The 72,089-nt window shown below is 38.3% G+C and overlaps 2 protein-coding genes across 2 annotated transcripts in view; both read left to right on the top strand.

Annotated features, from left to right (window-relative positions):
• Window positions 1-23,313: 23,313 nt before the first annotated feature.
• slitrk3a (SLIT and NTRK-like family, member 3a) lies at window positions 23,314-32,237 on the top strand. The gene is made up of 3 exons (XM_030151978.1): window positions 23,314-24,116; window positions 24,782-24,869; window positions 26,499-32,237. The coding sequence occupies exon 3, from the start codon at window positions 26,557-26,559 to the stop codon at window positions 29,269-29,271; it is 2,715 nt and encodes a 904-aa protein (XP_030007838.1). The 5' UTR covers window positions 23,314-24,116; window positions 24,782-24,869; window positions 26,499-26,556; the 3' UTR covers window positions 29,272-32,237.
• A 34,064-nt stretch (window positions 32,238-66,301) lies between these two features.
• Window positions 66,302-72,089, top strand: part of si (sucrase-isomaltase) — a 96,407-nt gene continuing 90,619 nt past the window's right edge. Inside the window, exons 1-4 of the mRNA XM_030153157.1 lie at window positions 66,302-66,425; window positions 69,774-69,859; window positions 70,094-70,214; window positions 71,178-71,287. Coding sequence (XP_030009017.1) covers window positions 66,302-66,425; window positions 69,774-69,859; window positions 70,094-70,214; window positions 71,178-71,287 — 441 coding nt within the window. The remainder of the gene's footprint in view (window positions 66,426-69,773; window positions 69,860-70,093; window positions 70,215-71,177; window positions 71,288-72,089) is intronic.

Genomic DNA, 72,089 nt, shown 5'->3' with positions numbered 1-72,089 from the left:
CTAGTGTGTATAGTGATAGGCTGATTGGGAGACGTTTCTGTTTAATTCTGGTGCCAGCAGCGTTCCCAGAAGTGTTTATTAAATACACAAACACTGTACTCCTCATGTATGCCAAAACACTGGCTAGTCAATACTAATGCTTGTGCCAATACGTGAAAAGAACAATATTGAATTACTGAGCCATGTTTGCTGTGTCCATATATTGACACTTACGCACGCAGTCTGTCTTGGAAATAGGAAAATATACTCAATGTACATTTATCATGAATAGCTATTGTAATTCACATGAATAAGTGATATAAGAGGCAATGACAATCAGGCAACTAGATGTAATCTCTGAAAGCAGATGGATAGACAACCATGCTGGGCTTTCCCGCTGGGTAATCAGACGCAATTTGAGCAAGACGCTTCCTGAAATCTCATGTAACCAACGGCTTTATCATACATGAAAGTACTCTGAGTTTCTAATTATTATTTGTAAGAAATTGAGTTGGATACATATAAAAGACAAAAGCTGAATAAATACAAAAATATGTTTTTTTTGCTGTAACCGCATTTGCTAGTTTATTTCCGTAACATAAAATGGGTCATGCTTTTTATATAGGGATGAAAAACAACACAAAGTACAAAACTAAAAATATGTATACAGGGTGTATAAAAAAAAAAAAAAACTATACATTTTGAAAAATTACCCCCAGTTCTGCATTTGATAATTTTTTGAATTTTCTTTTATGGACGTCGGTAGGTAGGGCGTTGGTGGATATTTGTCCAAATTTTCATTTTCATTTCCAGGTTTTCATGTATGAGTCAGCAGGGGCAAATTGTGCAATTCAAGTTAAAACTGGTTTGTGCGAAGTAGCGGTGGGATTTAAACCCAATCAAAGGTCATGGGAGGGGACAATGGGCATCCATCTTGTTTTCCACAAAATTGCCAGGTTACAGCATTAACACTTTGGCCACCATGTCAATTTCAATTTTCAATTTCAATTTCCATGTCAATGTCTTTACCCATGGCAGGTGTTCCTGCCTTTCATGGTTAATTCAACTTGTTTAGGCCTGAAAATGTCACTGAGGACAGGCCAAGTTAGGGTTAGGGTTAAAAATGATAAAAAAAAATAAAAAAAATGTATCAATTTAACTGGGGGTAATTTTTCAAAATGTATTTTTTTTTATACACTCTGTATAACAAGCATATAGAATAAAATTCACATTCACTTTAAAGTAGGCTACATTCAGTTTAGTATAGACACAACTAAAGGAATCAAATCTACCTGAGGAGACATGCAAAAACACAGACCGAATCAAGGGAATTTTCAGAGTTTCTGCATTTCTATATCAGTGTGTCGACCGCTGCTAACTCTGCTGCTAGACATGACACCAGTGTTTATGTCTCTTTTCAGCATATCCTTTTTTTTTTTTTTTATCTCGGTCAAACACAGAAAAACTGGCCAAAGCCCAGAGCTACTCTTGCCACATAGAGGTCAGAGAGATGACCCAGTTCTTCCTGTATCTGGGCTCATTCCCTGTTAAAAAGAAAAAATAGGATGCAAGAGAAGGCATGTCAGAGAGAGACTTAAGGGCAGACAAACAATGGAATAGTTTTCCATGTAGATATGCAGTTCGTATCTATGCTGTGTTATAGTTGTACTTAACTTCTAGCAAACTTAAAGGGTATGACTTTACAGTTTCGGTGGAGGGTAATGATGCAGCACTCAAGAGGTCAGAGTTACAGGTCTGAACGTGGGAAAAAAAAAAAAAACATCCCTAATTTGTTGGCTCTCTGCTCCTTATCTGCCCCAGATTTGCCCCTGCACCTAAAAACATACACTCAACGTACCCCCTTAAACCCATATATGGTTTTTCGGTTCAAATGCAGTTTCGTATATATGATTTTGAGTGTTCATCATGAATTCATTATTCTTATTTTTTTTTTACATATCATGCCTCAGGCCATAAAAACACTGGGCCAAAAATAATGTATGACTCACTTCATCACCTTCTGACTTTAATAACGGTGGTTAGAGTTTATGCCTGCAGCACATTGACCAAGCAGAGCATTCTGGCAAGACTGTGTTGGATGATGCATGCACCTCTGTTCATGTTATCAGCATGGTGCACACAAAAAAATTATAATGCAATAATAATGCAATAACATAAAGAGCATAAATGCGAGCCCAGTATATTGGAAGTGGATTCATATATTGGGCCTTTTATTTAAAGCATTTTACACATTCACACACAAGCACACACTAAGTAAATGGCTAATCCTGACTACTGAAATCAATTTGTGGTTTTAATGTCTAGTTCTAAGACACTTGGACACAAGGACACGACAAACTATTAACCATGCAATTAGCGTACAACTGGCCCTACCTGCAGAGCCACAGCCAGAATAACACATCTGAGACAGGACTTTCAGCCGTTAACTGTCATCAGTATAATTGTTGCAAACATAATGATTATCCCAGCGGTCTTAATACTGGTGTAGCCTCTCTGCTTTGGTCAAACTGACAAAATTTGGCCGAAAGACAAGGCTAATCTAGTGAAAGAGATGTCAGAGAGATGACCCAGTTCTTCCTGTTTCTGGGTTCATTTCCTCTGTCAAAAAGTGGGATGCAGGAGAAAACATGTCAGAGAGACACACAAAGAAAAACAATGAGCAATGTCACTGCCTTACATCTTTTTCTGACACCATCAATCCAATCGCTGAGTGTAAATGTGTCACCATAACAAGTAGAAAATAGATACCATCTTGCTGCTGCAGTTCATGACACCCTCAACATGGATTTAGGTTAGTTTAATCCACATTTATACTTCATTTTCCAGAAACACTGTTCACGTGCTCTTTCATTACCAGTCTGCAGTAATTACCAGTCGACAGTATTATTCATTTATTCAGATTTAGCCAAATGAAAGGCGCAATAATTGCATTTATTATTCATAACACTTATACCTGGGTCTCCTCATACAATAGCCACAGAGGAACATGTTGCTGCCTTTGATTATGGAACTGACCCTACAGCCACTTCTACCTGTCCAGATTAGGTGACTGCAACTGGAATATTTTACCTTCAAAATGGATAGTTTTGAATCTTCAAATCTGTAGTCAGCAAGTTTTCCCATTTCTCATCAAGTCTTTCCTTGTGTCTAAAAAAGGAACTCCCGGGAGAGACGTTCAAGGCTAATGAAAATGAACGAAAGCAGACAGAGATGAGATAGTAACAATAGTAGCTGTTATGAATTCCGATGCCAAATCCCCTGAGGCTTCAAGAAGTTTCGCCCTCTACCAACATTTTTCCCCTCATTGTCTACTTTCCCTCCGCTTTCTTTTCGTAGACAAAAGCTGAGCTGGAATCCTCGTGGTTGGCATTTACGCTTACAAGGCTAAATTTTAAACCATTAGTCTCTTCCTCCCTAGCTATGTGTGTGTGCATGTGTTTTCAGATTTCATTATTAATCTCTCCATCATTCTCTTTCTCCTTTTGCCATTGTAATTTACCCTAAAAAATTGTTGAGGCAGCAACTAATGTTGCTCTCTCTCTCTCTCTCTCTCTCTCTCTCTCTCTAGCTCTCCAGGGAGAGCAGTGTGTGAGAATTAGGTCTCTCAGCAGACGTGTTGTGGGTATTTTTGCTTCGACAGTTTGGGGCTACAGCAAGCAGAGAGAGATAGCGGATGGGATGGTAGGCTTCTAGACTGTGCACATTTTTGTCTGTGTATGTGTGTGTCTGGGAGACAGAAAGAGAGAGACAGAGCACTACGCCACACAGGCTTTTGGCGAGGACACCATCTGGCCACAGGCTCAAAAACTCATCCAGCATGACTAGGAGGAGACAAACAAAACAGGCATGCATGTCGTGTGCATACACAGACACTTATAAAAAAGAAATGGTAATTGTCTAATTATGTCAAAGATTTGATATGGTAAAAAAACAATCTGCACATCTGTGCAGCTTCCTGTGCCAAGACTTCCAGTCATTATATATGTATATATATATATATATATATATATATATATATATATATATATATATATATACACAGGGTGGGGAAGCAAAATTTACAATATTTTGAGGCAGGGATTGAAAGACAGTGTATGACCAATTAGTTTATTGAAAGTCATGAGAATTTATTTGCCACAAGAAAATTGACATAATAGAAAATGTTTTATTCTATGTGTCCTCCTTCTTTCTCAATAACTGCCTTCACACGCTTCCTGAAACTTGCGCAAGTGTTCCTCAAATATTCGGGTGACAAGTTATCCCATTCTTCTTTAATAGTATCTTCCAGACTTTCTCGTAATAGTTTTGCTCATAGTCACTCTCTTCTTTACATTATAAACAGTCTTTATGGACACTCCAACTATTTTTGAAATCTCCTTTGGTGTGACGAGTGCATTCAGCAAATCACACACTCTTTGACATTTGCTTTCCTGATTACTCATATGGGCAAAAGTTTCTGAAAAGGTATGGATAATAGTGTTAGGTATGATTATGACATCAATATATGTTTGGTTTCAAAACAATTGACGTAGTGTCTGCTGAGAAAAAACAACTAAATGTTCATTGTAAATTTTGCTTCCCCACCCTGTGTATATATATATATATATATATATATATATATATATACACACACACACACACACACACACACACACACATATATGTATATATAGTTTAGTAATATTATAATGACTACACATATGCATTTCTCAGTCTCTGTATTAAAATCCAATCTGGATATATAGGAATATGAACAGCAGTAAAACCAAAAGTTTCAGGGAGAAAACACCTTATATAAACCAAAGTGTTGTTGTTTAGTGTGACCTCCCTTTGCACTTAACATATCTTTAACCCATTTGTTCAAACAACATGAGGTTTATTGCATTCATTTCCTATTGTTTTATACCAGGTTTCATTCACCACATTGCTGCCTCTTGTCATGGGGTCAAGGGTCAAACTAAATAGTGACTTACACCTTTGGAACCCATACAGATCAGTTTTTTGTGTGTCTTTTAAGGTTGTGAACATATTTTATGCATATTCTTGTTGTGATGAATGTGATGAAAAGAGAATAAGAAATAAATATGTACGCTCACTTCAGCTCTTCAACAATAACAAACCTTGAGGTGACCTACGACTTCTCTGCATATGTTTTCTGTAGATGCCTGGAAAAGAGAAATGCTGCTAGAAATGTTACAGCTGGAATAAATCTTGGCGCGAGAGTCACACTGGTGTGAGGATTTTCTTCTTGTTCTACTTTTGTTATATTATTATTGGGCACCCAGTTAGAGTACTTATCTTGTGTTTTGCTTGACTTCCTGGCCCATCAATCACTGAAAAAATAGTGATAAATCAGTCATCGTGCTGATACACAAACTGCATAAACTAAAACTACTTCTGTGTAGCTTTGGACCACATCAGTGTTCATCCCCATCCCTGCCTGTTTACAATCTCCCACTAACTCCTGGTGCTTCAAAGGCTGGGGCTCTGGTTTTCAGAATAAAAGTATCACTGACTATTAATGCCAAAGCACAAGCCCCCCCCCCCCCCCCCCCCCCCCCCCGAAAACAAGACCATAATGAAGACACCCCAAGAAAGCCATGGCCCTTTGTGGATCTAATTGTTGTCCAAATAAATATTGCTGTTGGAGAGACCTCACATAGCTTCAGTGGTCTCTTCAAAAGTTGCTCCAGTGTGAACTGATAGTACCAGACCTTGGTTTTCCTCAGGTGGTGGCTTTGGTCTATTTTCGCCAGTCCCTTGGAAAGCTGTTGTAACATTGGAAACCATGTGTTTTTCAGAAGGATCAGCAGTATAAAGCCTCCCAGGACTTTGTACTGACTGCTCCACTACCAGCAGGAACGTCTCCTTCAACAGAGAAGGTGATGTTGTCGTTCCTGGCTTCGTTCTGGACTGAAAGGCTCAGAGACTTGGTTGGCTCAAACTTCATCCTCGCCCACATAAGGAGTTCCTCCAGCCTTATAAGGAGCTTGAATGTGCAAAATAATTACAACCCAAATAATCACTGTAGGTGCTTCTTCAGTTCATTCCTAGACTGCTCTAATCCCAGACCTACCACTGTATTATACACAGACTCAAAACATTTAATGTACTAATTAGGAGCTAAGAATCTAATCTAATTTCATATCATGCATTAGAGAGTTATGACTAGTATGACTATTCTGACTAGATTGTTGTTTTTAAGTTTGTGATCCTGCTGGAACCTGTAAATTTCCCTATGGCAGGGGTGTCAAACTCATTTTAGTTCAGGGGCCACATTCAGCCCAATTTGATCTCAAGTGGACCGGACCAGTACAATAATAACAGAGAAAAAAGTAAAATCATATTATGATCAGGTTTACATCTATGAAGATTCCATAAAAATCTGAATAACATGAACAATTTGAATTATCTTAAGAAAATTTTAATTTTAACAATATCCTCCTGAGACCCAGTAATGCATTTTTGTCCTCTGTAGTGGACAAGAGTTTCACAGCTTTACTTAAAAAAAAAACAAAAAAAACAAAATCAAAGTCTACTAAAAAGGACATGAAATAATTTTGTTTTTTACAAATGTATCTGAAAAAAACTGTTGCGTCATGCTGTTTCCAATTAAGGCAATTATTTACACCAAAAAAAACAAAGAGAAAATTTGGGGTTGTCATTATTTATAGGTTATTATAACAATGTTTTACTGGTCTGACCCACTTGAAATCTAATTGGACTGTATGTGTCTGTACGTGGAACCTGAATTAAAATGCTTTTGACACCATTGATTGTTCATATCTTCAGTGTAATTTTTGCATTTCACAAATTCATCCCACGGTGTTACGACCCATAAGTGGGTCGTTATGTCACTCCGTGGGTGTGTCCACTTTTTCTTTGTGTGAGTGGATTATGTGTTCCAGGTGCCGAGCCAGATTCTCCCCCGTGACTGGAGCAGCGGCTGGAGGCGGACCTTTAAAGACCGCAGAGCTGGGCCGGACCAATGTCGCACTTCCTCTACTCCTAACCCCACCTTCATTCTGCCAGTGTTCCCGTTTCAGTAGTAGGGGTGGGCTGCCCTTTTTGTTTTGTCTCGTTTTCTCCTGTTTTTGATAAGGAAGGTTAGATCTTGTATTTTGGTTTCTTTATTTTGCAGGTCAGCTTCATTTCTCGGTAGTACAGTTTTGTTTGTTGTTTTGGCCAGAGCCCACCCCGAAGTTTCAGTTGCCTTTATGTCCAGTTTTCAGTATCTTTATGTTGCACCATGTAAATAAATCACTTTTTGCTAAACTTGCACAACCCGTGTCCGGGGTTTCTCTCTGTGGCTTGGGAGTGAGGAAAGGTGACCACACTTTTCATGTTGCATCCTAGGGTCCCCTAGCCGGGGCATAACAACGGGCCGGATTTGGCCCCCGGGCCACATGTTTGACACCTGTGCCCTATGGATGAATAAAGTATCTATCTATCTATCTATCTATCTATCTATCTATCTATCTATCTATCTATCTATCTATCTATCTATCTATCTAACATGCACACATACACATTAAATTATTAATGTGACCATTTCAACATTACTAATAACGACACATGGGTCAATTATAGCGTATCACCAATTAATCAACATCGATCAATATGTAACCGATGCACTAACTTTTCTGTCGCTCTGCTCTTGTGTGTCTGTGCTGCCCGGAGAGTTAGAGGAATAGCAAAGTGTGTTCAGTTTCACTTTCACTCCGACAATCACAGGCCGCTATCTCCCCCTCACAATTTCATGCTGTAGGTGCGCCTGGGTATTAATACTACCTATATATTAACTGTTGCTTACGTTTTAAAGAATGATTTGTCAAACAGTTTTTATGCCACTACTTATAAAATATAGACTCACACATTTTTCCCAAACGTCTGCTCTCCCCAGCATAAAAATTACCACATCTACAACCCATGGTTCCCCACAGGTCACATACTAGTCTAATGTAAAACTAATATATGGTGTTTTATAGTTGTGTAAATTACCATTGTGAGTTAAACAAAGATGCAACTGTTAATTCACATGTCCACCTTTATCTAATATAAGACTATTATTTCCTGTGTATGTCAATGTTCTTATTTCATACCTTGGCCAATACACTAGACATTGGCTTTTTTTAGTCCCCATTATCAGCATCGGCCCCAAAAATCCCATATTGGTTGGGCTCTAAAAGATTCCTACTGACTGTTAGAGTTCACTCAGTGTGTGTGTGTGTGTGTGTGTGTGTGTGTGGGGGGGGGGGGGGGGGGGGGGGGGGGCTATACTTCTATGTATTGAGGCTAAACTAATGATCAGACTGCTACAAGAGTAGTATTATTACAGTATATAAGTAAAAGTACAGTCAGTAAAAATACTCCAGCTCATGTGAAAGTAGAAGGATAAGATCAGGATAAGATACAAAACTGCATAGCCAATTTTGTTAGAATTATTGAGTATTTTAGGTGTTTAAAGGTATACAGATCAATATTTAATTTTCTGTTGAATTCCTTACTGGTTATTCAAATTTTGCTCTAATCTTTCTTTGGCTAAAAGGCCATCTGTGAATATCTTTTTTTTTTTTGTTTGTCATCACCAAAGATATCAGTACATTTTGTCATCTTTGGTTTGGCATGGTCCAAATTCACACAGTGAATACCTGGCTGAAGAAAAACTGCAAGGTACTATGCTGGCTATGGCTAATAACATATTACGCAACAATTAATCCATTTTGACTACACTGAATAGGTCTGATCCTTTTCTCTGTGGTCCATCTCCCAGTTTCCCAGTTCTCCTTTGACATCTAACAACTAAAATTGGCTCACAATAAAATATTTTGCCAGTAGATGTAAATAATGTCATTATTAATGAGCTGACCAAGCAGTGCAGATGCCCTTAAAGTGATATGTTTTCATTTGATATTGTCCTGTTTCCTGAGTCAAAGTCAGATTAACCAGTCATGCTCAAAGCAACAAGGTGAGAGCCAGCAGCAGTTGAGTCAATGTAGAGGTGTGTGGCAGCACATTAATTATTTGGAAAATCAGTGAAACCATTTAGTCTTTTTTATGATAATGGCTTGAAACAGTGACACTTATCATATTTTAGTCTTCTAACGTGTATTCAGTATCTATATGTGGAAAAACTGGCGAAAATAAAGAAAAAAAATTGTTGTAAATGAATTAGGGCTGTCAAAATGAGCGCATTAATGCAGATTAATCCATCATCATGATTAATCTGATTAAAAATTATAACAAAATTAACCCATCTGCAGCACAGAATGACTCTGAACGTCTCTGCCAGCGCATTTGGGGCAGTTTGTCCAAGTAGAGTTACCATCACGCATGTGCAGATAGGCAGTTGATCTGATAGTGACAGGCAGCAGAGGCAACCCATAAAGATGGAAGACACTGAACAGCATGTGAGCCCTCTGGATGGAAATATGAGTAAAAAAAAAAACAAGACAGAACAGTCGACCAACATAAAGTATTATACACACTCTGCAGGAAGGAGTTTTCTTTTCACTGAAGCACGTCCATCTTAAAATACCACATTAACCCTTTCATGCATGAATTATGAGAACCTTAGAAGAGATTTTTTTTCCTGAGTATTTTTATTCCGCTTTAGGTGTGAAAAAAACAACTGGATTGAAATTTTTTTATGAATCTATTTTTCATGGAGTTACAAAAATGCCCACTCCGCAGGACACCATGTGTTTAATTTTTGAGGCAAAGAACAGAATTTTAAAACTCATCATCAGAAAGTGATATAGTGTGTGAAAACTATGAAAAAAAAACATTTTTTCATGCAGCTAATCTGATGTTTTCTCACATTTTAACCTACTCTAATACTAGTTATTACTCACTTCATGGAGACAATATGCAAAAAAAACACCATTTTGAGTAAGAAAACTGTTAATTACAGTCTAATAACAACTAGCAATTGATTTTACACTAAAACATGTTACTGCAGATCAAGTTTATCAAGAACAGCTAAGTTAGAGTAATAGTATGAATTGCAGTGTATGAGGTGATGCATAAGTGTCCACTGTGTTGGCTGATATGCAACTAAAACAACCATGAATATACAAGAGAACAGCTGTCCACTGTAGTGACCAGTATGCATGAAAGGGTTAATGTGAAGCACATGTTAGTCGGGGATTCTGCTAGCACTTCAGCTAATGCGTCATCCAGCTTGTGACAAACACATTAAGTGCATATATATTCCCTTCTTTATTGAGTCTGTTTGCTCATGGAAAATGAAACGCAGTTAATTTAGATCAAAAATGAATGATATTTAATCCTGATTAATCAAAATTAATCCACAGCAACCCTGTGATTAATCTGATTAAAATTTTAATCATTCGACTGCACTCAAATTAATATTTTTTTACACATAATCCAAACAATTTCTAAATTCTAGTCTTGTTTTCAGTAAATCAATATTTGTTTTAACAGTAGACTATGCATACTTAATGTAAAGTGAAAGAGATATGTAAGGAATGGTTTTCTTTGCTATAGGCCATACTGAAGTATCTTTTTGGCTCACTGGTTTAAAGCCTTGTTTTAGTTCTGTGCACTCTTGCTGCAGTCACAGCAGGCAGCTGTTTGTAACAAAAACAGTCATTTTGTAACACCGGTACAAGGCTATGGACAGACTGAGCGCCCAGCTATTTTTTACATTACAGTCATTTGTAAATGTGAAAGAACCCAAGGGTCTGTGTGTAAGATTTAGTAGGATCTAACTAAAGAAGAGAGATATAATGATCAAAGTTATGTTTTCCTGGGGTTATAATCACCTGAATATAATATGTATTTTCATTACCTTAGAATGGGGCATTTATACTACCTGGACACAAGAAGTTTGCCACCTGGATTAGCTAACGCAGTAAGATTCTTCCATTTAATAATTACTACAGTGATTAATATGTTTCAGCAGAAGCATGTTCTTTAACAGATGCAGTGAGTAGCTTCTCATTCCTTAAACAACCTCATAGAGAGCATAATGATAGCACTGTGTTTCAATGGAAAAAAGGTTATGTTGTCTAATGAGTCCAGGTAGATCCTGTTCCAGAGTAATGGGGGTATCAGGGTGAGAAGAGAGGCAGATGAAGTGATTACCCATCATGCCTAGTGCCTACAATACAAGCTTGTGGGGGCAGTGTTATAATCAGGGATTGATCCAGTTGGTCAGGTCTAGGTTCAGCAACGTTATATGTCCTAATAATGAGGTTATGAATAAAGTGAATGACCCGATTTTCTAGTGGATTTCTCTCCTCTCTGATGACACAAACATATTCCAACACGACAACAGCAGGATCTATCAGTTCCAGACTGTGAAATCAAAGACCATGTGACATCACTGGCCACAGAATCCAGACCTGAATGTTACTGAGAATTAGGGCTGGGCAAGTTAATGCGTTATTACCGCGTTAATGCATTCATTAAATAACGCTGACAATTTTTTTTATCTCCTGTTAATGCCGTTTTATTCTAACTCCTATTCTTCTGCCTCTGCTTGTGTGCGTGTAGCGATTAGCTCGGCAGATACACAACAGGTTTCCCAAGAAAAGCCGGATGCCGAAAACTTCTCTCCAAATCTTTTACTTGAGACTCACTGTAAAACTGCAACATACCTACAAAATATATCTCAGTTCTGTTCATTGCCTTAGTACATTTACATGTCATTATACATTTAAATGAATGGGAAAAAGATCGCGCGCTTGATGCTAACTTGAATGGGAAAATCCATAGACACACTAACGATTAGCATTTACAGATTAATTTAAGATTTACAACGTCTGTATCCAGGAACAAAGGCTCACATCAGAGATATTTTATACTATTCATTCTTACAACAACTGAACGTAAAATACTCACAGGCAAATGTTTTTCGGGCCATACAAACAAAGTGAAAGAAACGTCTCTTAGTTCCTTCTTATGTCCGAACTGGCTGCGGGAACACTGGAAGTACAAAACATACGTTAGTACATCTTATTCCGACCGCTAGAGGGCCCTCTTTGCTTACTTTGAACAACTGAAGATCACATATTATTGGAATTATTAGTATTAGTACTAATTAGTGGGCTTAAGACTCCTGTCAATCACTCACAACCTGAAATAAACTGTTGGGGACATAAACATGGAGAAAAGTAGCGGCCTTTTACCTGGACATTTTCATTTTAAATATCTTCAGGTGGTGGAGTTGATAAGGCCAAAGTTGTTTGTAAGCACTGCAATGTGGAATTATTTTTTTTTTTTATCACCGGAGTATTTCGAGTCTGAAACATCACTTACAGGCAATACCATGTTGATGCCAGCACCCCCCCAAAAAATAACTATGCGATTAATTGCGATTAATCGCAGATATCCCCACGATTAATTGCAATTAAAAATTTTAATCGCTACCCCAGCACTACTGAGAATCTTTAGGATGGAATGGAGAAGACTTTACAGGATGGTCTCTCTCTTCCATCATCAAAGCCAAGAAATTAGTACAACTCTGGATGGATTTCTTGTGACATTACATAAACACTGCATGGACAAATGAGTCCTGTGATGTAACAAAATATAGTGTATGTGACTATTTTTGACTTATGATTGACCGTACTGTATATATCTATAGGGAGAACAGTTCCTGTCAATAGAGTCCACCAAGATGTGACGGCATGTTTGTGGACGTCAGCAATGTCCTTACATAATCTTACCCCCTGAGGATTGTTTTTTTTTTTTTTTTTTTTTCATATACACTAAAGCTGTATATTACAAAGGTCACACATTACACAGATGAAAACTGTTAAAACAGCACAGTGGCCTGCTTTCACTTTCCTCGTGTAACTTGCCCCAGTAAATGTCCTCATTGGAACTTTCAGTGTGGTCTGTGCAAAAGAACTGACTAAACACTCTGCGAGTAGGGGAGGGGTGGGGGGGGACTCCTTCGTATGATGTATCTGGGGACACAGAAGACGCAAAGGCACAGACAGATGAAATGCAGTGACAGGGGCAGACGGGACAGAGTGTGCTGTATTAAATCACTATATTTAATTCCCTAATTATGCAAGCAGCTAATGAAAAACACCACATTACCATAGGTGCTCCTTCTCTGGTCCCTGGCTGTAACAGACTCAGAAACACCACTGTGAATATTGTTCCTGGGTGCTATTATGACAGGCTCTGTGGTTTCTCAGGTCAAAATACAGACATGGTAAGGTTGTCCTTACAATGTGAATTCCTCGTGAGACCATGACAGTGACTTTCTCTTTCCCAATGTCAGATAGAGTGTGTGTCTGTGTGCACTTGTCATTTTATATTTGGATGCTCTTTTGTCCCACACTGGCCAATCACTCAGACGTGACCACATTAAAGTGCTACTCAGCGGCCAACACACACATACACACACTGACATTCACACATACACGAGTAAAAAAAAAATCCGCATATCAGTGTTACACTTAACCTGTTCTGTGGCCCGGGACATTTGCATTAATAATCCTATGACAATCTGCCTTTACAATACAACCTTAACAAACTATTATTATTGGTTTGATATTAGAAAGAACAAATGGGAATTTAGACAATAAGAATATTTTGAAGGTTTCAGTGGGAAAGGTCTTCAGTAGCACCAGAAAAGAGGGTATTGTTCCAGTTGAATACAAACATAAATTGATCTTCTCAAAGAATCTGTTCAGCTCTGTTTTCCCAGTCAAACACTTCAGTAGCTACCAGTTCCTAAAGCCTAAACCCAACCTCGACTTTCACTCAAGAAACACATTAACCCTTTCATGCATGAATTATGAGAGCCTTAATCAATATTTTTTTCCCCCGAGTGTTTTTATTCCTTTTTAGGCATTAAAAAAAACAATGTGACTAAAATTTTTTTTGATGAACTTATTTTTCATGGAGTTGCAAAACTGTCCACTCAACTGGACACCATGCGTTTAGTTTTTGAAGTGAAGACACATGTATTTACTGATATACTGTGTGAAATCTATGAAATAAAAACGTCTTTAATGCTGCTAATCTGATGTTTTCTCACATTTTAACATACTCTTATACTAGTTATTTCTCACTCCATGAAGATAATATGTAATATGTTAATTACAGTCTAATAACAATAACAAACAATTGATTTACATTTACATTTATGCATTTGGCAGACACTTTTTGCCAAAGCGACTTACAGGGGAAAACCAAAATAATAAAAATAAATAAATAATAAAAGAAAATAAAAGAATAGATTAAAGACATAAAGCAGCTGTACAATTAAAAACAGTGTCGTAGAGAAGAATAAAAAAGCAAAATGATAGACTAAAATACAAGAATAGATTAAGAAGACATAACAATAGCTGTACAATTAAAACTGTGAAATACAAATACCAAGTAAAACAACACTCAAACATGTTAATGCAGATCAAGGTTATCAAGAATACCAAAATTACAGTAATGATGTGAATGTCAGTGTATGGGATGATGCATGAGTGTCCACTGTGTCGGCTGATATGGAACTAAAATAACAAAACCCATGAATATACAAAAGAACAGCTGGAGAAGAACTGTCCAGTGGAGTGACCACTATGCATGAAAGGGTTAAAATTTCAAGGCCATGACCTGAACTACAAAGAAACTTTTAAAATAAAATGTAGTGATTCCATATTTTAGTGCATTTTGGCCTCTACATCCTTGAGCTGTCAGTTAGAATCACTAACACTCTTTACACTAGTTAAATTACAATGCACAATAGCCAACAATGAATATATTAAGAAAAAAAAACAAAACATTTTGTTAGTTTAATTTTAATGTTGCTGGTTTGATAATAGCAATATGCAGGATGAATTAGCAGTTTTGTTTTTGTCCTGAAAGCAATGCTAAACAGCATGTTGTTTTGTTTTAATATCTGTGATTCTTCTGTCCAGTGGGGTTTGCAAACACTGTTTGGGTTTTTCATAAACTCTCTTGATCTCAATCATTTACAAAACATGACTTATTTTCCCCTGGTGATTGGATAGGTATTTTAGAAGAAATGAGATACACTGACAGATGTTTAACAAATAAAAACATTTTTCAAGGACTGAATGTTGATAGCACTGGATGAGTTTTTTTCTATTCAGTCAAACCCAGACAATCTGGTGGAATATAAAGGTTTTTCCTCTGTGTTAGACCTCATTCTAAAATCAGTATACTACTCCTCAATCTGCCTTTGTTGATCTGTGCGGATGGCAAGACCACCACGAACTCACATTCCCTGGAAAGCCTAAAGGAAGTTTTTCAGACAGGCAGTCACATTGACGAGCACATGGGCAGGTAGGTACAGAGACAGACAGACATGAAAGCAGGCAGCCGGTCAGCCAAATAGGCAGGCCATCAGGTAGAGCGACTGGCAGGCAGGTGGTCTGGATGGCAGGCAGCCAGGCGGGGATGTACCGTAAGTGGACAGCAAGAAAGGCAGACCAGCATTCAGATGTATTGACTCCTAAGCAGTCAGCCAGACTGACGGGAGGAGAGACAGATTGATGGACAGACAGATAGATAGGGAATTATTTGACTGTGCCTTCCACCAGCCCTTGTGCTCCTCAAAGGACTCGGGCTGGTGGCATGAGGTGTGTCGCTGAAACCCCCAATGACAAGCACAGAGGGGATCATGGAAAGTTTTAAAAGTGAGCCAGAAAGGAGAAAAAGTTTTTATTGGAGGCCTTTTTCCCACTTTAACTTTTCCAGGATGAGAGTATTACATTCTTACATACTTATAAGTTGCTGTACATAGTTACAAATTTAACCTTCTAGTCTGTCCTGATATTGTCACTGAAGTTAAACATATTTAATTTTTTCAACTGTATGACAAATGAGTCTAGTATTCATCTAGACATATGGGGCGGCCATGGCTCAAATGGTAGAGCAGGTCATCCAATAACGGAAGGGTTGGTGGTTCAAATCCCGCTCTGTCCCAGTCATGTGCTGTTGTGTTCTTGGGCAAGACACTTCATCCTCCTTGCCTCCAGTGCTGCTACTCACACTGGTGTATGAATGCGTATGGTGTTCGGAGGGGCTGTAGGCGCGGAATGGCAGCCATGCATCCGTCAGTCTGCCCCAGGTCAGCTGTGGATACAAATGTAGTTTACCACCACCAGAGGGGGAATGTGAGAGTGAATGAATAATGGATCCGCCATGTGCTTGGAGTATGCGTTCATAGAAGAGCGCTATATAAATCTAATCCATTATTACTATAATCTGTGGTGCATCCTTTATCTATATGTGTCCTGTTTCTTTTTATTACCCCTCCCCGCCCCCCAAGGGGAGGCAAAGGGTATTGGTTTTGGCTTGGTTTGTTTGTTTCTTTGTTTGTTAACACTCTAGCAGCAAAACTATTAGTTGAATTCACACCAGATTGGGTTTACAGATTGCCAGTTACCCAGAATAGATTTCATTACATTTTGGGAAAAGTAGATCAAAGTTCAAATTTTTAATTAGTTTTTTAAATCTTCCTCCCATTTAGTTGTAATGAGCAAAATTTCACATGTCGGTAGCAGCAAAACTCTTGGTTGAATTCACACTGAATTGGGTTATTAGATTGCCAGTGACCCAGAGTAGATGTGATTACATTTTGGGAAAAGTAGATCAAAGTTCAAATTTTTTTATTAATTTTTTTAATCTTTTTTTTTCTTCTCCCATTTACTTCTAATGGACGACATTTCAAATGTATAAAAACATGAGTTTAGTTTCAATTTACTTCAAACTTGGCACATATATAGAGGGAATTGATACGCTGACATCAGCACACGCATAGACAGGATGACATCAGCTGGATCGATGCCAAAATAAGCTACAATACATGTGAGGGGTGGGGTTTGTTGTGCCTGGAACCACTTGTTTTTGAATGTGTTTGTGTCGGTTAACATTAGCAGCGACTGGTTGTGTAGTTTCATGTGCTCTACACAGTAATAGTGTTGTCAGTGATTTTCCTACATTATATCATTCCTGTGGTGTCCTTTACTGTCTGAGCTGACCTGAGTTAGTCCGACCCTTTCACATGTTATATTTAACTTTCCTTCAGGTATCAAAATTGTACTTATTGTTCCCTGTAATGTTACATGATGACCGGGAAAACGGTTCTTGATCTCTTAGTGGCTGATCATTGGTTTTTGTTTGTTTTGTTAATTATCTTAGTTTCATATTTGCTGTGTTTTTCAACTTCTTGACTGTAGAAACCATGAGAATTTTTTTCCACTGATGTCACATTATTCTAATTTTTATGAGTTTATAGAAAGATCATATTCATCTAAAATAAACATGATATGGTTGTTGGAAGGAATGTGTGATGTCAGTGCCATAGAATTTGGCGTCCAGGAATCTCCCTCTGAGCTATAATAGTGTATTATTACTTCTGCCCTCACCGTACTATATGGCCACAAGAGATTCCCTGTCGGGAAAACTATAAAGTACAAGAAACTGTTATCATTATTATTATTGTTTTTTTTTTGTGGTCAGAACAATCCCCCATTTCTATGTTTTTTTTTTTTTTTCCTGCATTCATGCAAAGTTGTGTAAAGCAACAGCTAAATTACAGAACAAAAACCCCTCATGATTAAATACCATTTAGTTACATCTTAACCCATAAAGACCCGGTGCTACTTCTGTGTCAGTTCCCAAAAACATTTTTCTCTCTAGCTAATCTTTCTTGAGTGATTTATCACTATTTATTACAATATTATCTTCTATATTTTGCATGTTTCACTAATCATGTATTTTCCTATATTTAATTTCCTATATTTAATTAAGACGTACATGAAAAGTCAAAATAAACTTAAAGATTATAATATCCAAACAGATAAAACTGAAGAAAAAGTGACTTTTTCAGCAAAATATATCAATAACGATGATGAAGATGATGGTGTTTCCATGTTCACTATGGAGCCTCTGAACGTCCAGAAAGGGTCATATCTGATGACCATGAAAAGATGACAAACTGTATTTTACACCAATTATTTAGATGTATTGATAGGATTAGTGGATCAACAGGTATGAAACATTTCATATCAGTAGATGTTGTTGGCTGCCAGTGGATGTTTGGGTGTTTATAGGTTGAATTATTTATTACCCCGCCCCTCAAAGGGGAGGCAAGAGGGATTGTTTTTGGTTCGGTTTGTTTTTTTGTTTGTTTGGTTTTTTTAACACTAGTAGCAAAACTACTGGTTAAATTCATACCAAACTGGGTTTATAGATTGCCAGTGACCCAGAATAGATCTGATAAAATTTTGGGAAAAGTAGGTAAGAGTTCAATTTTTTTATTAAGTTTTTAAATCTTTTTTTTTCTCCATTTACTTATTCATTCATTCATTCAGTCATTTTCTGAACCCGCTTTATCCTCACTAGGGTCACGGGGGTCGCTTGGAGCCTATCCCAGCTACATAGGGGCGAAGGCGGGGTACACCCTGGACAAGTCCCCAGTTCATCCATTTACTTATAATGGCTGAAATTTCAAATATCTTTAACAGTAGAACTATAAGTTGAATTCATACCAAATTGGGTTTATAGATTACCAGTGACCCAGAATAAATGTGATTACATTTTGGGAAAAGTAGGTCAACGTTTAAATTTTTAATGCATTTTTTAAATCTTTAATTTCACCTCTAAAAACATCAATTTTGTTTCAATTTACTTCAAACTTCACTCTCAAAAACAGAGGTATGAGATCAGAACATTTATGTACCTGTAAGTACATTTTTGAAGAATGTTCTCTCAAAAGTACAATATTGGTCTTTAGGAGGCCAAAACTGCACCTTTAGACTATGAAAAAGGGTCCAAAATTATGTCAAGTACAAATTTGTACTATCAGGTACCCTGCAGCATTAAAAAATGTGTGTAGACCAAGAGAATAGGCTATAGGCTAGGATAACTGAACAGTAGGCCTAATTATAGTTCAAACATCAGGCTTAGCGCATTATTTATTATATATCACACTGTAATTACTCCATATTAAAGGCTTTTGACTTTTTAAATTTTATATTCTCTTTTGAAACTCTGCACTCCAACTCTTACTTTAATATGTGTGTGTTTTTATTTTTATTTATTCATTTATTTATTTTTTGATTTTATGTGTTGTTTTCTTACTTGCTGTTTTTAATCACCTTTTACATGTTTCTTTTATAATGTTTTAAATTTGTTTCTTTTTCCCTGTCATTGTATTTCAATGTCCTGTGTGAAACACCTTGAATTGCCTTGTTGCTGGAATGTGCTATACAAATAAACTTGCCTTGCCTATATTATATTTAATAATAATTTGTGTTTTAATTGAATAGCCCAATTAGCTCAATGATAATAGCCTAATAATTTATTTAGCTTATTAGAACCTCTGATTATTGCCATAATCTCTGTTTTATCAAGTTTTCATTCACACCTCCATGTCTTGATGTCGTAGCTTGCCTATACCGTTGTTTTTTTTTTTTTTTTTCTCAATTAGGCCACCGGTTCAAACTTTAAACATCATGGCATTATCAACTATACGAGAGTTTTCTTTCTATGTAAAGTACTTAAGGTACAAAAATGGACCATTTCGAAAGGGTACAGAAATGCCTCTCAAAAAAGTACACCCCCAGTGACAAGCATTTGTACCCTTTTAAGTACAAGCTGGTACCTCTATTTTTTGAGAGTGTTGGCACATACAGGGTGGGGAAGCAAAATTTACAATATTTTGAGGCAGGGATTGAAAGACAGTGTATGACCAATTAGTTTATTGAAAGTCATGAGAATTTATTTGCCACAAGAAAATTTACATAATAGAAAATGTTTTTATTCTGTGTGTCCTCCTTCTTTCTCAATAACTGCCTTCACACGCTTCCTGAAACTTGTGCAAGTGTTCCTCAAATATTCAGGTGACAACTTCTCCCATTCTTCTTTAATAGTATCTTCCAGACTTTCTCGTAAAAGTTTTGCTCATAGTCATTCTCTTCTTTCCATTATAAACAGTCTTTATGGACACTCCAACTATTTTTGAAATCTCCTTTGGTGTGACGAGTGCATTCAGCAAATCACACACTTTTTGACGTTTGCTTTCCTGATTACTCATATGGGCAAAAGTTTCTGAAAAGGTATGGATAATAGTGTTAGGTATGATTATGACATCAATATATGTTTGGTTTCAAAACAATGGATGTAGTGCCTGCTGAGAAAAAAACAACTAAATGTTCATTGTAAATTTTGCTTCCCCACCCTGTATATAGAGGCAATTGATATGGTAACATCAGCACACGCATAGACATGATGACATCAGCTGGATCGATGCCAAAATACGCTACAATACATGCAAGAGGTGGGGTTTGTTATGCCTTGCACCACTTGTTCTTATTTTGTTCATTTGTGTGCATTTTTCTGTTAAGATACTTTAAACACTAAACCTACCCTGTGCTCAGTCCATTCAATGTTAATTTTCTGGCTGTTAGTCACAGTGAAAAGTTCTTTACTGTGATCTCAATAGCTCTGCTGTACATCTAGAAGTTCCAACTGCTTCGCTGTGACATACACTGGCCGATCCACGTCCTCGGAGCTGAATGAGGGGTATGTAGTGGCCTTATGTCAGTCTGTCTGACATTAGCTGACAGGCGGAGGGGGTGAATGATGGCATTTCATAAAGAAGAATGGCAGTTTAACAGACCACCAGCTGCTTCCAAACACTCTTCCCTAACCCTCCCTTCCATTGCTTGCCCATGCATGTGAACAGTGTGTGTCCTGGCTGTGATTGTGCGTATTTGCTCTTTTTTCGGTCAGGGATTTGACCACGTGTGTGATCGCTAATTAACCACAATGTTGTACTCACATTTGGGAAGATAAACAAAACATGCCTCCTGCCCTACAAGAAATCACATGTAGGGCAGCGGCAGTGTGATGTTTTATGTCCAGATGACAAGAATCTCCCCAAGGGTCAATCGTTAATCTTATTTTAATTTCCCATGACTTGTAAGATTGTAAATCTCAGCAGGATTTTTAACTGGTACAAAGGTTTACTCGACTAATCCTGCTACAGGATCATTTCAGAAATAATCCAAAGATTTCTGTATTTTACTGAACAGAAGAACCGGCAGATGTCCGGAGTGGCTGCAGTCAGGATGATTATACAACTCTGGGAAAAAAAAAAAAAAAAAAAAAGAGACTACTGCAAAATGGTCACTTTCTCTGAATTTACCATTTATAGTTATGTGTTTGAGTAAAATGAATATTTTTGTTTTATTTTCTAAACTACCGACAACATTTCTCCACAATTCCAAAATAAAACTATTATTTATAGCATGTATTTGCAGAACATGACACATGGTCAAAATAACAAAAACATTAAAATCTCAAATAATGCAAAGAAAACCTGTTCATATTCATTCCTAAAAAACACAATAAAAAGTTGACACATCAATATTTGGTGGAATAACCCTGATTTTCAGTGACAGCTTTCACGTGTCTTGACTCTCCACTATTGCTGTTGGATGACTTTATGCAGCTCCTGGTACAGAAATTCAAGAAGCTCAGACATGTTCCATGGCTGTGACCATCCATGTTCCTACAGAAGTTTTCACAGTGGGTTCAGGTCTGGAGATTGGGCTGGCCATGACAGGGTCTTCATCTGGTGGTCCATCATCCACAGGAGCATTGTCCTGATAGAAGAACTAGTCCTCAGAGCTTGGGAACACTGTCAGAGCAGAAGTCCAGTAGTTTTTAATAGTAATTTTGGATTCCAGTTACTTTTGCGGTACTAATAGTACTGTTTTTGCCTATTGTAATAAGATAGTGATGGCCACAGAAGTGGTTTTTATACTTCTTAAATACGACATGAATCAGGTGTTTATTAATCCATAAAGACCCGGTTTTACTTTTGTGACAGCTCAAAAATATGTATTTTCTCTATATTTATATTCTTAAATGATTTATCACCACTTATTATGACATTATCCTCTGTATTGTGTTTTTTCAGCGAACATCAGGTATTTTCCAATATTTGTTTTACTGATCATGTGGATGTTCATAAAAGCTCAGATTAAAGTTGCGGGTTATTATATTAAAAGCAGAGAAAACTAAAGAAAAAGTGACCTTTTCAGCAATATATATCATTAACTGAACATAAAAACAAGTGTCTTCATCCACTGTCATTGATCCAACTCCATGGGTTTGTAGAAGATGATGGTGTTTCCATGGTAACTATAGAGCCTCTGAATGTCCCAATGGGTCATAATCTGATGACCATGAAAAGATGACAAACTGTATTTTACACCAATTATTTACATGTATTGATAAAATTACTGATTCAGAATTTATTAAACATTTTAGATTAGTAGATGCTTTTGGTTGTCGGTGGCTGTTTGGGTCTTTTGGTTCTTTTAATTTCATTGTACATATGTATTATGACAATAAAATTATTCTATTCTATTCTATTTATGGGTTAAGTAGAAAAGGGTGTGCTTGTGTTGGAATTCAACAGACACAGGAATGGAATGGCTGTCATACATGCAGACATGCTGGTTTCACAGGAAATTGCTGTGGCCTCTCAATTGTTTCCAGAGCTGTTAAGTTGCAACTGAATTGCATAAAGTCCTTCCTTTCCTTCCTCATTGTGGTCTAACTCTATTTAAGAAAAACAAAAACAAATCTATGATGCAATCAGATACAGCTGCCTTCGTAAAGCATCCAAGAGTTGATGCTTTCTGTCATAACCAAACCTTGATCCTTGAAAACACCTTTGAGACATGCGCATCTTCTGCCTACTATAATGGTTTTGTAATAAAACGCTAAAGTGGATAAAATGTCAACCTCGATGGGAAAACATTCAACTTTCTACTGCAATTAGTCCCCGTGAAATCGTGGCGGTTTGCAGCCTGGGAGTCGTGCTTGTTGTGAAGCTGATGCTTTCTGTTCTCAACATGGGCTTGTGTTGCCCGCTGGAGGCGAGGCGGGGGAAGACACGCAAACGGAAGAGAAAGATAAAGTGCGCCGTATTTCCCCGACTCTCCCCCGCTCGCTGTAGATAGTTGCGGCCACCCTCTTCGTCTCCTCAGCACAGAGACGAGGTATTGGCAGGGTGAGGGGTGCCAGCTCTACATTCTGATCGCACAAGTGGAACCTTCAAATTTCAAAAAAAAAAAAAAAAAAAAAGATGAAACTATACTGTGATTGTGATTAGAATTAAATATGTGATATTTCGTATAAATTATATAAAATGACACGTGAAGTGATGGAAGGGAACTCGTCTTGCTTCCTGCCTGTCATCCACAGGTCCGCGCGCACTGACTCTCATTTATTTATTTATTTATTTATTTAGTCGATGCGCGCTCCCGCTGCGCTATCCAGAGCGCTCCTCAGTCTCTCCTCTCTTCACTTCGCTTCCTCTCCTCCTCTCTACAGCTTCCAGAACTATAGCGCAACCGTCCCCATCACTCTTTTTCCTCCCCTCCTCCTCTTTCTCTCACCGCCAGATCTCGCTCCTCTGCGTCTCTCACCCCTTCGCTTCCCCCTCCACCTCCCCAGCTCAGTCCCTCACTTCTCTCTGACGCACGACAAGGAAACGGACCGAGGAGAATATATATTTAAAATATATATATATCTATAAGAGACAAAAAAAAAAAAAAAAAAAAAAAAAAAAAGAAAGAAAAAAGAACAGCAGCTGACCTAACATCGATATGATCCACAGACTGTTGCACCGGGAAGGTACACGGTCTTGAAGCCGAGAAGAGGACACTCTTATCCGGCTACACTGTTTTGGAGCGCTCGCCTGGGAGGAGGCGGCGGCGGAGGAAGAGGAGGAGGAGGAGGAGCAGAGGGGAGGAAGGGAAAGCGGACGGGCACAAGTCGAGGACTTGCATTTTAAGCAAACTGCTTAGGGGAAAAAAGGGAGAAGAGAAAGAACGGGAGAGAGTCAGAGTCACCGGAGAGCGAGAGTGGGAAAGATTACATTCCTATCACGTCTTCATTTCTCCTCTCTCCTCTCTTTTGCCACAGTCACTGAGAGGGTGAGGGAAGGAAAGAGAGAGAGAGAGGGAGAGGGAGAGAGAGAGAGAGAGAGAGGGAAGAAGGAGAGAGCGAGCAAGAGAGAGATCTAACAAGATTCAAACTAGTGGTCTTATTTTCCCGATGCTTTCCAATTGCACTAAAAAACTAAGGTGAGTGGCTTTGCGTTGCGTTATTGGCTTTACGTTTGCATAACATAACGAAAGCGTATATGCAGATGTGTGTGTCTGTATGTGATGATCTGCTCCTTGGTGTCTGCATAGCCATGGACTTCAAAAAAGAAACAACAAGCGCTCTACATAGCCCGAATCGAGGATAACGGATCGCAGGAATCCTGTCGACTGATCAATAGCCGTTTGTTCTTTTTTATTCACTGTTTTCCTGCCAATGTCACGACGGAAGGCTACTGCATTATGCTTGGCATGTATTTCAATAAGCGGCTGTGGTTCCTGTGTCGTATTGACAGCAAGGTTATTTTTTGGGGGGGGTGGTGGGGGGGGGGGGGGGATTTCAGCAAATGAGAATGTCTACAGTGCTTTGTAGTCACCGTCACATCTCAGATATTGCTGTAGCATTGACTGAAAATCATTTCTACATCAGGATTGTACCACAGATACTTTAATTCCTGCAACTATTGCGCTGAGGAGAATGTTCCCCAGCACAGTTGGAGATGCCTACATGTAGCTCAATTCATGTGCGCATCTCTTGCCTTCTCCCTCGTCAAAGCCCTTCTTCTCCGTCTCCCTCTGTCCGTTTTCCTCCTGTTCCCCCCTTGCGAACGGTTCGATCACCCTGTTCTCCGTTCTCTCCCTCACAGCCCGGCATCGGACGGCGAGCGGGACGCACCGGGCGACGACAGGACACACCGCAGGAGGATATGTGAAGTTGGAATCCCACTAAACTAAGTACGTATATACCACGCGATTTGACACACCCCAAGGGAATATAACACGGCACGCATACATTTTTAATTGCTTTAAATAGCTATCGTTACTACTTTTTTTTTTCCTGCGCTTTTTGATTGCGGTCATGGAAGCGAAATCAGGGAATACTCGGATTACGCACGGAGAGTGAAATAAAAGCTGTTTTTTTTTTCTCTCTGCGAGGAGGCTGTGTTTGTGGATTTTTCATTTATTTGTTTAATCCCCGGTGCGTTTTACTGTCACCTCTATTTTTTTTTTTTTTTTGGGATTACAATACATTTCTATTTTTGATCGTTTTTATCTTTTTCTTGTGGCTTGGCCGAAGGCTTCAGCACCATGGACAGCGGCTGTGCTCATTCTCCTCTGGATTTTCAGCACCTTTTCTGAACGGACAGCGCTCTGCCACGGCGGTCATGTGTGCGTGAAAAGTCAAAAGCCCACAGAAAAGATATTCAGAGGCGTTAGTGTGACTGCATCCCCCCCCCACCCCCACCTTACACACACATACACACACACATAGACACACACACACACACACCGATAACCACCGAACTGAACCCATTTGATGGCATTTGATCTCATAATCAGATTTTCTTTTTCAAATATGATCAAAAATGAGCATTCACCAGTGTTAAGAACTACCCAAACACTGAGATTTGACTGAGTAGCAGCAGCTTCGCCCACTGCGATTTTCACTCGTGCCGTTGTTGTTGCTCTGATTCTCAGATGGCAACACCAATTTGTAAAGCACAAGTTGTGTTGATGGTAATTGTGCTATTGACACGTTTAAACACCACCCTAAATCACTGGCATTTAAGGTTGTGTTTTCATCCAAATAAATGCTGGGTAAACAGGCCGTGAAGTTTTCAGAAGATCCGACTCGGTGGATTTTTTTCTATTTTTTTCTTTTTCTTTCTTCCTCTTTTTTTTCGTCAATTACTGCCACTTTTTGTCAAGTAGATTCGAGCAGAAAAGGACAAGTAAATATAGGTGAGTCTTGTCAGAAATAATGGTAACCAAGCCGCCACCTCTTCCGCTCCTGCATCAGACCTTCCGTGCACCTGCTTTAATTTCCACAGCGCGCCTCTGAACTCTCGTTTGCCGAAAGAGGGATTGAGGTCCCTGTTATGTAATAAATACAAGAGAGGGGATGGTTTCTCCTCACCACTAACCTCACCCACCTGCAGTTGCCTTCGTTTATTCATAGCGATAAGCATCTCTGAGGTGATTTATTGCAACCCCTACTAGCATATCAGCTGTATAATAAATGGCAATTCCACCTATACATTGACGTTAGCTGTCTCTGTATGGAGATTTGTTTGGGTTGCTTGAGATGATATTACCCATTTAAGAGTGCACAGCTTAAATTTTGTTTGAAATACCCAGCAATATTGCAACATTGAATGTAGTCCACACTGTCATTCTATTATTCATTGGTATTCATTTCAAAGCTGTTTTCCATTCTACTGAAACTAATGTACCCCCCTCTCTCCAATATCTACCTCCCTGTTTTCTTGTCTCCATGTGTGTGTATGTGTGTGTGTGTATGTCCTCTATATGTGTGTTTGTACTTCCTATCCCCATTCTCTCCCTCTCTGTTCATTATTGCAGTGCTGTGAAGTGGCTCTGTCCCTGGAGCCGAGACTTCATCCCTCTGGTGTCAGCGAGGATGCTGTGGGTTACCTTGCTGAGCACCATAGCCTTAGGATGGACCACCCCAATCCCACTACTAGAGGACTCAGAGGAGATCGACGAGCCCTGCTTCGAGCCCTGCTACTGCGAGGTCAAAGAGGGCATCTTCCATGTCCACTGTGACAGTAAAGGATTTACAAATGTCAGCCAGATCTCCCAGATATGGAGCCGGCCCTTCAAGCTCAATCTGCAGAGAAACTCGATGAGGAAGCTTTACTTCAACAGCTTCCTCCACCTAAACAATGCCATATCCATTAATCTGGGTAATAACGCCTTGCAAGATATCCATGCTGGAGCGTTCAATGGCTTAGGAATACTCAAACGGCTGTTCCTACATGAGAACAAACTAGAAGTTTTTCGGAATGACACTTTTCTTGGCTTAGAGAGTTTAGAGTATCTCCAGGCGGACTACAATGTTATCAAACGGATTGAAAGCGGTGCATTTAGGCATCTTCACAAATTACGAGTGCTCATTCTGAATGACAATCTGATCCCTGTGCTCCCAAATTATCTTTTCCGGTCTGTATCACTTACACATCTGGACCTGAGAGGAAACAGACTAAAGACATTGCCTTATAAGGGCATGCTGGAGTATGTTGGGCGGAGCTTAATGGAAATCCAGCTGGAGGAGAACCCATGGAACTGTGTGTGTGAGATAGTTCAATTAAAAACATGGCTGGAGAGAATCCCTTATACAGCTTTGGTTGGTGAGATCACATGTGAATACCCATTCCACTTACATGGGAAAGACTTACGGGAAATCAAGCGGAGTGAGCTCTGTCCGCTGCTCTCCGATGCAGAGATTGAGGCCAAGTTGGGAATTCCCCGGGTCCCATTCAACAATGAGAACACATGGCCTACTAAACCTTCCTCCATGCTCTCCTCCTTTCACAACACAGCCTCCTCTGTGGAATATAAGGAAAGAGTTCCCAAGCCTACCAAACGACCACCTCGACCCACAAAGAACCCCCCAACCCCACGTAGTATTTACCCAGGCATCAACCAACCCCCTATTGCTGGCTACCAAACAAGACCCCCCATCCCAATCATTTGTCCAGCTGGATGCATTTGCAACCTACACATTAATGACCTGGGACTCACAGTGAACTGTAAAGAAAAAGGCTTTCACAACATCTCTGAGCTCCTGCCACGGCCTCTCAATGCAAAGAAATTGTATCTCAGTGGAAACCTAATACAGAAAATCTACCGTTCTGATTTTTGGAACTTCTCAAGTTTGGATTTACTGCATCTGGGGAATAATCGGATATCATACGTCCAGGAAGGCGCCTTTATCAACTTGCCAAACTTAAAGAGTTTATATCTAAATGGGAATGACATTGAGAGACTAACCCCTGGGATGTTTAGGGGACTGCACATGTTGAGCTATCTTTATTTTGAGTATAATGTCATACGTGAGATACAGCCTAACTCCTTCTCCCTAATGCCAACCCTCCAGCTGGTTTTTCTTAACGACAACCTGCTCCGCTCCCTTCCAACTGACGTCTTTGCTGGCACCAACCTGGCACGCCTGAACCTCCGCAACAACTACTTTCTCTCTCTGCCTGTGCGTGGTGTTCTTGAGCATCTGACCTCCATCGTCCAGATTGATCTCCATCAGAACCCCTGGGACTGCTCCTGTGATATCATCCCCCTGAAGCAGTGGCTGGAGAAGCTCTCCTCTGTCATTGTGGTTGGTGATGTCATCTGCAAGACACCTGAGTTTGCTTTTGGGAAGGACCTGCGATCACTGGAGGTGGAGGTCATCTGTCCTGAGCTGAAATATTCTTCAGGCCCCTCACCGGTTCTGCCTGGGGATGACCTTACCACAGGGAGCTCTGAAATGGGGGAGGCAGGTTCAAGGGGGGCTGTCCCTCTGTCTGTCCTCATCCTCAGCCTCCTCATTCTCTTCATCTCTGCTGTTTTTGTGGCTGCCGGGCTTTTTGCCTTTGTTCTTCGTCGGAGGAAGAAGCTGCCCTTCAGGAAGCGTTCGGAGGTAGATCTGACCGGGATCCAGATGCAGTGCAGGATTTTCGAGGACCCACCTAGGCAAAGTAGTGCTGGTAATGCTGGCACACCAGAGAAACCGACACCCAGTATGCACACACACACTCACACCACTCACACACATGCCCACGGTCATGTTTATGATTACATCCCTCACCCTGTCACTCAGATGTGTAACAACCCCATCTATAAGCCCAGAGAGGGGGAGATAGCAGAAGAGGAGAGAGGGCACTTTTCAGAGAAGAAAGACAATGGCAGCAGTAGCAACAGTAACTACAGAACCTTGTTAGAAAAAGAGAGAGAGTGGACCCTGGCCGTTTCTAACTCTCAACTCAACACAATCGTCACAGTCAACCACACCACTGCTGATATGGCAGGATTTCATGAGAATGGTGGGCTCTGCCCAACAGTGATTGACAGTCAGAGGCCCACTCCAACTGTGGGCTTTGTAGACTGTCTCTATGGGACAGTACCCAAACTAAAGGACATGCATGTGGCGCATGCACACCCACCAGGCATGCAGTACCCAGACTTGCAGCAGGATGCACGGCTGAAGGAGACATTGCTTTTCACGGCGGGGAAAGGCTGCTACCCCGACCCGTCCCAAAGCGATTACCTCGAGTTAAGGGCCAAACTTCAAACCAAGCCGGATTACCTCGAAGTCTTGGAAAAATCTTATCGGTTTTAACATCTCTAGCCCATGGAGAAAAACAAAACACAAATTCCTTGTGTTCACTTTGCCACCCTCAAAACAAAATCACCCACAACCAGTTTGAAAAATAAACTTGGAAAGGCAGCATGATATCAATAAAATATTATATTACAGTTACAACGTTTCCCCCCAAATCACTTTGGAGGAGAGGCCATTCTCAGATATTTCAATGAAGTGCCTTTTTTCAGAGTAGCCAGCAATGTCAACAGCCGTTATTTTTATAATATATAAATATCTATATGCCCAAGAGAGAGTAAAATATGAATGAGAGGGGCACCGGGGAATAACGCATACAAAACATCCTAAAATGCATCTATCACTAAAACCCCTTTTTATGGAGTGATACACAAGACGCACGGGAGCTGGAAGTCTCCTTGACTTGGGGGTGGGGGGGTTCTTTTGGTCTCTCTTGCCCTGACTTGGATGTACAAATACCCGGAGGCGTGCACAGAAGTTTGTAGGAAATTACTGAAAGAGGAAAAAAAAAAAAACATTATAAATGAACTGCAGTTTGCTGCATGCACTCGCTTCAGTGCAGGAAGCGAGGGGATCTACTGAGAACTATTACATCACATTATAAACAGAGATACTGCAACGCACTTACAGTTCAGTGTTCTATTTAATTTTTATATCTTATTAATATGGTTATTACTATTAATGAGGACTTCTGTCTATATCAGGGTGCTTCTTGTAAAAAGGACGCGCCGACGCACGGATGGTAAAACATTTGTGAATATTATTGTAAGACAACGCTCAAGGTTTTCTGGATAGCCTATTTCCACGCACTTTGTTAAGACCATCCCCTCCATTTGCTTCTGGATTCCCCATCGTCACCCACTAACGGCTTTGTAGGAGGCACTTTTAATGTTTTCTCTCACAAAGATTTGAAGAAAATGTGCATATATTTATTCTGTAATTTCAGTGAAGAATTTAATTGTAAAGGTAATGTTAAATCAATGTATAGTGATTATGCGTCTGGTATAGCCTTCTTAATAAAAACAAAGTCTTCAATCAAATGATGAAAGGCTTGATGCCACGGGAACATGTGTGTGGAACGCATATTGACAGGCTGTCTGTTCCGGTGTCTTGTTGAAATGGTTAAAGCTGTGGTGAGCCATCATGAGATAAGTGCTGCTGGGGATGGGAGAATGGCTAGTGAACCAATAGACGGGAATCGGGGGCAATAACATGGTTCAAATTATGCATAGTTCTTTATTATTTGCGGTTTTAGAACCCAGCTCTTATAGTGTCTATAAACGGATGAGTAGACTTTTCTTTTCCCGTTGCTGGATACCATCATTCACCAGTGTGCTATGTATTTTAGATAACCAGCACGTTTCTGGTAAGAAATGGATGTAAGGTGATGGTTTGATGGATGGAGTTTTAGAAGAGCGCAGAGCCAGAATAAGTCAAACCAATGCGCTCAGGCATGCTGCGTTTTTTTTTTGTTTTTTTTTTTTTTTTTTGCTGGTTGTAGGTGCACAAACACTTAGGAGAATGAGTGGAAACGTGACTGGAAGCCGCTCTTGAATTTGCGCATTAAACCCTCTGCCTGCCTCCAAAGTAGCAGTGCTGGTTCCGTCCACCGGAGGGCGACAAAAAACATGCCCACGTTCACAATGGAGGTTCAGTAGATTGGGTGAGGTTCTAATGTAATGCACAAACGTCTCTAATAGGTAATCTAGTCTCATTTTCTGTATGAAATATTTCCAGAATTGCATCTACATAAGAAGCACCTACCCACCAGAGGTATTTCACGTCTAATTTTTGTTTTGTTTTTTCCTCGCTCATTGTTTTCCTCATCTGTTACAAGTATTTAAAAAAAAAAAAAAAAAAAAAAAAAAAACAGCAGAATAAAAAGTGGTGGAAGAAAATGCAAAATTTTAAAGGAAACCTTTATCATGAGAGTGATGATCAACATTGGAATTTTAATGTCTGAAAAAAAGGTTAAAAATGTTTATCCCTGACATGTTTGTTTTGTTTTTGTTTTTTTTCCCTGTGCATTGAATAGTCATCAGTTGCTTAACACATGTTGTGAATTCTTTGCTATTTGATTCATTTTAGTAACAAATAATACACATGGATGGAAAAGCAAATATGAAGCAGGTGTGGACTAAATATGGTGTTACATTATACAATCTTACAAGCTGTTTCTTTTTCTTATGGTGACTTTTAATTTGGTAAAGAAAAAAAAACAAAAAAAATGAGATCTTGATGTCTATAAATTTGTGAATTTATAAGAAGAGGAGGGTGAATTTCTGTTTTGTTTTATAATTGGCATGATATGCAACTTGCTTTGGTTTAAAAGAGTTATAGGAGTGGTGCTCCTCAGTTCAATTGGATGTTATAGTTTCTCATATGTGTCAACTTATAGTAAGTGGAAAATGTAGCAAACCACACTCTTTCCTGTTAAATGGGAAGACCCTTAGCTCGTCTAGAAAAGTCATCTTGAGTAATTTATCATCAATGATCCGGTCTCCTAGCTTGCATAATATGGAACATTTATCCTTGTGTTGTATTCATTGTTTTATTTTCTTGACAATTATTGCTCTAATGCGTGGAGGTCACCTTCATTTAAAGCCTTTGTAAGTATGGTAGCATTATGACATCAAGACTTTTATTTTATTTTTTATTTTATTTTCCGACTCACTTGCAGATACTTTAAAAATGCTGTACCCCATGTTCTGCTGCCCTACCTCATTTATCTGCCTTTATCACTTATACACTCACACCCACAGACATTTAGAGACATGAACGCACACACACAGGCACACATAAAGACTCCCTTTTCCTGACCAAGAGGTTGGACTACACTATATGGTCAGCATTTTCAGTGTGCACTCAGTTTGATTAAAAACATAATGCATTGCTCTGTTAATCCCAACCTTCACCATCATCCCTACCCCCCAAAAGATAAATAAATAAAGTTTTGGGATCATTGATGATTTTTGCCAGAGTTCCATATCTTGGCAACTTTTTTTTTTTTTTATACTCTGCCCTGTCATCCCGCACCCACCCACAATAATATTTCACAAATGAGTGCTGGGCTTTGTCCCATTACACCATGCTGAGTGGTTTTATTCCAATAAATCCTCTTGTTATCCTGCACCAATATCTCCAAGTGATTTCATAAATATTAGATAAAGCAGCCATTGGGATTGAAGGGTGGCTAAATGTTTCTTTTGTGTGAAATGTAAACATGCACTGCTTGTTTAAATCTGTCTCTATTATGTGAGTGATATTTGATTTCCACAGTGGAGTTAACCTTTCCTTCAACATCTCTCTTGAGGTACTGTATTTTGGCAAGACTTCAGCACGGTAAATGCAGAGCGTGCTTCTCTATACCCTTGGCTTCCTCTGTGTTATTGTCCCTCTCCTGTCATTGTCTTTTTTTTTTTTTTTCCCTCGCTTGATCGGTCCATTTCGTCTATATTTCTCACTCTGTCTCAGAATTCGCTGCAATGTGATGTAACATGTTCCTATATCTGTATTTTTTGGAGTATCACAGTTCCTGGGTGCACAGATTTGGGGTCAGTTTCAGTTCAAGTGCTTGTTTCCTCAGCACAGATGTCTTGAAGGGAAAAAGGTGTCGATACGTACTATTTGTCTTGGGGCTAAATGAGGTTTTTGTTTGTCTTCACTTCAGATTTGTCGGACTGCGCTCTAATTTGTGCAAACAAAATGTCTACCTTGGGTGTCTTTCACCTAGATCCTATGATAATTGCATTATATGAATGAGGTCCGCATCCTATAATTAGCAGCGTCGTGCATCCTTCAGATTTTTGGATTACTATGGAGCTCTCCCTGCTTAATCAATACATATTTTGTGCTGATTGATGACAAACCTTATCAGCAAGTGAGGGAAAATGTAATGGCACATGGACATGAACATTGGTTGCTGTGCTAAATTTTCAGCCAGGCTTTCCTCTGATGTAACCTTCTCTTTCTTTATAGTGGAAACATTTGCGAGCACTTACCTCTAGGCGTTTTTGTAAAAGTCCTATTAGAACATATAGCCGAGTAAAATGCAGCAATACACGCTTATTACCACACATAATGACATGTAAGCCTTCATTAATAGGCACTTTTACAATTCAAGTATTATATTGCTGTATCAAATTAGCTTATTTAAGAGATATGAGATATCACAAGCCTATTAGAAAAGCTTCTGTATGCTCTCACACTGGCCCAGAATTGACTCCATCTCTGGTAACCGTAAAATAAGTGGCTATTTTTGTGTTGAGTGGATGTGACTGTGTGGCTTCGCAGTGATATATTGTATATGTTGGTTGTATATGTATGCCTTTATATGGTTCCTCCTCTCTAGTCTGATATTTTTGTGGATTTTGTCGATATTTTTGGTCCCTTGGTTGTTGTTTGGCTGCATAGTGGAATGAGGCATCTGTGATAGATAGATAGATAGATAGATAGATAGATAGATAGATAGATAGATAGATAGATAGATAGATAGATAGATAGATAGATAGATAGATAGATAGATAGATAGATAGATAGATAGATAGATAGATAGATAGATAGATAGATAGATAGATAGATAGAGAGTATTGATAGGAGGCAGTGCACAAAGTGGTTTAGGGAAGAGTGAACGTACATGGAGACTTCAGTAGAAGATTGTGAAGAACGTGCCATTTAGAAAAAGAAGGGATTTTTTTTTTTCTCTTTTGTCCCTAAAAGAAGCTGTAATCGCCCAATTAGCCAAACTCCCAGATAGTGCATGTTGCAAAGACACTGCCAGAGGGTCGTGACCATTCACATCATCCATTATATGTTTGTTTGTTTATGCATGTGTCTGCTTGTACATGTGGTTTGTTGTGTGTGTGTGTGTGTGTGTGTGTGTGTGTGATATGCGTTCACCATTTGGGAAACAGGGAATTATCTCCAGTTTGCTGAAAAAGCCAATCTGTCTCTGTCCATGGTGCTGAAGTTGCAGTATACTGCAGGTGCTGCATACAAAAAGGCAGGTTCCACTTTTTTGTGCATGAGTGTGTGTTTGTGCTCGAGAGGAAAAAGAGAAAGGCTTTTTACCTCTGTGTGTGTGAGAGAGAGAGTCTGGGAGCTTATTTGTGTGATTATGCTGATGGCTCAACTAACTTCTGGTTTTCTTTGTAGTGCTATAAAGTGCTGTATACAGTATATACCAGCGCAAACAGTCTGGCCACTTACTTAAGAGAGAGGAAGGCGTTCTCTGTGCATTTGCTATTGGTGCTACTGAATACACTGCACCAATTTAGCCTTGCTTAGCATATCTAAGAGAGATACTATATATATTATGTTAGCAAACAGATAAATCAAAGCAAAATGTGAGAAAAATACAGAGAGGAGAACCTTTTCAATTGGTCTGGTCTCCTTAGTCCTGAGATCATGAAAAAAAAGAGTCTTTAATACATCACTCAACTGTGCTGCAGTGCAGGAGCTTGACTGACCCAGTATGTTGAAAGAGAAAGAGAGAGTGAGTGAGAGAGGTGGGGGTAGAGGACTAAGAGAGAGAGAGAAAGTGGAGAAAGAGAGCTAGAGAGAAAGTGCTAGAGAGAAAGGTAGAGAGAGAGAGAGAGGGTGATTCTCAGTCCTCTGCTACTTCTGCTGCCGTCTGTGCTGTAAAGCTCTGCATTCGTACTGTTTGCCTAGTGAATTTTTTTTGGTCCCATGAGATCGTAGCCCTGTCTTGTCGAAAATACTGCAAGTTTGGAAAAAGTTGCAGTCATTTGTGCTGTTCAGCACTGTGCTCCAGTCTTAGCTTCTGTGTGTAAGATTAGCAATCTGTGTCGTTATCACTCATTTCAGAGAAGGGGAGGGGGAACGGGAGGCATAATTTCATAAAATAAAATATGGAGCATAGTGTCCCTGGCTGGTGTTCTGAATAGCCCATCTATGCCTTTGTTCCGCAGTGTGGGGCCTAGTTTATGCTTTAGCCTGTCCTGTAGTGGATTTCTTTCCAACTGCTGCAGTGCTTCCGCTTCCTCTTCTATGCCATTTTACTTTAAATATTCCAGCATTCAAACAATAATTGCCCACGTCATCTGTTTTTTTTTTTTTTTTTTTTTTTTTTTTTTTTATGCAACCGTTACAAATGAGGTGACATTTGCACAGTCAATAATCTCCATCCTCCCCAGCCTCCTGGTTTCATGCAGTCCTGTTCGGTATTTCACTCTTTCTGCACTTGTTTTGACTTCCCCATCCATTATCTCATTCCTCTGCTCTCTCCGTCTGTACGTCTACCCATTCATGCATCCTTTATTTAGTTCACAGACAAGCAGCCAACTGTTGACCTGCTGACCTTGCTGCTAGTGTTTAGGTTGCACTTTGCTGGGTAATATTCCACTGACACTAGTTTTGCTCATGTATTCTGTGCTTTGCTTTAGCTGACATGATACAACTGCTTTTGCAGCTATAGTCCCAAGGGATGAAGATGTTTGTGTGCTTGCGCATGTGTGTGTTCATCCATCTGTGTGTGCATGTTAGCCAGGTGCTTTTTTAGAGAGTGCTCTATCATAACCACAAGTGACCGGAGAAAAGGAGCAAAATAGCAAGCATTTTAAACACGAAAAAAAAAAGAAAGAAAAAAAACATCCTAGTAACTTGCTGGGCATCGCTGTAACGTCAGTGCATCTTGGCATTGATTTTACAAATCTGTGAACTTGGGGTCAGAACACCATTTTCCAAAAGATATTTATTCATTTCTTGTTTTGGTGATCGCGTTGCAGAGTGCTGCAGCTTCAGTTCAGCTGGGTTGAGAGCCGGTGGCTATGGAAGCATACAATTCACATCATTTCCATACATATCAAACATTTCTGAGACTTCTGAGCTGCAATGGAGATGAGGCTATTTTCATTAGTTTTTGTTTTTTTTGTTATTGTTTTCCCCTTTATGTGTCACTCATCTGTAATTGAAATAACAGGTATAATTAAGAGAATAAGCCAACCTTCAGTGTTTACTTTGGGCATTCAACATATTGATTCCCTTCTGATAAACACAGCTTTTAGTCTGAAAGCATTTGTAGTGTTGCTGGCATATAAAGTCACCTTAGAGTTTCTTATGTATCCTTCTGAAGATAAGAATATTCACATGCCATTTAGACTGATTGCTTCACTATTTCTAGAGGTGGTTGGAACAGCTGCATTGACATTTGGTTTTCAGTATTTACTGTGTTTTTGTGCATTTTGATTTCCATTTTTTAGCTTTATCTTAACTTTAATTTGCATAATCAAATGTTATCTTAAATCATAGTTGATTTGTCGGGATGAAACGCACTGCTGTTTCTTTTGCACCTGTGTGTAGCCTTTTGACTTTCAGCTGCTCTCATCAGATCATGAATGGTTAAGTTGGCCAAGGCCGCCCGCTGGTTGCTGGTATGGCTGATGCGCTTGGTTGTTTAAAAAGCTATAGAGTGGCGGGTGTAAAAGCAGCCTTCACCGATTCAATGCTGTTGCAGATTTAGCAATGTTTGGTATTCAGAGGTTTAGTGAAAGCAAGATTAAGATGCCGATTTAGACAGAAAAGCATCAAAGCATGTGTTAAATTTATGACTGTAAAACAAGCTTGGAATACTGCTGTGCCAGCATACTCTAGCAGTTTGACTGACATGGGAATTATGAATGAAGAGGAAGAGAAACAGGACAGAATTTGTGGTGATGACTGTAAAACACATGACAAAGAAAACCAAATTAGAGGACTGGATTGCGATCTTTTTTTTCCCTTGGTGGATAAATAGTGGTAATTTTTTGTGAGGCATTCAAAGGCTGCTCAGATGTTTTGTGTATTTATAGGGAACCAACCTACACTAAAAATTTTAAAGAGGCAGTAATGACTAAATTACATTTGCATTTGAAATAAATTATAAGAGGTTTATAAATTATTCATGTTTTTGGCAGGGTCACCATTATGCAAAGTTGATTTCATGAGTGAAGTATAATGTCATATTGTTCCTGTAGTTGTGTAAACTTTGCTTTTAACCCTCCGGTATCTAGGTGTGCATTTTAGGCACACTTTGCATTTCGTGTTAAAAAAAACTTCATATTATTTTTCACAATTTAAATAAGGTTAGAATTCAAAAGTTGTTCATTTTTGCATGATCTTTAAAATTCTGGCCACCAACTAAAATGTGCACATTGTAAACAAAAGAACATTACCAGACTAGCATCTGTCTCCCAAGTGTGCCTAAAACACGCTATTTCTTCCATTTGATATGTATGATTAGAGCTGACCTTGATTTACAAAAATACAATCAAATTAAAGCAGAAAAATAAATCAATATATAATATTTAATAGTTTGATTTATAGGTGTGCGTTTTTGGCACACTTGGTGACAGATGCTAGTATTTTTGAACATTTGACCTAGCGCCAAAAATAATAATGCAGATTAACCAGTGTTGCTGTTAATCACTGACATATGCCACGCTGCAAAAATCAAATAATATGTGATCCACTTTTTATGTAGTATGCTGGAAAAAAAAAAAAAAATTGTGTGTTTTTTGCATCTAAAAAAAAAAAAAAAGGTAAAACACGGCATTTAAAGGGTTAAAAAATGTGACAATTATTGAGTATTTGGTATTTTTATTTACGGCTCAAGTTGATGAAATAGAAAAAGTGTAAATGAATTAAAAACAAATTGTATGAAAATTTTTTTTTTACCTTATTCCACAAGTGTGCCAAAATGGCACACTTGGTGCTTAGTAAGGGCCTTGCTGGACGGGATATCAGAGGGTCAAACATACATAGCTAACATCCATGGCTTCTTTCTAGCATTCATACATATGCACCACATACAAGCAATGGTTTTTGGATCAAGTAGAGCTGATTTATGCTAGTTTGTTGGATTTCATTTGTATGTCCGAAAGTGTCAATGACTTCTGAGTATCTGTTTGTGTGTTGTTGTTGTTGTTGTGTTGCTTCTTATAGATAGATAGATAGATAGATAGATAGATAGATAGATAGATAGATAGATAGATAGATAGATAGATAGATAGATAGATAGATAGATAGATAGATAGATAGATAGATAGATAGATAGATAGATAGATAGATAGATAGATAGATAGATAGATAGATAGATAGATAGATAGATAGATAGATAGATAGATAGATAGATAGATGTTTTTGTACAGTCATTATCTTCAGAGCTATAAAACAAACCACTCGTGTGTCCTCTCTCACAGACCTGAAGTTAGCCAAACAATCCCTCTCGCTTTAATGAGTTTAATGATGTGTAATGTGTCTTACTTTATGCGTCTGGGACTGTTGTGTGTGTGCATAAGTAGGGTTTGTGTAATGATGTGTATCTGTTGTCATGAGCTCTGTAACTACTGTGTGCTCTGTAACTACCAGCACATCAGAGGAGGGGAGATTTGCAGAGATTTTTGCCTAATGAGCAGGGATCACTTGCATTGTTAGCGTTAGCTCAACAATGCAGTAGGTAGCTTAATTAAGGGTGAACTGCTTTTAGAGGATCAGCACTCATTGGCTCACATACATGCACACACACACACACATGAATATATAAGTAAAGAGCATTCCAACATGTTCCAGTAGATGGAGACTGACTGGCACAACAAAACCCGCCCCTTGTTTGTATTGTAGCTTATTTTGACATCGATCCACTCTTTCATCCATATTCAATATTTGTTAAATATAAAAATTATATATGTGCCAAATTTGAAGTAAATTGGTGTTTTTTTTATAGACATTTGAAATTTTGCCCGTTGTAAGTAAATGGGAAAAGAAAAAGATTTTAAAAAATTAACACAAAATTCCAAAACAAGCTATCACTTAGATATTTTGCAGAGTGATGTCTAAAATTAATCCTTATATCTTTGCAACGTTTTAAGTAAATCGAGTTAAAAATTGATGTTTTTATAGCGATTTAAAATTTTGCCCATTATAAGTGACTGGAAAAAAAAAGATTTTAAAAATTGAACAGAAAATTTCAAAAACAAACTATCACTTAGATATTTTGCAGAGTGATGTCTAAAATTAATCTCTATATCTCTGTAATGTTTTAGGTAAATCGAGTTATAATTGATGTTTTTATAGTGATTTGAAATTTTGCCCATTATCAGTGAATGGGGAAAAAAAAAGATTTTAAAAATTCATAAAAAAGTTGAACTTTGATCTACTTTTCCCAAAATGTAATGATATCTATTCTGCATCACTGGCAATCTATAAATCCAGTTTGGTATGAATTCAACCAATAGTTTTGCTGCTAAAATGTTAACAAAAAATAAACAAGCCAAATCAAAAATAATACCCTTGCCTCCCCTTTGTGGGGCGGGGTAATAATTCACAGCATACTTATGGTTAAATTTGCATACTCCATGAAAATCTTGTATATGAATGCAACCAAATGGACATTAACTCTATATATAGTTATAATAGTGGTACTTGATCATATGCAGCAGATACCAGTAGATGCATATAATACAGTATTACACTGGTCTACAAGGAAAATGCTTCCAGAATAAAAGTAATGAAATTTTACCACATGAGAGTCACTTATAAAGAAAAATCAAGTCAAAAATGCTGGTTGGCTGAACTTTCCAAGATACAGCTTTGGGTCAAAATGTGAAATTCAAGAATTAACGAGAGAATGGGTTTGACTCAAAAGGAATATTTGTCTCAGAGCTACAAGATCTACTTCAAAACACTGTCTGCACATTAGAATACATTCACTTTACAGGTTCTATTTAGTGGAAGATTTATAAAACTATTATATAAATGTACATAAACCAATATATATGTGTAATGACACTTAATCATATACCTTGAAAGCATCAGCAAAACAGCACTTTTGTCATTTATTTTCCAATTAATCTTATTAAAATATGTAACATTTAGCACATTTAATCTCTGAAGCAAATCATTTCTAAAAAATTGTAGACCAGTGTTATCTGAAATAATTCGATCTGTAGCATCACTGCCTATTTCTGTTCTAACACGTAGCACCCACCTGCCAGTGGTTCTGGATGTGCATAAATGATCTCGGTCATACAATATGACTGTTCCCTAAAGCCTCCGTACAAAAGATAAGATCAAAACTGTCGCCGCATTATCTGTAAAACAGAGCAAAACATGAGTCCTTAAAGCACGAGTTGACAGTAAACCAAGACAGTATCTCTGCTGATTTTGCCAAGGGAAAGGTGATTATCATGTTTGGAATTTAGAGAGCTCTGCCTGCAAGTGTGAACGTAGGTGGAGCATGTGTTTCTTCTTGTCACGGCAAAACGATTGTATAATTTCTGTGGTGGTGGAAAAACAGTCTCACCAACAGGGGCACGTTGACGTTAAGCACTTGTTTTTGTTATTTAAAGGTTTCACTGATGTGTGTTGGTCTACGAGTTGCTTTGTGTATTTGTGTGCGAGTATGTGTGTGTGTGTTTGAACAATGTCTAGAGAGTATGTGGGCTGTGAAGAGAATCCATAATGCAGTCCTATAATTCAGGCAGAATGCTGATTCACGGTCACAGACAGGACAAAAGCAGCATGTTTGCTTTAACACGCTGTATGGGTGGGTGCTGGTATTGAAAATCAGCCCGTGTGCATGTATGTGTGTGTGTGTGTGTGTGTGTGTGTGTGTGTCACATGTCGGATTTCCTTGCAAGTGTATAATGTTCCTCGCAGGTTTAGGTTGGCATGCAAGGCATTCATCAAGGCATGTGTGCATGAGTGTGAGTGCGCCTGTTGTCAGGGAATGAAGGCAGCGCCAATAGGTCTCGGTTGTGTATGAGTGAAGCTGAAAATCCTTAGGGAAACGCAACTCAACAGAGAAGAACAGACACCCCAGTAAAGCACGTATATGTGTGTGTGTGTGTGTGTGTGTGTGTGTGTCAGAGAGAAATAGTTGGATAGTAAGATAGGCAAAAAAAAAAGAAGCCCCCACCAACTTCCCCGTAAGCTGCTGTCACTCTTCTTCATATTATCTCCACTTCTACCTCTTTTTTTTTTTTTTTTTAACTCCTTCTCTCCATCTTGCCTGGAGAGGAGCGGGCAGGGCGTGATAAGAAACCAGAGGAAGAAGAGGGAAGGACGATAAGATGGAGAGGGGAAAAAAAAGAAGAGAGGATGGGAGATAAACAGTGGCGACGTTGAAAACAAGTTAAAGTTCGGACAACGGGCTACAGACCGAAAAGGGAGGAGGGAGGGATGAAACAAAAGGGTAAAAGAGTAGGAACTATTTTTAAAACCCTGATGAATGAGTCTGCTTTGCTGCCTCGGCTGAGTAATTTCTTTGGCTCTGTGAATAATTTGGTATCGGGTATGTCTGAGAAAAGCAGAGCAGGTGATAGACAGACAGACAGACAGACAGATGAGGAGGATGAACCGAAATATGTAAAACTCTAACACTATACCTTCTATCAAAGAGGACTCAGACTGTCATTTGGACGGGCACTCAAGGCAAAGCTAGGGTGATTTATCATCATTTTCACTGGTCATTACACCAAATTATTTTGTATTAAAATGAAGGAGAAAAAAAAGAGGATTTGCAAAGAGAGATTGCTGCTTCATTTAATGGAGCGTTTTAGCATTTTTGGTAGCATCAGTTCTGTGAGAAAGAAAAGGAATAGAGGCAGACAAAAAACTGGAAAAGTAAAGAGGAGAAGGAAATTATAAAAGAGGGAAAAGAGGTAAAGTGTGTATTGTCGGTTGCATAGAAGATGTCATTTCTGTTTTTGATTGGACTCTCATTCACTCCCTTCTTACTCTCCTTCACCTCACATCCTTATCCACGCTTGCGTTTCTTGGAGCAGCAGCGGCATTCGTTTGATGGATTGTCGGGGTCGGCAGGGTTGACAGGCAGGTTGATGTAAGAGACAGAGAGACGAAAAGACACAAAGTGCACGTGAATGTGTGGGCGTGTTGTGAGATCGGAAAGAAAAAAAAAAAAAAACAGAGGTGGCTACTACTTTCACCTCTTCACCTCTTCTGTTTTTGTTCTCTTTCATCCTTCGCTCTCTCTCCTCCGTGCCCTCATCCTTTTACACTTCTAAAATTGTCAGCTGATGCTTTGACCCTGTCTGTTTTCCCTATCTTTCACACTTCTTTGTCATGTCACAGATTTCACGAGAGCGTTTGGGGAAAGCAGAAGACTACACTGTAAAAAAAAATCTGTAATTTAACAGAATTTTTATTGTTTAACAGATTTTTTCAGTATTTTTAAGATACAGGAAAATATCAATGAAATGACAAAAATAGAGTGTGATTTTACACATCAAATGTAAAATAACATGAAAAAACTGTAACTGTGAATAACTAAAAAATTTCCATTTTTTTTAAATATATTTTTTTCTTTTTTCACAAAAAAATACAGTTAAAATACATTTGCAAATGTATCGTAATTTCACAAATATTTATTTTCTATTTATGAGATTAAACTGTTAATTTAAAGTTTAATACTATAAAAAAAATAATAAAACAAGATAAAATTACTGGCAATTAACCGTAGAAGAAGTATTTGTTCTGTAAGTTTAACAAGACTTGTTTGTTAATTAACAAATATCTTGTGTAATTACAACAAAAATGTTGAATAAATGTATTTTTGTGAATGTATAACATGTATAAGCACTGATAAACTGTCCAAATACAGTTTTTATCAGTGGACCGTACAACTTAGTCTCATTGAAAATTATTCATATATATATATATATATATATATATATATATATATATATTATTTATAGGTAATTTGATTGTTTTAATACATGTAAATATTTTTTATTAAACATTAAAAAGTCAAAAAATATGCAAAATCTCATGCAAAGTTAGGGCAAAAAACTATATTTTAATTATGAAAAATTATTGTATTTTTATGAGATGGTTATTTTCCGTTCTTTTACAATATTTTTTCAGCACCCTTGCTGCCAGAATATTACTGTTTTGTTTTTTTTTTAGGTTTTTTTTTTTTTTTTTTTTTACAGTGTAAGGGATGGAGAAGCTTCGAAACCAAAAGTAATAGAAAATATGGCTGAAGAATATGATATGACAAACATTGATTTTCCTTAAATAATTACACCATTTAGCATGTGGAACAGTGCCTATAAAGATAATTATAAAATCTATTTAGATGGATTTGACTATGAATAAATCTGTACTTTAATTTTCTTAGGTAAAGCATTATCCTCATAAATCAACCATTTAGAGCGCCATGCCTAGCATAACCAATTTGATATCTCTTTACATCCATTTAAATGCACATTGGCTAATCACATTATATACCCCACCCACCTTAAAGGAATGTATTACACCTTTAATTCAGTGCTGAAGCTACCCACTTTACACAATTACCCTTTGACACATATAATCTCATGCATGAGATGGCCTCAGCAGTGTGCAATCTTTCCATATGTGCTGAAATGAAGAGGTTTTGATGGAGGGTTTACTGTATGACGTTGGAATCTTTAGTGAATCAAGGAAAAAATAGAAGATATTGGATTATCTAAAGAGAAACTTGAGCTTATATTTTGTGTCTGAATGATGAAGTTTGCAAATAATCCTTAAGAACTCTATCAAAAATCGTCTTTTATCTTTTGCTGTGTCATTTCAGCCCCTGCCAACCCACCAAGCACTGCAGAAAAAAGTAAAGTGGGTCTGAATTTTAAAATATTGCTCATCTTGCTGAGCGTGGAAAGGGCAGGAGTCACCTTGTAAACAAGTTCCCAGATTTTTTCTGCATTTTAGACTTTTTAACCGGATGAATAAGCCCTAAAGTATGCATGAGTAAACATGTCCAGGGTTTTTAAGAGGTTGCGGAAGATTGACACTGAGGTAGTGGCCAGAAGCAAAAGGCAGAGAAAAGCCATAGAAAATCTTTTTTGTTGCTGTTTGGTATATTTATATTTATAAGAAACCACATTTAAAGTACTGACCTGGAGTAACAAAAGTATGACTTGGTCCCAGTGTCATTGAATTTCCCTTAAAAAAAAAAAAAAACACAAATCACCAACGCACAATATTTCCAGAGATTTACCCTTATGCCTCCCTCAAGGACAAAAATATACACACACGAAAACACTACAATAAAATCATCATACGTCAACACTTTTTCTTGCTTTTTTTTTTTTTTTTTTTAATAAATTTCTCAAACAACAACAACCCTCTGCTCAAAACTACCAAAAATTCACCAGTTTAAGGATTTTAACCCTTTAAATACCAGTTTAATCATTTGAATTCTGAGTGAATTATTACAAAAACAAAAAAAACAAAAACAAAAAAAACACAAAAAATAAATAGTACGTAGATGAAACATTGGTGGTTATTACAGCCTTGGATAAGTCAAAGATTAGTAACAAAACTGATTTGATATCATTAGTATTTTTTCTGTAATATCAGATACTTCCTCTGGTCACCCTCGTGGACAAAAATACACACACACACACACACACACACACACACACGAAAACTACTATAAAATCATCACATGTCAACACTTATTTTTGCTTTTTTAAAAATAAATCTCTTAACCCCCCCCAAAAAAAAACAAAAAAACAAAAAAAAACAAAAAAAAACTACCAAACGTTCAACAGTTTCAGGATTTTAACCCTTTAAATGCCAGTTTTATTATTTGAATTCTGAGTGAATTATCAAAAAAAAAAAAAAAAAAACACAAAAAATTTTATATTTTCTCTAAAATAAATAGTAGGTGGATGAAACATTGGTGATTCTTAGAGCCTTGGATAGGTCAAAGATTAGTAACAAAATTGATTTGATTACATTAGTATTTGTTGTGTCATATCAGATACCCCTCTGGTCACCCTCATGGACAAAAATGTACACTCACACGAAAACCACTATAAAATCATCATACGTCAACATTGATTTTTGCTTTTTTTAAAAAATAAATTTCTTAAACAACTTTCCCCCTGCTCAAAATGACCAAACATTCAACAGTTTTCAGGATTTTAACCCTTCAAAGGTACAATGTGCAATATTCTTGAAATCCTTGCTATTGAGCCTTGTTTATGTGGAGGTTTTGTTGTTGTGGACTCTCACAAATCTCTATCTCTAAACTAACAACAGCTATTATTGTAAATTGTTGTACACTCTTGCAATCAGAAGCCGGTGTTCACACATTTTTTCGATTTTCCAGGAAAATCCAACTCGCAATCTTTTAAAATAGTAGCTGTTATCATGGCTGAAGGCGACTAAGGAGGTGGAAAGTGCTCAATTTTCAAGGTAGAGTAAATAGACATAAATATTGGGACACGTCACACCTACAGCTTGTGAGACTGACCTGAAATATTATTATGATAAACATATTCATGCTAGTTGTTGTCAATTATTACCACGATAAATGGCTTATCAATATTTCATTTAAGTTTAAAGGCTGATTTTTCTTCCTGAGTGAGAGTTGAAGAAAAAAAATGATTATTTATGGTTAGAATGTGACAAATATTTCAGAAATATAGATCTAGAATATCAAAATATGAGAGAGAGAGAAGTAGAAAGATTATGTAAAACAAATCTCTTAAGCTTTTTGTAAACATAGATGATAATGTAAACCAGATCAACACTAAAAGAGGAAATAAAGCATTTATCACAATAGTTCTACGTCTAGCAAAAATACGACATTTTATTATGATATTTGTCACAATAATTTTACAGCCCAGCCCTCTGTTAGTAATGAAACTCCTGAATTCAAAGTGTCCCTTATCTATATTGCTGGATGGGTTCCAAGCATCCGTGTGTGTGTGTGTGTGTGTGTGTGTGTATATCTGCGTGGTTCTGACAAATGTAAATGTTTTTAACTGGACAATTTGGTACCTACAGTCGAGGACTAGTCCCATCTCCGCATTAAATATCTTGGCAAGTTGATAGGACCAATATTTTGGGAGCTATTAGTCATTTTGGAATATAAAAGCTTTACAATCATGTTGCTCGGTTGATGGGAAGCGCAGTACCATGCTGCTGATGGGAAATGAAGTTAAAAACAGGAACGACGCATTTACTAACTTCAGTCCCTAGATATCGGTATTAATATGACCCGTGTTTCCCCACAGTTCAATGCTCTAGTACAGGGGTATCAAACTCATTTTAGTTCAGGGGCCACATACAGACTAATATGATCTAAAGTGGGCTGGAGCAGTAAAATAATATAAATAATAGGATAAGAACTTATAAATAATATCAACTCCAAAGTTTTCTCTATATTTTTGAGTGAAAAAAGTAAAATTCCATGATGAAAATGTTTACTCCTACGAACCGTATTTGAACATAACATGAACAAATATGAACAACCTTAATTTTTTTTAATAAAAAAAGTGCATTGTTAACAATATTACGCCTAAGTTGATCATTTATACATGTGAATCACAACTTAAAGATCTAATAACAAGCAAAATATTATTAAAATTCCACATACTTCTCTTAAGACATTTCAGATTGTTCATATCTGTTCATGTAATTCATATTTTTTTGTTAAAGGATAGTCTGTAGATGTAACTCTTTCTTTCTAATTTTTTTATACTAAAACAAAGAGGAAAATTGGCAGTTTTCATTATTTATAGGTTATTATGATAGTATTTTACTCGTCTGATCCACTTTAGATTGAACTGACCTAAAATGATTTTAAAATCCTTGACTTTTAATGTCTTCAGTGTAATTTTTGTATTTCACAAATTCATCCTACGGGCCAGATTGAAACCTCTGGCGGGCCGGATTTGGCCCCCGGGCCACATGTTTGACACCTGTGCTCTAGTATATTATAATCCTGTCACACAATCAAAAAAAAAAAAAAAAAAATTACTATACTAGATGCATTTCTTTATATGACCTATTTTACAACAATGATTTTATTTATTTATCTATTATGTCATCTGTTCCTGTGGGGATCCTAAATAAATTATCTTTTATTTTTCAGGACAAAATACAGATGTCAGTGTGTGTTGTGTATGTGTGTGTATGTTGTGGGTTTGTGATTAGATTAGTCTTGTGGGACCTGATTGAACCACTCCCCTGGATTGAACCAGACATCAGTAAAGCCTGACATGGCAAAGGGCTACTGCTGAGCCCGCACTGTTTTATTTATCGCCCCAAAGTCAGCGTGCTTGTGTGTGCATGTTCACATATTTGGGTCTCTCACAAGAGTATCTGCATTTGAAGGTGTGTTCCAAAGTGTGTGTGTGTGTGTGTATGTGTAGGTTATAAATATGAGCGCGTCCACACATATGTGTCCGCACATATCCCGGACTCTGGATTCAGTCCAAGTTTTGTGTTTTCCCCTTTTCTTTTTTATACATGATATTTATACCACAAGGACAGTGATGAAGCCAGGAACAGAATTTTGATGTTGTGTGTTTTTATTGGTCTGTGTGAGTGTGTATGTGTGTGTGTGTGTGTGCGCTTACGTATTTATAACGCAAGGACAGTGATGCAGAAAGGAGCTGCATACTGATTAAGTGGAGTCGAAGAGAGGGCCTCTGTGTTGGCAGGCAGAGCCACACAGCAACAACAAGTCATTCACCTAATTTAGGACACACTCAGACACACCATCACTGACACATTTCAACCAAATATCTGGAATTTAAATGATATTTGTGGAAGCTGTGGCGCAAGATGTTTCTAAAATGGCTTTTTTTTTTTTTTTTTTTTTTTTTTAATCTCCTGCTGCATTGCTGCTTCTGTTTAACTTTTTGTTGGAGCCAATTAGGGTTTTCTAATTATCCTTACAGTCATATAGTAATAGAGATGCCATAACTCCTCGTGGCCTCTGAATCAGCAGAGAGGTCATTATGATGAGATGGAGACAGGAAGGAGAAAGAGGAGCAGAATGAAAGGAGGATAATGGATAGAGGGAGCACATAGGCACAGAGAGAGAGAGGAAGAGGGAGGACAGGGAAGATCAATACAGTCTGTACTTTGAGAGCTGAGAATCTGCATATCATGGAAGAGGGCGAGGGAGGAGAGTAGGTGTAGGGAATCAGAAAAAGCACATGCAGTAAGTTTTCACATTTTGTTTCCTTGTGTCTGAGAGAGGAAGAGAGGGGGGAGCGCAAATAAAAGAGAGAGAGAGAGAGAGAGAGAAAAAAAAAGGTGAGAGCAGAGGAGGTGATGACAAAGATGAGGAGTCCCTTGAAGTACTTCTCAGTGAAAGGAGGAGGCACACAACAGAGGCTATTCTGAATGAATGATAATGGAAGATACAGAGAGAAGAGAAGAGGAGGAGAGGAGAGGAGAGGAAAGGAAGGAAAGGAAAGAAGAGGAGAGGAGAGGAGAGGAGAGGAGAGGAGAGGAGAGGAGAGGAGAGGAGAGGAGAGGAGAGGAGAGGAGAGGAGAGGAGAGGAGAGGAGAAACAAGGAGAGGAGAGGAAAGGGAAGGAAAGGAAAGGAAAGGAAAGAAGAAACAAGGAGAGGAGAGGAGGGGGGAGGAAAGGAAAGGAAAGAAAAGGAAAGGAAAGGAAAGGAAAGGAAAGGAAAGAAGAAACAAGGAGAGGAGAGGAGAGGAGAGGAGAGGAGAGGAGAGGAGAGGAGAGGAGAGGAGAGGAGAGGAGAGGAGAGGAGAGGAGAGGAGAGGAGAGGAGAGTCACGCTGCTGGAGGAGTGAGAGTGACAGACCGAAGGGGGATTTGCAGTCTCTCTCAAAGATAAGCACACTGTTTTCTTTCTATCCTGCTAACCCTCACACTCACAGAGGCACTATGTGAAAGTGCACACACAGCCATTTGTTTCACTATCCCTGAGAGGACGCTCATTGAACATAATGCATTCCCTACATTAACCTAAACTATTACAATTGAACGCATATCCTCATAACTTTAACCGAATTCTGATCATAGCCCTAAAAAAAAACAGGTTTAATCCCCAATAAGCAGATTCTGCTCATAGGGATTTCAATTTTTGTGCCCACGTCGACATAAGTCTCCATGTTCGCAGCATGCATTCAGGTCAAAGTCCCCAGCAGGATAGAGGAGCAAGGAACACACACACATAACCAACACTATTCTATTGCACCAAGCTCTTGGCACCTGACAAAAGTTCACCCTCTCAGAGTTACCATGGCAACGAGGAGATTCGTTGTTGCTACCCGTACAGCCTGACTCCCAGCCTGATGAGACAGGAAAAAAAAAAAAAAAAAGAAAGAACAAAATGGATAAAACAGCTCGTTGAACTTTAAATGAGGATGTTAATTTGATTAGAAAGCTGATGCCACGGTATGAAAAATCCATATTTAAGTGTTGCTTTTAATCAATGTTTGACCAACATGGTATTTAACAGCATCAAGTACTGCAGATGTTTTCTTTTTTGGTTTTCACTGAAGCATTCATTATTTATTAGACTGTGTTGTGGTGCAGTGTAATCAGACATTACACCACCCATTGCACAGACTGACCAAGAGGAGCCACCAACACTGATTAGGAATAAAAAAGAATATTCTGCATTCAGGTGTAACTCCATGTAAAATAAAAGTGAATATCCCCATAACCATGGTTGACTTTATGCTGGTAAAGTTACTGGAAATATAACCAGTTTAACCCATACAGACCCAAACATCTACCAATGACCAAAATAATCCACTGATGTAAAATGTTTAATAACTTCTGAACCACTAAACCTATTAATACATGTCAATAATTGGTGTAAAATGCATTTTGTCATCTTTTCATGGTCATCAGATATGACCCATTTGGACATTCAGCAGCTCCATAGTGGACATGGAAACACCATCATCTTCTACAACATTGATTCACCAGTAAAATCCATGGAGTTTGATGGAGACACTTGTTTATGTCCAGTTAATGTTATATTTTGCTTAAAAAAAAAAAAAGTCAAATTTTTTTGGATGTTTTTTTTTTCTGTTTTCAACACAGTAACCCTCAATATTAATTTGAGCTTTTATAATTAGTGAATTAAATATAGAAAAACATTTGTGTTTCACTGAAAAAATGCAAAATAAAGAAGATACTACTACAATAAATGCTGATAAATTAAGTTAATTAATTAAGTTAAGTAAAGAGGAAAATATCATTTGGGAGCTGCCACAAAAGTAGCGCTAGGTCCTTATGGGTTAACATTTCTTCTATAATCACCAAACTATTACTTATTTGTATTTATGACCGGTTTTTGAGATGTGTTTCATGATGAATAAATCCTCTTGATGATCGGTGTTCATGGTACAGTTGAAAATGCATAATATCACTATCATACTGCACAGTGCATGACAAAACTCCACGCTTCCAGCAACATAAAACACAGACAGAAAATGAAAGTCGATCTTAAAACGGTCCAGTTTGTTCTTGTGTTGACTTCTTTTATCCTTTTCATCTTTAAGTGTTCTTGGCAGATAAAGATGTGATCAGTGAGTAGCTGTGTTTTCCAAAGCTCTGACTGCAAAAAAAAAAAAAAAAAAAAGCTTAACAGCACCAAAGATCTTACACATATGGTACAGAAACACAAAAGAAAGTATAATAATCTGTTACAAATGCAGGTCTACTATAATTGAGCTTAACATGAGTGACTAATCCTCGCTGAAATGGACGGACTGAAGGACGGCATCATCTACAGAAGAAAAAAACAAGAGGTAAGAAAATTCTGCTGAATACATGGACGTCAGTCATCATGAATGAAACAAAGCATGTCTAGTACAGCTGTGGGAAATAACATCTTTTATTCCTCTGCCAGCATAGGTAACTGGAAAACCTGTGCTTCAAAAGTGCCATTTCTACTTTAAATTAAACTTAGGGAGAAAAATAATTAATCAGGACTCAGATCCAAAAGGTTTTGTGTTGGAGTTAATTAGTGCTTCCAGCAGACACATTTCTAAGTGCTTGTAAAGTGTGTCATTTTTCAGGTGTGAGAAAAGGTACATTTATTTATAACATAATAATTATGTATGGATGACTTTGAGTTTTGTTTGGATGGTACTTATCTTTTAATGGTAATCTGCAGCATGAGTGTTTTTTTGCATTCATCAGCACATTCTTTTTTAAGATAATTAGCTGTCAGATTGTATTAGCTTTTATATCTTGCGATGCAATATGTGGAAAGGGTGTGTGTGTGTGTGTGTGTGTGTGTATGTGGGGGGGGTGCCTGAGAGATCTAAATAATCTTTTATGCACATACACATAAAATGACACACACGCATACACACACTGTAAGCCAAGCCTTTCTCTTTTGCTCAGCACACAGATATGAAATAATGAAATATTGATACTCCATAGACCGTGAGCAGCTCAGCAGGAGTAGTAAATTTGAGACCTCAACACATGAAAGGAGAGCTAAAGTTTTCTCTTTTTCTGCTTTTCTACCTTCTGTGTAATATTTTACAGCTCCACTGAACTCGGGGCCTTTTGCAGTTCACAAGGTCAGCAGTACCTTTCATAACATGTCAAAAAAAAGACGGTGAGAAAATGGAAATGTTTATACTTTGACCTTTTTCTGCCAGATAGTGTCATATGGTGAGCTTTGCACTAGATGTGAAAACAAACATACAAATAAATAGTGGTTAATCATTACACCGGTTGTAAAACAAAGAGCATTTAAAGCAGCCATCAAGGTTAGCACTGACAGTTTTTCTAGCATACTCATTACTTTAAAAAGAATGTGCATGCTTCCTTTATGTGTGTGTGTGTCTACTTGTGTCAACGCATTAAAAAACAGCAGGGACGGAAAACATTTCCCGAAGGAATGATGCAGCAAAAGACCATTGTCTACGTCTGTGCTCAAAGACGAGCATATGCATTTTTCTCTTCGTTCACTCTTCTTTTCTTCCCCATAGGGGCCTAACATCTGTGCTACACTTATGGGGGAAGCTGCATAATGGAAACACTTAGATGGCCACCTGCATATCTCAGCTTACATAGCTATTGGTGAAACAACAGACACAATTACACACAGAGAACGACTGCAACAACCCGGTTCAAATTGCTTGATGACTTTGTCTCCTGGGAAGTTAAATAACTGTATCAACATGGACAGTTCATTGTTATGTTGCCATTTCCTGAGCTTGATTTACACCGGGCAAAAAGCAAAGATAATCAGTTCCCCAGTGCTAAGCTTTATCTTGTGACAGTTGTTGTACTGAGCCAGAAAGGGTTTAAACCTTCTCCGTCCAAAGCTATATCACACTTTAGTGTGGGTAAATGCTGATGCAGTGGCAGATCGAACACAATTTAATACAAAAAAGAAGTCGATTAAAGCACCTATTAGTAATCTTCATCACATCATTTGTAACTCTTAAAATTCTGTTTTGTAAAACGATCAGTGGTGTTGGGTATGTTCCATGAAAAATGATTAGACCATCAAAAGTCATCAGAAACAATGGTTATGCAATCAAGTACTAACTCCTGTGTGTATCGTGTGACTAAAACAGACAGAAAAGAAAATGTGAAATGCCTAAAAGCACTGTTTTTGGCAGTACAATGCCATAGCCCTTGATGTAAGAACTGAAGTAATTTTGGTTATTATAAAAAAGAAAAAACATGGAAAATGTCTAGATATCAGCTCTGAAATTAAACTCTTATGAGCTATTTTTGTTGTTATCATTATATTTGTCCAAACAAATGTACCTTTAGTTGTACCAGGCAATAAAATGAAACTGAAGAAAACAGGGGGTGGTCTAATAATTTTTTCGACTGTAGGATCAGGCCAGCAGAGTTTAGATAGACCAAAGAGATAGATACTGTCTTAAAGTTGACTTAAAGATCTATTTAGTGTCATTTAACAGTGACGTTGCAAATAAACAACAACCCACCCTTGACTAAAATCTGCAAGTCATTATTTAGAGTCAGTAGTTGCTTTTCCATTGGACATCTGTGTAAAACTTTACCGATATTTACTAAATGTCAGAAAAACAGAAGTGCACAATGTTGGTTGTTCCATTAAATCATAAATGGGATGATTTGTTTATTTATTATCGTGAGATGACAGGAGAAGTCATTCCATAAACATGGTGATGACTTAAATATCGTGTTGATTTAAAGATATATTCATCAGTATATTACCCCTCTATCCCGTACTAAATTAAAAAATAGTTTGGTTTCCTGGTGTGTCCACACATACCAGAGAAACGCTCATTCCAACGTACAGGATGCATGGAAGTATGAAGGCAGTGAAGCTTGACAATGTAAGAAATGGACAATTCTATTTACGTATGTAAGTGAACATAAATCAGCCTTAAGTCTGGGCCATACTCAGACATAGTAAGAGATGATATTATGTCTAAATACTGGATTTCACCCACTATATAATAGAATTAATATAATAAGAGGAAGTCTGTTTGTAGCTACTATGGAAACCAGCATGGCAACAAGGTCTCTGTAGATTTTCTATTTTTAAGAAAAAAAAAACCCCAAAAAAACAGTCATTATTTTGACATGACAATACACCAACAAAACCACATTTATGAATATCATATTCTATGCAATTATATCTTCCTATATTTTATACACCAGGCCTTTAAACCTGACAGAGGACAGATGATATGTTTATTCGATGATGGAATCAAGGAAGAAACAATGCATGCCTTTGATGAAACTGTGTCATTCATGTGTTTATCATATTTATATTTGTTTGTCATCTATATCCATTTACTGTTCACATTTGGTGTTGGACATAAAATCAGATTTAAAAATGACATAATGAACACTGTGGAGTTTTACCTTAAATGCCACTTTTTTCTAATATTGACAATATATGAATAAGGTTACAAATACGGAAAAGCAGTTTTATGCCACAGTCACTTCTACCAGATTTATATACTGCTAGCAGGTTTTCATTATCGCTCAACAAAAGCCTGAGACTTCAGGTTAATTAGTGGTGCTGCTGTCTGAGCGCTGAGTAGCATGTTTGCATGGACTCCAATTACATAACCCCATTAAGCTACCAGCAAAACGTAAAGCTTGTTGATGAGGCAGACCTATAACAACTTACTAATTTTTTGTTTGTTTTTTTTTTCCAACAGAGGTTTAGTGATGCAGACAGTGCTCAGTGAGAACAAAAAAGATTTATATTTAACCCATAAAGACCCAGTGCTAAATTTGTGGCAGTTCCTAATTGAATTTTCCCCTATATTTAACCTTTCTTCAATTATTTATCACCATTTATTATAATATCATCTTCTGTATTTTTTTTTTTTTTTTTCAGTGAAAATCAGGTATTTTTCTAAATGTAATTTACCTATTATGTGAATGTTCATTAAAGCTCATATTAAAATTGAGGGTTACTAATAGTAGTAGTAGTAGTGTAGTTTTATTTCGAGCACATAGAATCATCAGATAACAAAGAACCATACAACATGGTCAAACAAAATTTTCTGCGCTCGAAAAGGACTAGGAAGAAGTATAACTTATTGATTCTCACTCCTATTTACAAACTAATAATTGAATTAAATCCACTTCCTTTGCTTTGTTAACACACCTTTTCTTCTGTATATTTTTACAATAACACAAAACATCCATACAAACCATTCACATACACTTTTTTTGGTCACCTCACACACAATCAGATTTGCATAAACAACTGTAAATCTGATTGTGTGTGAGGTGACCATACTATATTATATTATATCAGAAACAGAGAAAACTGAAGAAAATCTATCATTAACTGAACATAAACCCAGTGTGTCCATCCACTGTCACTGATCCAACTCTATGGGTTTTACCAGTGAACTTATGTGGTAGAAGATGACGGTGTTTCCATGGTAGCTACGGAGCCTCTGAACGTCCAAATGGGTCATATCTGATGACCATGAAAAGATGACAAACTGTATTTTACAATAATTATTTACATGTATTAATAGGATTAATGGTTCAGAAGTTATTAATCACTTTAGATCAGTACATGATTTTTGGTCACCGGTTGCTGTTTGGGTCTTTATGGGTTAATCAAGATTTGACATTATGTGTTGCAAGGCCAAATTTAGCTGTATTTTTATTATCATTATTCTTTTTTTTTTACACATTTGGTGGTTGAAAGTGGCAAGCTGGCTCTTAATTAGTAACAGATATCACTTGGTTAGCATTTTGATTGTCTTAGATTCCAAGAAGATCATTAAGTAATGGACCTCTGACATGATAAGCAGAAGCCCCTCCTTCTGAAATAATAGTGAACACTGAACATGAGATAACAGCTGAACTATAGCAGGAAGGCAGTGGGATAAAGGTGGTTGATGACAAACAATCTTTTATTTGATGGAAACAGTGTTCATTAATCAGTGATTTTTACGATAACATATCAGGACTAAAACAAGTACTGTACCACCTATGTGGTGTTTAAGGGACTGTGATGTGCCTAAAAACTGAAACTCAAAGTACTTTATTATCCATATCAGTCTAAAATAAAACTATATTAAAGTCACGTGGCTCATTAAACTGTTTATAATCTGGCAACGTTCTGTGTTTATTCCATGGAAAGGACCATGCATATGCCTCCTGAAGCTAGACTGGACTATACCCAGAGACAAAATGGATTAAAACCAACAATATGCCAATATTAATTTGAGGAAATCCAATGTGTAATTTGATCTGTGCACTAAAATGCAGTTGTAGTCCAGATGCTAAAACTGAGTGTTCAGTATGGGTAACAGTACTATCAGCAGGAATATGTGGTGAAAACAGCTTAAACAGCATTAGGAAATACATGCATTTTTTCAACACATTACTAATTTGAGTACCTGAAATGATTACAAAATGACTGATTAAACAAACGATGAATTGGAATTCCGGGAGCAGCACAATAACATATTATTGTATTATATTATAGTAATTTGTTTTGATAAGCTGGAAATTCACTCAGAATTAACAACATGTACCCAGAAAGAGAATGAAAATATTGAGCAAAATGAGGAAGGTAGTATGCATTAGAAATGTAGTCTTCTTGAGTGAACCTTTGATATACTATTATATAGCAGACCTGGCCTTTATCACTGGAGAGAGTAATTTAGAGCAGACAGAGCCAAGGCTAGATGATAATCAGTATAAACACATTTATTATATTGAGACCTTGAGAGTGTTTTATTGTGCTTCAAGGGAAACGAGTTACAAAATGATGAAAAAACATTGCAAATGCAGGCTAAAAATCAATAGCAGTTCATGTGCATCAGCTTTAGATTCAGATTTCTGTAGATTCAGAGCCACTTTGCACTTAAAGAGGTCTAAGGAGCACAGCAAAACAGGATTAAAAATCACATTTATGGAGGTACTTATTATTTATGATTGGCTCTAAAAACTTGTAGATAAAGAAAATGTCTGATCTCTCAGATGCTGCTTATATGTTGATCTGTTTTCATGTTGTACCCACATACACACAAATACAAACACACTCATGGGCATTTATACATAAACCTGGTTGGTTGGCAGCTCTCAATGTTGAGTGCCTAGTTTTAAAGTGACTGGATCGATACAGGGGAGTGAATTGCCAATTTCAGTTTGTTCTATTGAAATCGGCTGGCACTGCATTCTAGCGGGCGAGCACCTGAAATTGGCAGTGGCAGAGTGGAATTGGATTTGTAAGGAGAATAAGACTGAGGAGTGAGCAGAATGATCTGAGAAGGACTTGAACACCATTTCCATGAACACACAACGGAGTACAAAACCATTTAAGGTGTTGTTATAGCACTATTACATGTATGTGTTTAACGTGTAGTAGCTGAAATGAACTTTGGACGCAATTATGCAAGTCCCTCCTTCCACCGTTTCACCTGCGCTGACCCTCAGTAACACTCAGCCAGAGCTCATCTTGGCTCCTTCGATCGTACAGGCCATGGCAATCAAGCTGTGTGCTGGAAAAGCACATGATTGGGTCTCTTGATAGTGAATAGCTCATTCAGCCGATCCTCTCCATTCTGTTTATTGGGACATAGTGGCCTGGAGCCATCACTAAATGATGGAGTGTATTTGCACGGATGGTTTTCTGGCCATAGAAACGGTACACTTCCAGCGTTAAAGGTCTTTGTGGTCTCAACCTCAATGTCTTGAGTTATTTATCAGATTACAGTGCAGAGTTTGTTCGGTTATGTCTTTGAAAGCACAACACTTTTTTTTTTTTAATTTAATATACATATATATTTTTATTGTAGACACTGTATCTAACAGTGACCACAGACAATCTTCAATAATAGTGCCTGTAGTATAAGTTAAAGTAACTACAGAATATCACTTGAGTGGGAGGCATTTACCAAAAGTAGCATTACTAAAAGCTAAAAACCACATTAACCCTGTAAAGCCTGAACCATTGAAACTGGACCCTGTATTGGGTCTTCTAAAAAAAAAACCCAAAACATCTTTTTTCAAATATCAATTTCTATTAGAGTTTCAATTTTGTATCATATTTGATACAACGGGTCTCAATGCTCAAATATTGTTATTTTCGAACAAACAAAAACATAATATAACACAAACATGTCTAACAAATTGGTTATTCCTTTTCAAAACTGGCAAAATTCTGCCTAATTCCTCATTAATGACAATCTTGCAGTGTCACTGGAAAGGCCTCTGGTGAACAAATTCCTCCCCCCTGGTGGATTATCCATGTATTGCACGTATCTAATTGTATACATCAAGTTTTTCAAGAAAAAAATATCGCACTGATCGTGTAGAGGGCTTCAAAACTCATGAATCAAATATGATATGTTTGTCAATGGAGGTTCACAGTTCAATTGTAAGTCGGACCAGAGCCCTTTTGTGTTGAATTTGCCTGCTCTCTGGTTTCCTCCTGTTATTAAAAATGAGTACATATAGGTTCATTCTCCTGTTCCTTGACCACAGTGCAGATGAGGATCTGGAGTTAGTCCCTGTATATGTTCAATGGCAGCTCACTATTCCGAATGTGTGCTATGTGGTAATGCTAATGCTAAGTTGGCTACTGTGTGTGTGGAATGATATGGAATGGTAAAATCCAAGGATCAAATTTTCCCATGGGGATAATAAAGCAAGTTAACCTTTAAATTTTAACATTCATGTTTGCAAATTTAAAGAGGTCATATTTTGCTAAACTTACTTTTATTAGTCTTCGGTACATTCATTTGTGAATTTGGAATAATAGTTCAAAAAGTTTGAATTTGAATCTTCCAGGTGCTGCAAAATTATCTTACTATTTATTTTGGCAAAAATCAAGTGGATTTCTGCAACCCATTTCAATTCTTGCTTAATTTGTTACGTCTATAACTGGTTACGTAACGACATTTGCACATATAAGGTCAAGACTTCCAATTAACATTTCTCCGAGTACGACATAATAGTTTGTCAGCAGCAGTGGTTGTAGTCCATACTGAAAATATGTCCAAACTTCGAGCCGATTACTAAAAATATTCAGTTGTTGGTTGAAGGGGACAGAGCACCACAGCCAACAACCTGGAGGGGGCGGGGCGTGAAGTTGCTCATGTGCATTTAAAGGGCCAGCGCACAAAACAACCTTTCTGGTGTCATTACTCAGAAATAGGGTTGAAGATGGACCTGTGGAGTTGAATTAATGAAGAATTCAGACCCAAGCAGAGCATTTACAGTTTTTGTAGACCACAGGGAAATGTTTTAAAATACATAATTCCATTTATGGAAAAAAAAAAAAAAAAAGCAAAATATCACCCCTTTAAAGAATTTACTCTCACTATTAATTTTGCTTTAACTGTGGATCTGATGGGAAATGAGTGGTGGGACTGTGACCTTCTCATATTGAACAGACAGGTCAAATGGATACAATCAAAAGTGAAGCAAATAGTATTATCAAATGGAGTGGAGTAAAAATATTTTTTGTCCATAATTGCAAAAATGTATGAGTTAATAATCTCCTCCAATAAATAGCTTCAGTGCAATTTTATGAAAAGAAGTGATGAATGGAGTGTGTTATTACGCACATTTGCTCTTTTACAGACTTTAAATATGAGGTGAAAAAAACTTAATGCTCAAAACATCTGTTAAATCCTCGGTACTACCGTGGTTCAGCTCTCCGTCTAAATAGGGTCCTGATCTCAAGTGACTAGGCTGGAGTATTACCCTCACGCACTAATCCCGTTGAGATACTACTTAAGCTGAACTTATTTTGGAACACTCCCCCTGTCTTCTCACTACCTTTAATTCCAACCTCTAAGGCATTACTTCATTGATGCCGAGACAGTTGACTTCATTGATAGATGAGTAACGTCTAAATGTCTCTAGTAGAACTTCCCTTTTTTACCGGTCTTGACCAGTTTTGGGTGCAGAAATAGCCTATTGTTTATGCCACTTCTCTTTTCTTAACATTATCAGTTAGTGTCAGCTGCAGATGGCTCGGTGCTGCTCACTTTAGTTCTCCTTTTCTGCTGGATTTGTCCTAACATGCCCCTTCTCTGTTTTAACATGTCTCAACTTGTCTCCTCTACACACAGTAATCACAAATGAATCAACATTCATTTAAACATTCTTTTCTTAGCTACACTTATTGATCATATTACATATATCTAATTTAATGCAGTACATCAGTTCAAATCATCTCTTTAATACTAAGCTGTACTTAACATTGGTTAAAATGCTGGGTGTTACACTTCTCTATGAGGCCTTCTGGTGTCTACTGTGACCTGTGGGGTCTTGACCTCTACCCATCTTGACACCCCTTCTAGAGGTCAAGGGCTCCCAGGTTATACTTATCACTCCAGGGAATCTGGGGCGATTGAAGACCACATCAGCTGGGTTGTGTCAGACCTGACGGAGTCCAGTGGAGCCAGCAGCTGCAACAGGTCAGGATGAGCGGATGGATGGTGGCACCTCCTGGGCCGCCTGAAGCTCCTCCAACTGCTGCTCTAGCTGTGTCATCCGATCCAACTCTGGTTCACGATCACGGAGTCTCCGCTCTGCTGCCTCGATCACTCTGTCCATCCCGTCGGCTGCATTCGGCTCCCGATGACTCTGGAGGTTCTCTCAGTGGTCGCAGGGACTTGATGGGGTCCAGGAAACGCTGCCCTTGCCATCCTTCAGCCTCCACCGCTTGGACCATGCACCCCGCTCGCCTCAGGAGTCTGCAGTCATCACCGTCCAGCATTGGTTCTCCATCCCACCGACAGCTGCAGTGGTTATCTTCATCTGCAATCTCTCTCACCACCCACATGGCGATGAATTTGATTCTTGGTAACATCGTCACACGACATATTCCACACACGTGTGCATCCAAAACCTTCACTGGTTTAGGGTGCTGTTCTTTAAGCTCTCTTGGATCTTCTTGGAACCGTGCCGGTTTGTTTCTTCCCGGGCCAGTCCATATTACCGTTAATGTGGTGGGTTTCAGGCACACCACACAACTATTTATCAACTTAGTCCATTGTATGTGCTCAGGTTCTTGTAAAAGCATTGATCTTCTCGCTTGTTTCAAAGTCTCTAGGGCTCTGCCTACTAAGAGTCCTCTGGCATGTCGTTTGGTGACAACCACCCCTTTAACAGTGGCCAATCTGATGAAGGGTGGTAGGCCTTGTGTGCTATTGGCCATGGTTTTTCAGTCCCCAGTATCCATTTAGCCAGAAACTGGTTTCAGCTGTTCTATCCCTTGGATTCTGGATCTCTAATTGTACTGTATTTCTGTCTAAAATCTTGACCACTTTGTCATTTCTATCATACTTAGCCTTCATGGCTGCCCATGCCACTCCCATGGGACCTGCCACATCCATGCAGATCAATCCCTGTGGTATGGAGCTCTTGATAGTGAGTCCGCCGCTCCGCTGTCCTCTCCGTCCTGCGTTGTATCTACAGCACAACTCACAGTTCTTTAGGACTCGGCGTTCCTCACCCCCTGGAATCCAGAGCTGCTGAACCTCCAGTTCCCTGCGCGTTGGGTCAGCGCCCGCATGGCCCAGTGTCTCGCTGCACTGCCATCGTCCCCCCCTCCACGCAGTCTCTCGGGACGACTTTCCCCCTGGGTGTAGTCTCCCATTCTTCTTCACCGACAATGACAACTTTTCTCAGCTGGACGAAATGATCCACCTCGTCGTTCCCTTGCCAGTGAGGACCCTCTCTGGTGTGAGCTCTCTGATGCACCACCTCAAGGTCTATGTTCAGTCTTAATTCTGCTATCTTCTTCCACAGATCATCACGTGCTCCTTTCTTTCCTTTCGCCGTCTTGAAGCCGTTCTCCTCCCAGATGGCGATCTCTGCCTTTCCTTCTTGATCCGAAGGCGCCTCGCCATCTCTCGGGCCTCCTTCGTCCGAAGTCGCCTCGTTGCCCCTCGAGCTTCCTTTCTCCGGCGGTTGTTCAGGCGTGGACTCCCGCTGCGGCGTCGATTGGCCCCCATCCGTCTGCATCAGGTGGTGCTCCTGGCGCAGCGATGGTCCTGGTCCCTCTGGCTCCGGTGACGGTTCTGGTTCCCCCTCGTGCCGCTGGACCGGTGCCGACGAAGGTCCCCCGCTCTCCTGGCCTAGTGCCCTTGGATCCGTTGGCGGTTCTGTTCCCTTTCTGTGCCCCTGGTCCGGTGTCACTGGAGGTTCCCTGTCCTGCCGGTCTGGTGCCCCTGGACCCAGCGCCGCCGCCGTCGCTGCTGCCACCGTCGTGGTTGCCGCCATTGGACGATCTGTGGTTGGGGGATGAGGACGTCCCCCATCTGCCATCTCTGCGTTGTCGATTGCCGGGCTGCACCACTCCTAACCCCCTTAGCGCCTCGGGGCAAGAGAGGAGGGATGTCAGCTGGTTGGGTTTCTCTGCAGAGCCGTCTTCTCCTTGGCGACTGCTGCTACTGCCACGCCCGCTGCTGTCACATCTAGCAGGTCTGGAACATGGATGGGGCAGTTATGGTCCTCTCAACTGCCCCGCCCTTCTGGGTCCTGGCGCCGTCAGGACTGCTGCTGCTCGGGTCAGGTCTGCTCCCAGAAGTCCTTCGGGGATCTCACACGACCAGAAGTCCCTTGACCACCGGCTTATTCTCTTGTCGGGACCCTGAACTTTCCTTCGTTCGGAACTCGTCCCATCTGGGGTGCCACGTGTTAAATCCTCGGTACTACCGTGGTTCAGCTCTCCGTCTAAATAGGGTCCTGATCTCAAGTGACTAGGCTGGAGTATTACCCTCACGCGCTAATCCCGTTGAGATACTACTTAAGCTGAACTTATTTTGGAACACTCCCCCTGTCTTCTCACTACCTTTAATTCCAACCTCTAAGGCATTACCTCATTGATGCCTAGACAGTTGACTTCATTGATAGATGAGTAATGTCTAAATGTCTCTAGTAGAACTTCCCTTTTTTACCGGTCTTGACCAGTTTTGGGTGCGGAAATAGCCTATTGTTTATGTCACTTCTCTTTTTTTAACGTTATCAGTTAGCGTCAGCTGCAGATGGCTCGGTGCTGCTTACTTTAGTTCTCCTTTTCTGCTGGATTTGTCCTAACATGCCCCTTCTCTGCTTTAACATGTCTCAACTTGTCTCCTCTACACACAGTAATCACAAATGAATCAACATTCATTTAAACATTCTTTTCTTAGCTATACTTATTGATCATATTACATATATCTAATTTAATGCAGTACATCAGTTCAAATCATCTCTTTAATACTAAGCTGTACTTAACATTGGTTAAAATGCTGGGTGTTACACTTCTCTATGAGGCTTTCTGGTGTCTACTGTGACCTGTGGGGTCTTGACCTCTACCCATCTTGACACATCAGACACAGAACAACATAGAGCAAAAGGATTCTGCGTCCATATTTAACACCGATGAAGTTAACAGCCTGATTTGGTTTTCATTACAGCCTCACAACACACATGTATGATAACAAGACAGAAGGTGAGTATGGTGTAGTCTTACAGCTGAATCAATACATGATGATTACTGTGTTAGTGTCACATAAGAGGTTTCAGTCATTTGTCTTTACCCTACCCCGTGTTGGTACAAGAGATTCAATAATTTACACCTAGTAACTCTACAGTTCTGTGATCACGAGTTGTGCAATGAATGATCTACCTTCTTTACTCTTGTGCCAACACTATTTAAGATTCACGGGATAAGATATGGTCTTGCTGTTGCCCAGGGGACTTGAATTACACATCCTGAAGGCTGCATATTTTCCAGGAAAATTCAGGCACGGAGATTAATCCAGTGATCTTCCAGTGTAACCAGAGATTAACCCTTTATCCCCTCAGACATTATTTTCGGGTGGAATAACAGAAAAAGACAAAGAGAGGAATTGTAGTTTGACAGGTTTTTACTAAATAAGGCACTCAGAATTTACATCAACAAGAGATTTAGGCTGCTGAACATGAACTGTAAACTGGAACACACTGAGCAACAAATATTTTAATTTTGGTCCAGTAGTTTTTGTTTTAGAGCTCTTTTTTTCTAAATCAGTCCAGCTGCTTTTTTGGCACCTAGTTGAACTCCAAAAGGCAGTTACATGGTCAAAACTAAGTAAAAACACAGTAAAAGAAGAAAAAAAAAAGACAGGAAAATCCCCACAATACTGCATACAACAGTTAAAACAAAACATAATTTGCTCACACTTGAAAACTCTTGGCCTGACTTACCAGGAGCACTACTACCCCCAGTGGCCTGACTTATCAGTGCATGCCAACATTTTTGGACAGATGGACGGATGACCAAGTAATGACAATACCCTGCGGCTAGTGTGGCCGAGGGTAGAAACCACAAGGAAAACAGTGTAAAAAAAAATAAATAAGAAGACCAAACTGTCTATTTTTATAGCGAGTAAGTCTCTCTCACTGCTCTGTGGTTTACCCCCCCGTTACACTGGCTGGTGGGGGGGGTGCACTGAGCATGCTCAGATGTCTATGGAAAGAACAAGGTCTACTCTATCAACACGTTTTAAAATTTCAACTATCGAGCAAACCATTTCATTTTTTATGAATATTTAAAATGGATTATATATTCAGAACGTGTCACCACAGACACATCAGAGGTTAAAGGGTTAAACATCAAATACCTGCCATGTTAAGTTCATAATAATTGTTGAACTCTGATGGGATACTGAGTACAATGGGTACCAATAAAGTAAACAGATACCGTTATAAGTTTCTTGTTTCCACTCCAACTGTATTTACTACATGTCTACAGGTAAAAGCAGGTAAGTGGGAGTGTGTGAGTGCACGTGTGTGTCAGTGACTAGAAGGAGTGCTGATGTGGTCACAATGGGGTAAAGATTACCCAGATTACTGTGAGTGCTGAGTCACAGCTTACATAAAGCAATAGTACAACAATACACAATAATCTTTGGCTAAATTATAACAAACGTGCACATTGACAGATGCATGCGCATGCACAGTGGAATCAAACATAATGGCATGATTGATTGTAAAAAGCTGATATGAGGATTTGGGCTGCACTTGTTTTCTCACAGTGTAGATGGTTATCTGACATTTTATAGCTCTGGGGTCTGCATGATGTGATAAAACACACACTCTCTCTCTCTTTCGCTCTCTCTCTCAGACACCCACACACACACACACACACACACACACACCCATACAATACTACAATTCATGCTTTGGATTATAAGGTGCTGTCTTGACTGAACGCAGAAGCACTACACTTTGGAAAGCACGTTGCACTGAATGTAGGAGAGAGCCGAGGTAAGACCGGAACTACAGGCAAAAACTAAGCTAAAACCGTCTCTAAAGATCACATTAAAGGACTTATTGATGAAATGATTGATTATGTACTATGTTACACCACATTATGGATTACCGGTGTGATAGCAGTGTGATTTATTTCTAACACAACGTACGATCATGACGAATAAATTGGATTATTTCAAGGTTTATTATGGCTTGCAGATGTTTGTATTATGCACAATACTGGGGACAGACTGTGATCAAGTTTGTTAATGATAATGTTGGTTTTGTGGGTATGTCTTTTCTAGTAGAGTAAATAATCTACTGTAAACTGCAATGCAGCCTTAAGGAACAGATGTCTGGAGGAGAGCTTTGAATATTGATGAGTATAGAGAGATTAGGCAGATTTCTTGTTCTGATTTTCATTTATTTATGTATTTATTTCTTTATTCTTTCAGGCTTTGTTTTTTTTTTTTTTTTTTTTCACTTTTTGTGGCATGCATTCAACACTTTTATTAAGTGCTAATTATAATTACTGGTTCAAGAATAGTATGCATAGAGGTTTTTTTTTTTACTTACCACTATTATTATTGGTGTTTTGCATTATTTTTATGCATTTTTGTACTTCATTCTGTTGTAAATTTCCCCATTGTGGGATCAGTAAAGTGTCATCTAATCTAAAACCTTAAGAAATCAACAACAGTACACTATGAAGAGCTTACTAGTCATATCAATACTACAACTACTATAATGATAGTACTAATGATACAAGTGCCCCTGTTTGTTATTAAGTGTAGTTGCAGCTAAGCCTACTTGAATGTCTCTGTTGGGAGGAGTAAAATGATATGGGTGAAAGTTATTTTTAGTCAGCACAAGCTGGATGGAACAGGAGAAGAGGAAGCTAAAGGGTTTGTACTATATGAATGTGCATGTGTCTATTGCTGCGACTGTGTGTCTGAGTCTTTTACAGGTGCTTTCACTCCCATCTGATACTGTATGTAGCTGATTATAAACACACAGGGGCATGCACGCATTTGGCTCTGTTTCTCCCTTTGCCCTCGCCTGCTCTTCACAGGACATTAAACAGGATGGCTATAAGCCTCTCGTTCACCCAAACAGACACATGCACACATGTAGACATTCACCTTGTTTTTGTCTCTAAGAGTACATTGGAGTCGCGCCTAATTGCTTGAATGATATGACGAGCGTTTCTGCAAACACAAGACTTGTCGATCTTTACGTGTTTATTGCATCGACTCCAGCTTCACTTCACCTTTTCTTTCTCTCCATTTGTGAACTTTAAAAAAAAACTACAATCCAAGGTTAATTCAGTTTTAATGTATATTGTGTGTCATATATTTCTGTGTTGTTCCTGTATGTGCGTCAGTGTGTGTGATTTTATATGTGTGTGATGTGTGTGTCCTGCCAATGGGCCTCATTAAGCAGTTTTTGAGACCTCTGAGACCTTGCCTTTAGTAAACTTGGTGTCATTAATGGATGTTAATGATTTTGGCCTTTGTAATCACTCTGTGTGTATGTGTGTGTTGCTGTGTGTTAGATGGGGAAAAGGCGGTTCTCGGGGTTGGAGGTGACCCTAATGGTCATGTTCCTGTTGATGACTGTGGCAGCCATCGCTTTCATTATTCTGTTTGTCACCGGAGAACCAGGGGTCATTAAAGATGGTAGGTTAACACTCATATGCAACATATGTATGTAAACACACTTAACAAAGCGCAAAGAAGCATAACTCCTTAAATCTGTGGTTATGAAGAAAAAAACATATTTAATATCTTGGCTTAAATTTACTTAGGGGGTCAACTGAGTGGCCATTTTTGTCAAAAAAAAAAGTTGTAAGAAATGCATAGAACTGTGTTGAAATAATGCTAATACATTTGTGCACAGACTACTGATATTATTTGACAGTGGAAGCTATATTTTCAGAAATATTGGATTTTGAATAGCACATGTATGTGAAAACTTTTGCTGGTGGACGGACGTGACATTACTCATGATGATCTGGTCAGTACCAGTACTTTATTAGTAATAAACTTATATACTTACTATTGCTAATTATCCTCTTATTCATAAATGTTAGTATTGTGGATCTAAAACAATAACAGCTGACACAAAAACACAAAATGTGGCAGTGGACGGATGTGACATGGTTGTTACGGATCCCATCATACTGATGCTCGGCAGCCATGTCACCGTTTCCACAAATGATCCCTGTGCAAAAACTAGTATCATAATTATTTATTGTATAGTTTATCATCATACTAAAGAGTAAATAACAATATAGAATTGTTATTTCTTTATAAAAATGCTTATTATTAGAAAATTGTTGATTTAAAAAGTGACGTGTGACATTCTTAAGGTATGTATTGGCGTAACATAAGCAGGATGGATCAGCATCATACTCCGTATTGAACCTGTAAAAATAAAACATGTGATATGTAGTATATAATCTTGTCAGAAAAATTGGGGAATCTAAAAGAATAGAATATTTGTTTTTCAGGTAAATTCAGTTAAAATTTAACTTGGCCATTTGTGACATGAAAATATAGCATTAATTGTGATGAAATTGGACATTTTTGACCTGAAAACATAGTTCATATGACCATAAACATGTTGCAACAGAACTGAAATCCTGTAAATTTGCATAACTTGCATTTACCAACACAAAGTTCCTTTGGGGATTCACTTATGTTGATTTCTTATGCACAAAGACATAAATAAGACCTCTAAGCAAATTTTAGCCGATCTATAAAACTTTACATTTTAGTCTGGCCATGACAAATTAGGTGACGGTGTATTTGCCAATATATGAGGAGCATTCTTAATATTAAAGATTAAATTTAGTGTCCATGAACACCAATAGAAATTCACAAATTTTTTTAAGTCTGCAGTCAAATTGTTGAATGCATTTTGATTAGTTTCTTTTACAATTACATGTGCTTTATATTTTGCATTATTTCACGTTTTTCTCCTGTAGTTTTCAGTAGACAGTCTTGTTCTCTTGCTTTTGGATCACTAAAATATAAGATACTCTATTATAGGTGTTTCATTGCTTTATTCAACATTTTAATCAAGCATGTAAGTAACCGACCAGACAAAGCTACTCTAAATATTTTGGACTGTGCAAAAGTCTGTCAGTACTGTTGAAGGACTTGTTTGGTAAGTTGCTAAACGTAACGTAAGAAACTTAAAATGCCTCCCTATGTGTTAGGCTAGTCACTGACTTAGCTTTGTGCAAGGGCTGGAGCTGCTAGCAATTCTGCAAAAAAAAACAAAAAGCAAATTTGCAACTACAATGTAATTTTACTTACTTGCACCACATTCATCTTAAACTAGCAAGCTATGTAGCAGTTAGCTAGTAAAAGTTAGCAAACAGCTGCTCTGTGTAAACCATAGACTGTACATAGTTAGTGAACAAAGTGTTGGGTTCTGAATATCATTATGATGTCAGTAGTTGTGTTGGATTTTTGCAGCCAGAACGGACCATATTTAGACAAAAAGGACAGATTTGCATTAGGGATCAGATATGAGCTAATGCTAAAGATTAGCTTACTGTCACAGTCAAAAACTTGATCAAACATTGCAACACAAATTATTAGTGTAATTTATTAACTACAACTACACCTGTCGTGGAGAAAAAAATGTGTTTTATAAATAAACCAATACTCCGAAAGTTTCTAGGTGAGTGAGCTCTCTGTAGACTTTCAATATACAGTATGTCTATAAGAGTCAGGGCTTTTTGAATTGCTCCCAGTAGGGCCAGGCAGGGCCGTGCATGGCAGAAGCCGCCCGCTGGTGTATGAGTGTGTGTGTGAATGGGTGAATGTGAGGAATTGTAAAGCGCTTTGGGCACCATGAAGGTGTAGAAAATGCACTATATAAGTTCAGTCAGTCCATTTTTGGAGCCAAACCCCAGTGGCCATGAGTGGTATTACAACTGTAAGACATAGCTCCTCGCCCCTTAGTGTAGACTGCTTCCTAATCAAATTGTGTTTTCTGCAGAGGTGTCAAGTAACAAAGTACAAATACTTGATTACTTTACTTAAGTAGAAATTTTGGTTACCTATACTTTACTGGAGTAATTATTTTTCAGCAGACTTTTACTTCTAGACATTATATTTTCGTGCAATTATCTGTACTTTCTGCTCTGTACATTTTCAAAGTAGCCTTGTTACTCCTATTTCATTTCAGCTTGTCATCGTTCAAATTAAAAAAAAATAAAAATATCCAGATAAATGGCGCCAACTGGATAAAGTGAATTTGACTGTGGTTGGATGAGAAGTATATACCATTCTGACACCCTGTTTTGACACCTGACGTTTTGCACCATTCCTACACTTATATTCAACGAGTCATCATATCTTCAGCTCCATAAACACATGTTAATGCTCAGTAGTACACATATATGGTTCTTTAAGACATTTGCATTAAACTAAAATGCGTTCATTTTCAATGAGCATATATGCAGCTGAAACAGGTAGACTAGTGCATCCCGAATGTTTCAAAATTAACATTTTAATGTAACATTATAGTCATTATGGCCTTTAGAAAAATGCTTTTTGGGGAGGTGGGATAGTGCACTTTAGGCCCCTGTGGCACCGCCTAAGCTGTTGTCCTAATGGTATTTTTTACCCTTACATTTACTTTAAAACTAAGTAATTTTGAAACCAATACTTTTACACTTTTACTTGAGAGAAAAGCTTGAGTTGATACTTCAGCTTCTACAGAAGTCTTTTTAAACCCTAGTTTCTACACTTTTACCTGCGTAAATGAATATGAATACTTTTGACACCTCTGGTTTTCTGTCTTCAAAGCATTAAGAAAGTTCAACTTTTACCCATGATGGGTTTGGATTTGTTAAAGCTTCAGGAAAAGTAACATAATACTGGCTATATTTTTCAGTTCATAATCTTACCAGTTACTTAACTTCATTGAGCTTGTTTTCAACATTAGCCTTTCAATGATTTTTGTGAGAGTTTGATGAAAGAAAACTTTTTTTTTAAATTTTTTGGCAGAAACATCAGAAGTATTTGTTCCTCGGTGTCCCAACATCCCTTTGGCTGAACGAATCGACTGTTTCCCTGATGCTGGAGCTTCAAAGGTATGAGCAACTTTTAACTCTAATTGCAAAGCCATGTTTCCTTATGTTTTTTTTCCCTTTTTCTTGTATCAAAACTTGACAAACTAGATGCTAACACGAGGAATAAGGATCCAAATGGTTTTAAAGTTCATAGGAGGATGATTTCTTTGTGAGTGGAATGATGTGTGGTGTTGAAAAATGAGAACAATCATTGTGACCATACAAATATCAACAATTTCACCATCATTTCAACAGCAAAAATGTGAGGCACGTGGCTGCTGCTGGGGCCCACTGGATGAGAGGAATGTTCCCTGGTGTTACTTCTCAACCAACCATGGATACACAGTGGAATCAGTGAAGCAGCCATCTCCTCATGGTAAATCCCCATTTCGCCTTCTTCTACCCTGCTTTCATACAATCACCAACTGAAGAAAATATTTGGCTTCCTGTTTAGCTTAGCCTATTTTCTACATCTAACTGCCTCATGTTTCAGCCATCTGTCTGTCTGTATCTTTTTTCTGTTTCTCTTACTTTGCCTAAGGCATGACTTTCTGTGAAATACGACATGAATGGCATATGAGAAAACATGACTGACTTTACAGCATGTGGGTTTTCTTATTTTCTGCTTGATTTCCCCGCCTTGTGTGAACTCGCTTATTGTGTAAAGCACAAAGCATCATTGGGCATTTTATATAAAGACTGCCACATTTTCAGTCGCATTGATGTAATAGCATAAAAAAAGAAAACTAAATATAATGGAGGACTTGTGTCGTGTGGCAAAGGTGTTTAAATTGAAAAATGGGAACAACTTGGACCAAGAGGAACATTATCAAAAACAATCATTTTTCTTGGCCCTCAGAGATAGCCTTGTTATTCAACAGGGACTTTTACTGACACAAAAACAAAACTGTTCTTTCTTATATAAGTTAAATTGTCTTCAAATATTTTATATGTACTCAGCCATGGTGTTACTCAAGGCCTCTATGCAAATAACACACATTTCCCTTAGAGGCAGCTGAAGCTTCAGCTCTGTAAGCACATTGCATCCTTTGATCATATTGGTGAATAGATAACATGGGAATTCATCTTCAGTTGATTCTCATCCAAACTCATTTGATGAATTTAATGTGGAATTCTTAAACCAAGGAAGGTTTTATCATTGCAGAGCAATGTGGGATTTGTTATTTGATTAATTTAATAATACTTTTAACTAATGTATGATGTCTAGCAACTAATGCAATGGCTACAGATCTGTAACACCATTCAAGTTTGATATATTTTCCGAGCGCTGTTCCTCTATTATAACATGTCTCTTTATGGTCGTGTGTTTGAACTGCAGTAATGGAAGCCCATCTGAAGAGAATGGCCTCTCCTTCTTTATTTGGAGCAGACATTCAAGAGCTGGCACTTCATGCAGAAATGCAGTCAGACAATCGACTACGATTTAAGGTACACGCTCAACAATAGCACTTCTTTCATTTCCTGTCACACATACTCAGCCCAGCCAAAAAAAAGTCCCTATGTGGCTTTAGCTACACAGATAGTTCAGAACCCTCCATTGGAGAATTACTGTGGTGATTAATATGTTTCAACCTCAATGATGTCTGACCATCAGTTTGATATAGAGTATAAAGACTGGACTGTGTTTCAATGGGAAAAGGTCATGTGCTCTGATGAGTCCAGCTTGACCCTGTTTCAGAGTGATGGAGACATCAGGGTAAGAAGAGAGGTGGATGAAGTGATTACCCATCATGCCTAGTGCCCACAGTGCAAGGCAAGCCTGTGGGGGTAGTGTTACAATCTGGGGTCGATTCAGAAGGTCAGGTACCCAGAAGGGCTGGGTATCATGGCCAATTTCCTTCATCAATTCTGTTTCAATTCATAAGGTTCTGAATCGATTAATCACAATTCGATTTGATATTGATTCAATTCAGTATTGATTCAGATTCATTTAGTGATACCAAAGTACAATTTTGAGCTGTAACCTGATTATTTTACTACCACAGCCATGCAACACATCAATACTGTTATCAATATTGATATTAGAAAGGAAATAAATATGAAATTTCAGCAGGAAATAGCTGAATCTGTTCTTAAATAATGAACGGGACATTTCCACAGTGGCTCAGAACAGACTTCTTCGTCATCTTTATTCTGTTTTATGGCTGGTGGCTTCTAGTGTTAAGGTGCATTGCTATCACCCTGGGGCGCCACTACCAATTTTGGCCCCCCCGAAATATAATCATGTTGG

The sequence above is a fragment of the Sphaeramia orbicularis genome, chromosome 13, assembly GCF_902148855.1.
Source record: "Sphaeramia orbicularis chromosome 13, fSphaOr1.1, whole genome shotgun sequence".
Classification (NCBI taxonomy): Eukaryota; Metazoa; Chordata; class Actinopteri; order Kurtiformes; family Apogonidae; genus Sphaeramia; species Sphaeramia orbicularis.
This window is presented reverse-complemented; position numbering and strand designations above follow the sequence as displayed.

What these genes read in the sequence shown, in the direction of transcription:
- slitrk3a (XM_030151978.1), top strand. Translation starts at nt 26,557, where the DNA reads ATGCTGTGGGTTACCTTGCTGAGCACCATAGCCTTAGGATGGACCACC.